This window comes from Salvelinus fontinalis, chromosome 37 (genome assembly GCF_029448725.1).
Source record: "Salvelinus fontinalis isolate EN_2023a chromosome 37, ASM2944872v1, whole genome shotgun sequence".
Classification (NCBI taxonomy): domain Eukaryota; kingdom Metazoa; phylum Chordata; class Actinopteri; order Salmoniformes; family Salmonidae; genus Salvelinus; species Salvelinus fontinalis.
The window spans coordinates 26010056-26082144 of NC_074701.1; the positions used below are offsets into that span (position 1 = coordinate 26010056).

Consider the following 72089-nt stretch of genomic DNA (forward strand, 5'->3'; position numbering starts at 1 on the left):
CCCTCACTCAGACCACTCCCAGAGACTGCTATCAAAATTCTTCCTTGAGAAATTGCTCTTTGTTTCTTTTTGACTATTTTAATTGAAAACAATCACAGTAAGGTACTTCATTGTTAAGCAGAAATTATTTGATATTGAGATAAAATTGGCTGCATTGGACCTTTAAACTAACATAAGAGCACTCAGATTCAATAGTTTTTCAAAAGATTTCACCAAGTCGCTCCTTGTTTTACCGTTGGTATTTCCTATTCCAGAATCACTGTTTGCCAAGGGTCCTGTTGAATTAGTGAACACGAGGAAAATACTGTATGTGTATACCATACATTAATACATACAAATATAGGTACATATGTTTAAGTTCATATTTACAAACACTTAGTCGTGGAGAAATTTGGTATAACCTAAAAACAAAAAGAGACAAGTACATTTAACAGCTTTACAATCTGAAAGTATAACATATTTCTGACCAGACTGTATGGGTGAGTCAGTGGTTTCATGGTCCACCTAAGGCCTGTTTATAATGCTGTTATTATGTGAGTGTGTGGAGATATGTAGGGATGAAAATGGACATATACTTAATGTGTGTAGTGTACGCAAACCAATGGAGTGTTGATAGGAGCTTTGGGAACTCCTTATAGCCCCTTGCCGTATGCGCAATAACAAAACTCTCCCGGCCTAAAGTATTTTCTACCAGATTTGATCATTCATAGTTGCTAATGGTTCTCTGATGCACCAACATTCATTTCAGTCACACTTCTGATGCCATTTTGTGTGTGTGTGTGTGTGTGTGTGTGTGTGTGAAGAGATAGGTAGGGATGTGTTGCCACCTCCCAGTATTACATCCATTTGGTGTCCATTTCATAACCAAGCAAAGCATTCCTGTTGCCTTAGCAACAGTCCCCAGAAGAAATCCAAGTGCGTGTGTCACAGATTCAGAAACACATTGGGTAGTGGGGTTCGTGTGTCTAAACCGTTAGCTTCTTGGAGCCGGACTGTGGTTGGCTACTTCCTTATTGCCATCCTTCATCAATGCAGAGAAGACCTAATGGAAATATGTACATGTAAAATTAAATACATAGAGTAGTTCTACATATCCAACAGAAGGTACTGTTGACACAAAAACAAAGCAAAAAACATTCAAGCTTCCCTCTCCTCATCTGTTTTCTTCCTTAACCACTAATATTGAAAGACTTTAAGAGATTAAGCAACATGGTAAAAAACTACCCAGGAGTCCTCTCCCCTATAGAGCGTACCAGCTTGTAGTCGTAAAAAATGGAAATGAGTTACCCCTGGTTGGTTCAGCCATCCCTATGGGAGAAATGAATGGGGATAGAATAGGGTTTTGGGATAAATGCCGAAAATAAGGTTTGAAGTTAACACATATGTTTTGTTCTATGAGATAATATCAGTCAGTTAACATGACCTTTATGAATTATGAAACCTTTGTGTGCTTGTTTTCATTACATCCACACATAAAAATTCACAAAACGTGACGTTAGCGGATGAAGATTATCTCTAGAACCAAAACGTATAAGATCTCCTAAACCTGTGTTCACCAGACATTATTTTCGCCGAAACCCATTAATTTCCCCATAGACTTTGGCCAACAAGTCATTGAGGAGTTTGCCTCCATTAGTGCCTACAAAAAGACACCGTTATTATTGCTCTCTAGCAGTTGTCATGAAGGGAAGATGAAGGGGAAAGGAAGCCTTTGGAGAGCACTGTCAGCACCCCATCTTAGCACTGATAAAACCCATCCACAGCAGGCCCCACTTGATAAGTCATTAAATAGATGCTCACTTTTCAAATATTGAATTGGAATTCCAGTTTACTTCTGCTCCACAGGTCAGACTACAGAATCAGACAGTGGGTCTAACTGACCTGGCCCCACTTGCGGTTGCTGCTGAGCATCTGTGTGGCAGTGATGCAGCTGAACAGGTTGTCAGCGGCTATGTCATCAGGCAGGCGGGTGAGGAACTGGGCCATATGGATGAAGTCCATCTGCAGTAGGATCTCCTGGTAGAGGCGCAGGATGCCCAGGCCTGTCCGGAACAGACACTCCTCCCCGTCCCGACAAAACACGTCCCACACGCGACACGCCACATCCAATGGCAACGACTTACTGTACAGGGTGAAGATCCTGCAGGAATGGACCGAGACACACAGAGGTCAACAACGGTTCATTGGCGAGGTGAAGCAAAGCACATGCAAAGATCACTTTATGAACTGACAATGAATAGAAATGGTCAAAGTCTCGAACCATTTCACTTTAGTTCAATGAGGGCAAGCACTGAAGTGTCATGTTGTCCTGCACTCACCAGTCTATGAGATAAAGGTCAGGGGTGAGGTTGTTGATCTGAAAGTGATTGAACAGCCGTGGGAGGTTCTCTTCAAAGAACACCTCGAAAGCAGCGAAGTATTTCAACATCTGAAAACAAGAGGAAAAAAGGTTTACACCATGGAAATAACATTTATTTATTCAGCATTATAAACTGTGTGTTTCGAGCTCTGAATGATGATTGGCTGACAGCCGTGGTATATCAGACCGTATACAATGGGTATGACAAAACATTTATTTGTACTGTTCTAATTACATTGGTAAGCAGTTTATAATAGCAGTAAGGCACCTCAGGGGTTTGTGATATATGGCCAATATACCACAGCTAAGGACTGTCCAGGCACTCCACGTTGCTTTGAGCGTAAGAACAGCCCTTAGCCGTGGTATATTGGCCATATACCACACCTCCTCGGGCCTTATTGCTTAATACTCTCAGGACAAAGGTGTGTGTGTGTGTCAGTACCAGGTCGTGGTCCACTCTGAAGAAGGCCATCTGACAGGGCTTGTTGAGCAGGTTGGCGAAGGCGATGAAGGCGTCAGCTTCCTCCAGATTCAGGATTAGCACTGCAGCGATGAAGGACATCCCCTGGACCTGGAAAAAAAGGAACGCATGTCTTAGATCCATTCATTTTTCACCAAAATAAACAGCTGCATTAAGAACAGAATCCAATTTAATTGCAGACGTAGGGAGAAATCAGTTCACGGGACAAACATTTAGTCAACGTGGATTGAGAGAAATCACAATTATCTAGGATAAATGAAGTGTTTGCTACTTACATAGCCCACGTCTGGTCTATAACACGTGTACGCCCCCAGAACACTGTGCAAGAGGTCATGATAGGGCCCACCCTATAGGGAGAGTATTAGTCAAATTAATATTTTATCTTTTTACTTGAGGTTTATATTGCTTTTGCATATGTACCAAGATGTTCAAATAAACCTAACACTGACCAAACAACAGTGGCACAGTCAATGTCAACACCAGCAGATCCAGCAATCCAATGAGAAGAATACATTGAAGAACAAAAGCTTCCACACACCACACCGGGATAGAAATAGCCATGGACAGTATGAGGGTTCTGTTATATAGTGACAACCACAGAGATATCAAGCCTCTGAGATCAGGTACTGTATTGGTGATGAGAGGAGAGACCTACAGTACCAGTAAAAAGTTGGGCCACACCTACTCATTCAAGGCCTTTTCTTTATTTTGACTATTTTCTACATTGTATAATAATAGTGAAGACGTCAAAACTCTGAAATAAAACACATGGAATCATGTACTAACCAATTTTTTTTTTCAAATATAAAAAATATATTCTAGATTCTTCAAAGTAGCCACCCTTTGCCTTGACAGCTTTGCACACTTGGCTTTCTCTCAACCAGCTTCATGAGGTAGGCACCTGGAATGCATTTCAATTAACATGTGCCTTGTAAAAAGTTAATTTGTAGAATATCTTTCCTTCTTAATGCATTGGAGTCAATCAGTTGTATTGTGACATGGTAGGGGTGGTATACAGAAGATAGCCTTATTTGGTAAAAGACCAAGTCCATATTATGGCAAGTACAGCTCAAATAAGCAAAGAGAAACGACAGTCCATCATTACTTTAATACATGAAGGTCAGTCAATACGGAAAATTAAGAACTTTTAAAGTTTCTTCAAGTGCAGTCGCAAAAACCATCATGCGCTATGATGAAACTGGCTCTCATGAGGACCGCCACAGGAAAGGAAGAGACAGAATTACCTCTGCTGCAGAGGATAAGTTCATTAGAGTTACCAGCCTCAGAAATGACAGCCCAAATAAATGCATCAGAGTTCAATTAACAGACATCTCAACATCAACTGGTCAGAGGAAACTGCATGAATCAGACCTTCATGGTCAAATTGCTGCAAAGAAACCACTACTAAAGGACACCAATAAAAATAAGACTTATTGGGCCAAGAAACACAAGCAATGGACATTAGACCGGTGTCCTTAGTCCAAATTTGAGATTTTTGGTTCCATCTCCACATGTATGGTTCCCACCATGAAGCATGGAGGAGGTGGTGTGATGGTGCTTTGCTGGTGACACTGTCTGTGATTTATTTAGAAATCAAGGCACACTTAACAAGCATGGCTGCCACAGCATTATGCAGCGATATACGCCATCCCATCCGGATTGCACTTAGTGGGACGATCATTTGTTTTTCAACAGGACAATGACCCAACACACCTCCAGGCAGTGTAAGGATATTTGACCAAGAAGGAGAGTGATGGAGTGCTGCATAAGATGACCTGTCCTCCACAATCACTCGACCTCAACCAAATTGAGATGGTTTGGGATGACTTGGACCACAGAGTGAAGGTAAAACAGCCAACAAGTGCTCAGCATATGTGGGAACTCCTTCAAGACTGTCAGAAAAGCATTACAGGTGAAGCTGGTTGAGAGAATGCCAAGAGTGCAAAGCTGTCATAAAGGCAAAAGGTGGCCAACTATGCAGAATCTCAAATATAAAATATATTTTTGATTTGTTTAACACTTTTTTGGTTACTACATGATTCCAAGTGTTATTTCATAGTTTTAATGTCTTCATTATTATTCCAGAACGTAGAAAATAATAAAAATAAAGAAAAACCCTTGAAGGTGTAGGTGTCTAAACATTTGACTGTACCTTCTGAAAAATAAAGAGAGAGGGGAAGGTCCTGGAGATGTCCAGCTTTATCAGGTCCAGACTTGACTCTCTATCCGCCTGTAATGATCCAGAGTCTGTTTTGGGGAAAAATAACAAATTTACTTTTTTCATGCAAACATACAATTATCTTTTTTTATAATGATCAATAAACAAAGCACAAAATGTGTTTCTAACTTGTTTTAAATAATGATGGGGCTTAGTCTTGCTCTGGGTCTTTGTGTTGCCATGGTACCTACCCTCTGTCTCGTTTTCAGAGCTGGTCTCACTGAAGCTCTTCCACCTCTCCTTGGCCCGAGACAGAAATATCTCAAACAACTCTACAGTAGCAGACACAAATCAACAATACTGTGGTTAATTATAGCTTATCCAGATTATATACTGCTACTGGTCGTTCAACAGACTATGTGGGCGGTAGGATGGCTGTCATTGTTACAGTAGGCAACTGCTTAGAATACATTAAAAGCTGCTGTAAAAGTGAATATTAGCAGACAGGCTGTGAGAACGGAGAGAAGGGGGGGTTGGATAGACAGCGTTAAGTAGAGTGTTGTGTTTTTACCGGGGGTGATGTTGAGCTCGTTGCCGATGGCCAGGCTCCAGACTCGTCCTCGGACGCTGGGAGGAAGGCCCTGCCACCAGAGTTCTCTGACCCGACGCGTGTTACGCCTGCCAGGGGACACAACACCACACGTCTATCATTCCAGAGGAACTTTAACAGTGTTAAACTATGGTAGAGTATCAGAATAGTCTATATATGGCTGCCGAGACGACGGCTCATAATAATGGCTGAAATGGAGAGCATGGAATGTTTTGAAACACATGAAAACCACGTGTTTGGTACCATTCCATTTATTCTGTTCCATTACTATGAGCTGTCCTCCCCTCAGCAGCCTCCACTGATCTATGTACATTTGACACCACAACCTATTTCAGCCTCTGGTAGTCATTTGTTTCAAATGAAAATAATGTTCAGGAGGATTATTTGTGACAAATCAAGATGTCTGCTGTAGCTCAGTTGGTAGAGCATGGCACTTTCAATGCCAGAATGGTGTGTTTGATTCCCAGGACCACCCATATGTAAAATGTACGCATGCATTAATAAGGTGCTTTGTATAAAAGTGTCTGCTAAATGACATATATTATATAGTATCAAGTGTTTGTGCTGGACGATAAAAGGCATTAAAACGGAACCGATCCCCTCAGTGTAGGGAATACTGACATGCAGTCCCAGTTGGGCAGGACGTCATTGTTCCAGATGACCATGGCGTTGGCGATGCTGTCCTCCTGTTTAAACCTCTCCTTCATCTGACGCTTCTTCTTCTGTGCCTCCTTCAGCTCTGACAGGGAAGAGAGAGAGAATGGGTTAAGTGTGTTAAAGTTCAATTTTCATTGTCCCAATTGGTTTGGCAGAAAAGGAGCATAAAAACAACATTGAACATACAGTTGAAGTCAGGAGTGTACATACACCATAGCCAAATACATTTAAACTCAGTTTTTCATAATTCCGGACATTTAATCCTAGTAAAAATTCTGTCTTAGGTCAGTTAGGATCACCACTTTATTTTAAGAATGTGAAAATGTCAGAATAATAGTAGAGAGAATTATTTATTTCAGCTTTAATTTCTTTCATCACATTCCCAGTGGGTCATAAGTTTACATGCACTCAATTAGTATTTGGTAGCATTGCCTTTAAATTGTTTAACTTGGGTCAAACGTTTCAGGTAGCCTTCCACAAGCTTCCCACATAAGTTGGTTGAATTTTGTCCCACTCCTCCTGACAGAGCTGGTGTAACAGCCAGGTTTGTAGGCCTCCTTGCTCACAAACGCTTTTTCAGTTCTGCCCACACATTTTCTATAGGATTGAGGTCAGGGCTTTGAGATGGCCACTCCAATACCTTGACTTTGTTGTCCTTAAGCCATTTTGCAACAACTTTGGAAGTATGCTTGGGGTCATTGTCCACTTGAAAGACCCATTTGCAACCAAGCTTTAACTTCCTGACTGATGTCTTGAGATGTTGCTCCAATATATCCACATCATTTTCCTCCCTCATGATGCCATCTATTTTGTGAAGTGCACCAGTCCCTCCTGCAGCAAAGCACCCCCACAACATGATGCTGCCACCCCCGTGCTTCATGGTTGGGATGGTGTTCTTCGGCTTGCAAGCCTCCCCCTTTTTCCTCCAAACATAACAAGGTCATTACGGCCAAACTGCTCCATTGTTGTTTCATCAGACCAGAGGACATTTCTCCAAAAAGTACGATCTATGTCACCATGTGCAGTTGCAAACTGTAGTCAGGCTTTTTTATGTCGGTTTTGGAGCAGTGGCTTCTTCCTCGCTGAGCGGCCTTTCAGGTTATGTCGATATAGGACTCGATTTACTGTGGATATAGATACTATTGTACCCGTTTCCTCCAGCATCTTCACAAGGTCCTTTGCTGTTGTTCTGGGATTGATTTGCACTTTTCGCACAAAAGTACGTTCATCTCTAGGAGACAGAACGCATCTCCTTCCTGAGTGGTATGCCGGCTGTGTGGTCCCATGGTGTTTATACTTGCGTGTGGGCTGTGTGGTCCCATGGTGTTTATAATTGTGGCTTTGTGGTCCCATGGTGTTTAAACTTGTACAGATGAACGTTGTACCTTCAGGCATTTGAAAATAAATTCACAGGTACACCTCCAATTGACTCAAATGATATCAATTAGCCGATCAGAAGCTTCTAAAGTCATGACAATTTTCTGGAATTTTCCAAGCTGTTTCAAGGCACCGTCAACTTACTGTATGTAAACTTCTGACCTACCTGAATTGTGATAGTGATTTTTAATAGAAATTATCCTACTTTAAACAATTGTTAGGAAAACGACTTGTGTCATGCACAAAGTAGATGTCCTAACCGACTTGCCAAAACTATAGTTTGTTAACAAGACATTTGTGGAGTGGTTGAAAAACAAGTTAATGACTCCAACCTAAATGTATGTACACTTCTGACTTCAACTATAAAATTCACATGGCTCACAATGACCTAGTTATAGTGAATACAATGAGCTAGCTAGTACTTTAAGTCATAGGGCTGACAGCCATCAATACACATATACAGTAGGCCTACTAGTGACTGACATTAGCAGCAGCACAAAAGTATGACAAGCCAAAGTTGCTTAATAAGTAAAGTGCTCTGTGCATTCTTAGATCATCCGGTCAACAACATACTGACAAAAACAAAAAACATCAGCAACATATTACCACCTTCATGTTAATGCAGACTATGTATGACTTATAAAACAGTCTTCAAGGTCCTGTCGACCGGGAACTTTGCCAGTTTCCAGAGACAGAAAATGCACTGCTGGCCTTTCATACACGTCAGTGTTACACTCAAAGTTCAATCTATTATCAATAGTTTTGCCAAGATACTTGTAGTTGTCTACAGTGTCTACCACTTGGCTCTTAGTGTTCTGAACTCAATACACATACTAAATCTTTGGTTGTCACATTCAGTTGTAAGAATGCACTGTCACACCAATGCACTAAATCATCAACAAGGCTGTGGGCAGTTTCATTAGCATGAAGGAGACGGACTATTACAGAGTCATCCTCAAACTTCAAGATCGATTCTCTTACTGGCTACGACAATCAACAGTGTACAAGATATAGAGGAGCAGTGAGAGGACACACCCCTTTGGGTGTTGTTGATGACAGCTCCCTGACAGGCACACAGTCACCCTCTGGGTGTGTGTTGACAGTTAAAACCGTGGTTAGAGCACATACCTCTCCTCTTGGCTCCTGCCACCATCTCGTCATACTCTTGTCTGTGACGCATGGCCTCCTCAACAGACTTGGCAGGAAGGTTCCTAAACAGAGGGAACGAGATGGATGACTTCAGAGAGAGGTGTGTGGTTTGGGCATACACACTGGCCATACAGAGTATCAAGAATTACATGTGCATGGTGTTTAGATAAGATTAATGTGCATTCCAGGAAAGCAGGCCATCCCCCTGTATGAGGGCTCTGCACTACACACAATCAATCACACACACAGATGGCTTGTGTACCGAGGGAGAAGCCAACCAGAGGATTTTTTATTTATATATATATATTTTTAAAACACTCACGATGGCCTGTCCTCTAGTATCAGAGCTGTGGTAGACAACGGCTCAAACTCCAGGTTTTTCCGCCGCGCTGCAGAGAGCTGGACCTGGGGGCCTGGAGCTGGTCCAACCTTCACCTGGTACTCCTTTACATAGAAACACAGGAAACAAGGGGACAAAAACATGTTTACAATGAGGTTTAAAACCACATTTACATTACATTTTACATTTAAGTCATTTAGCAGACGCTCTTATCCAGAGCGACTTACAAATTGGTGCATTCACCTTATGACATCCAGTGGAACAGCCACTTTACAATAGTGCATCAAAATCTTTTAAGGGGGGGAGGGGGGGGTCAGAAGGATTGCTTTATCCTATCCTAGGTATTCCTTAAAGAGGTGGGGTTTCAGGTGTCTCCGGAAGGTGGTGATTGACTCCGCTGTCCTGGCGTCGTGAGGGAGTTTGTTCCACCATTGGGGTGCCAGAGCAGCGAACAGTTTTGACTGGGCTGAGCGGGAACTGTACTTGTGCCTGGATTAGTGCCTGGATTAGGACCTGCGCCGCTTCCTGTGTGAGGCAGGGTCGTACTCTGCGGATGTTGTAGAGCATGAACCTACAGGAACGGGCCACCGCCTTGATGTTAGTTGAGAACGACAGGGTGTTGTCCAGGATCACGCCAAGGTTCTTAGCGCTCTGGGAGGAGGACACAATGGAGTTGTCAACCGTGATGGCGAGATCATGGAACGGGCAGTCCTTCCCCGGGAGGAAGAGCAGCTCCGTCTTGCCGAGGTTCAGCTTGAGGTGTAGGCTGTTCTTCACTGTGGTCTACAATCAAATCAAATTGTCCCACGCTTCGTAAACAGGTGTTGACTAACAGTGAAATGCTTACTTACGGGCCCTTGCCAAAAATGCAGAGTAAGAAATGAAATAATAAATAAATATTAATAACACGAGGAATGAGTAATGATAACTTGGCTAAAAACACAGGGTAACAGTAGAGTCCGATGTGCAGGGGCAGGAGGTAATTGAGGTATACATGTACATATAGGTAGTGATAAAGTGACTAGGCAACAGGATAGATAATAAACTGTAACAGCAGTGTGTGTGATGAGTCAAAAGAGTTATTGCAAAAAGGATCAATGCAGAGTTAAATAGTTAACCAATAGCTACCCGAACTAACTATTTAGCAGTCTTATGGATGGGGGGGTAGAAGCTGTCCAGGGTCCTGTTGGTTTTAGACTTTGTGCATTGGTACAGCTTGCTGTGCGGTAGCAGAGAACAGTCTATGACTCCCTTTATGTGTGGATGGACCAGTTATTGTACATAACACACCAGTGTTCATCCATCAACTACGGCCCATCTTTGCTCCTGTAGAAGGCAGCCTAATGGCTATGGGAGGCAGGGCTGTCAGGGCTAGGGACATTCTGTAGGCTTAATAGTGTCTACTTTGTCCTAGGCCTTTTCTGCACTGTGTGTGTGTACGTACGTGTGATAAAAACCTCATTCATAGACCCGGGTTAACCACAGGACAACAGATCTTTTATGGGGTTAGTCTGGATGAGACAGTTATCATTCATCACCCCCACCCTGCTGGAGTTGGTTCATCTATGCGTGATGTTCTCCCTCTCCCAGTTAGTGTAGTCATGGATAATGCTTCTATTGTCATGTGAAGCAGGTAGGCAGAAGTACACCTGGTAGTGTGATGGGTGAAACATATTTTCTATAGTTCCATGCAAAAAGATGGTGAATAATATGCGATTTAGAAAAAAGGCATCCCATAGCCCTTGATTAAGAGATTGTGATTAGGTGTCGATTGAGGCTCAACTGTCCGAATTATGATCCTGATGAAACGAAAACTAGATGTATTTTTGTCAGTATATTGTAGTTTACTACTTTGTTGTGGAATGGGAATAGTCTAAGTGTAACATCCTACTTCTTGCCTTCATCATTATTCATTGAGCTTCAGTCTCAGTTGACCGCTGCTGTAAACAAGTACCCAGTGTGTCTCTGTCTCAATCTCATTTAGAGCAGCTCAGAGTCCCACCTGACGTGAGCATGGTAGGAATGCTAACCCACTCAGCGCAGTGCCGGGGTGCACATCCTCCATAACAGTCAGAGGAAGAGGGCCAGTGAGGAGTGGGGGGGTGAGCTGTCAGAGACACCGCCACACAGCATGCAGAAGTGGGGCAGAGTAGCCAGCTGGGGCCTCAGCTGCAGAATGCAACAGCAGAGCAGAGAGACAGCTACACACCGTCCCACACCACCACCAGTGGTTTAACCAATAACACCCCCTCCCTTTCATCCAGACACCCACTCCTGTCCCTTTGCCTCAATTCCCACCTGTTGCAGACATTCACACCACCACCAGAAGCATTACAACAGAGACATTAAATGGACATTTCCATTCCATTAGTTTGAGTTGGCAGTTCCTACAATGTTAGAGTTCCAGAGTTTGGATACCAGATCATTTATATGACACCAGACCAACACAAATATATCTTGATCTTCATTCATTTTTATGGGTAGAACTCAAACAGGTTGTGGTTGAGTCCAACGGGTTGTGGTTGAGTCTGATATAGAGTGATACTAACCTGCTGGATGGTGAAGGAGTCTTTAGGATCTTTAGTAGTGTTCTCCTTCAGGGGGGCCTTTCCAAACAACCTCCACCCAGGAGCATTCTGGGAAGGTGGCTTTGGCTCTTTGGGCTTCCTAGAAAACAGGTTCCTGGAGGAGAGAGAGTGACAAATATTTAAAAGAAGAGAGACAGACATATATCTGGAAGGAAAATGTACATGGTGAAGGAGGGTGGTACAAATCTCAGGGAAGTAAAGGATGGAAAGAAGGGTGTTGAGCAATGAAAAGATAACATGTACACACATGTTCGCAAAAACACACAGTCCCCTGAGGTTCCCAGGCTTCTATCCTGCCCTGTGTACCGTAGGTGTGTGAAGAGTTGGGTTGGGCCTTCAGCGAAGCTGCAGTGATATGAGAGAGTTTCTGGCTGTCTGCTGGGTGGAGTGAGTGTGTGGTACAGTGGGGGCCAGGTCGGCCATGTTTGTTCTTCCCTCGTTGCGAAGGAATTCAGAAAGGCACCCTCCCCAAGGTCTTGTGTTGCTACGGATTGTTGGATACAGTACATCAGTGACAACTCTTATACAAAAGTGATCAAGGACACTGTCCATTATCTAGCATCCTCAAACACCTGAAGATTATCATCATCATCGTCATCCCAACCATGCCATCATAATCACCTCAGTGGAATCAAACAGAAGAATCCGGCACCACAAACCAGTATTTCCTCTAATGTTGTGCACACAGACAGTGGGACAGAGTGAGCCGTAGATCACTTGTTATTCATTTCAAAGTGATCAACAATGTGGTACAAAAAAAGTGAATTCCATCTGCAAACATGGATTCTGGGTGGATGATGACATTGACAAGCGTCGTTGCTAGCTCAGCGTAGTACTAGGTGTTAGCCTATGCCTCCTCATAATGACTAAATGGCAACCTTGACTGTCAAGGAAAGCACGGCACACAGTACCAGCAACACCACAAATTATGAGTGTGTGCAGTGCTCACAAGAACCTTTGAGCTCAGCATCGATTGCAGTTAACATAGGATAATTGAACGACGTGCTGTGGCGATGCTTCTTACACAGCCTGTAACCTAACAGAGGTCTAACTTTACCTAGTACTGTAGCTAGCAACCCTGTCCCTGCGCCTCACCAAATGACAGGTTCCATGTCTCCGGGCCATGGATAAAAGATCTAGGGGATGTGGGGCTGAGTAGCACAGGGCTCAGCCACAACACTTTTCACAGCACCTGTCATTAGATAACATCCTCACAGTTTAAGGAGGGGGTTCAGTTCGTTACGGTCTGGTCTACATACAGGACGAAGAAACTGCTTTGGAGATTTTAGTTTAGGAGGACTATGCCGTGTGTATAACACGCTTTAATGGAGAACTGCTACAAAGGCCTATCCTATATAGCTAGGCCTAGCAGTGATGACTTTCTAGAATAAGAGAGTGTCTCCACGGCATTGCAAGCAACTCAAAATCAATACTCTGAAATTGAATTGATTCAGCTCCAATAGTACAGTACTTTTATAGGGGTGAAAGTGGGGTAGGCGGGGGAGTAGCAGAGAGATCGAGACAGATAGAAAACATTTTCTCTGCAGTCTCATTGCTTGTTGTAGTATGAAATCCAGGCAATAAAAAGGTAGAACACCGCAATTCTCTCCAACATTACCCTGGGCTGCAGGAGAAACTGGAGGCCTGCAAATCTCATGAAGTCAACACAGGGAGGGAATAGTGTTACAGGTACACGTTGTGTTGTACAGGATGTCTTATCCAGCTGTCAGGCATCACATTAGATTTATCCTAGCTGATATTAAAATGCTTCCTGAGTTTAAAGTCTCTTTGCTGTTCAATAATTTTTTTTAATGGCACAATGAACCAGATGCCTTGTGCTTCATCAACCTGTTCATCTGTAGAAGTTGGACGACATGGGCTAATTTAATTCACAAGCTACACATCCGCCCTCCTGTCAAACCCACATTTGCAGGATGATGATCATGAGGAGTTGTGATCGCTTTCTCCAGTCTGCTGCCTTGCACTGTAACGAACATGAAGACGCACCAGATAAACAGTGACATTGACCAGGCCTGCAGGTGCTTGAAAAGATGCTCTCAGAAATTATGCATGGGCCTAGGGTTGCAAAATTCCATTAACTTTCAAAAAATAGTTTTTCCAGAAATACAGGATTTCCTGCTCATCACCTCATAATTCCAAGAATTCTCATACCAAGATTTCTGGAAAACCGGTTATTTGGGGGAAGTTACCAGAATTTTGCAACCCTACAGTATGGGCAGAGTCACTACAAAACATGGTCATTATGGATAACTAGCTAGTAATGAGCTGCTGGAATAGGGTAGTTGGCTCCTTGTAGGGTAGCCCACCAGTCTCATTAACTATAAATGGCACTGTGGATGCCATCGGAAGTCTAACTCCTAAGGAGATAGGCCTCACTTAACTATTGCTTAGTCTACCATATCCTTTATTACCACAATAACGGACTAATATCCATTACTACTCTCAACACATGCTCACTATGGTAATTCAACATATAGCATTCACAAATAAGACGTTTCCCAACACGTGTATGCGTGGGTTTGTTGTAGTGGTGGTGAGGGAGTGTGTATGTGAGCAAGTGCAGTGATGGTTACGCTTTTCATATTACCTGGTGAAAAAATCAGAGATTCCAAACTTCTTAGAAGAGGACAGAACTGTCGACCCGTCGGGGAGTTTCTCTGGGGCACTTTGACGACGACCGATATCATAAGTGTTTCTAGAGCAGTCAGCACCCCCCTCATCTCCAAATAACATGTCCCCATCCTCCGGGCTGAGAGGGGTGGCATCACAGCTGAGAGAGACTGTGATGTTTGGGTTAGTCCTGAGGCTGAGAGGCCTAGCTGGGAGACTGCACTCACTCAAATCCTCTCTCATGCTGGGTTCTGTGTTTGGACTGTTGCTGGTGTTTTCAGAAAGTGTTGACGGAGAGGGAGACGGGAGTTTGGCACTCGATTCTGAAGGGACACCCTCAGAGTCCGGAACACTACTCGCTGCATCGGGGGGCTTGGCAGCTGCTGGGGGAGCTCCCTCTGGGCTGCCAGGGATGTTTTGGCGCTGCAGATTAGAAGCATGCACCACGACGACATCAAATGGAACATTTGTGGTTCTTTCTGAGGAAACAGCATCAAAATCACATGTAGCTTCAGTGTTTACAGTATGCAGGCCACCATTTACTTCCATGACAGAGCAGTCAAGTCCTTGGCATAGCAGTCGGTTGCATGTGTCCATCTGGCTACAATAATCAGTATCCACATCTGTAGACCAATCATCATTTGATAAATAACAATCCATATCCCCGTTGGCCATCTTCATGTCCAAATCAACAGAGTCTGTGAAAGTGTAATTCTGTTGATGGTTGTCTATAGGCCTACATGACAATGGAAAGAGAGATGGCGGCTGTGGCCCTGGCTCCATATTAGAATCCCCCTCTTTCAGTGTACCCGAGTTGGAATCTTGAGTCTCCCCCTCATAATCCAGTTTTCCCCGCTGTGAAACACGAGCCAGCTGCAGTAACATTCCGTTCCCCTCCTTGTGTCTGTAGGCGTTTGCAGCTGTGTCTGAGCAGGAAAAGGGCCCCCCGCTCCCCCCTCCGTCAGCTTCAGACCCGACCATCAGCTGAACCGATGACTCAGTAAATCCATTAAGTCTGTGGTCGTTCGGGTGCGGTGGGTCGTTGCACAGGTCTGAAATTACACCGCTTTCATTCATCTGAGTGGGGAGACAGTCTGCAACCAAATCCCGCATTATTGTATTCCCAACTCGGACGTTCTGCGATGGTAACACGACACAGTCAACGATTGGATTCTTCCCATTGCTGGCTATATAAACATAACCTTTCCCCGTTTGACACTCATCCGCCGCGCATACTCGGCTTCCGTTGTCGTCCAATGGGCGAGACGTTGCTATTATATTACAGTCGGCATGTGAACCGTAAGATTTACCTGCCTCTTCGTTTTCGTTGACATCGACGGGCAAAACAAGAACCACATCTCCATGTTCTGCTGTTTCCATTTCATGTACCCTCCGCGAAGCTAGTTACAGCTTCGGACATAAAATCCTGCAGCGTCGCCCTCTCGGACGTCTGAGCTCCCAGTCTTCGTTGTTCTTTGAGAGCGTGACCATGTTTTGTAGTCTGTCGTTTTTAATCTGGCAGACCCACAAAAACAGCATACTGTTTTGAGGAACGTTTGGTCAAAATAACATTTCAATCGGGCCTGTGCTGTAACAGATTAATGCAATCCCCATGTACTAGTCAGCAGCACTAATACCACAACCAGTAGCCATTTTGAAGTGTTCATGACGTCACGTCTTTCCCAACTCGCTAAACCTAAAATCAGATGTCTTGGATACGAAGTGACATCTTCTTTTGAGAAAGCGTAATTACATCTAGGAATAAACCACAGGCTACATACTCTGTGGAATAAACGTGCATGATATTCTTCTGTGATAGCCTATTGATATAGCTTGCCTACCTTTTTCAATAGTTGAACCAAAGACAATAACCTTTTGGTTGAATAGTGGCCATATTTTATTTAGGCTGGACTGTATTTTTCTTTTATAGAGGGAAAAGGGATTTATGTATTTGAGTGTGTGATACCAATTAATCGTCTGAAAGTTGTCCACGTTTGCTCTGTCTCTCTCGTGCTCAAGTTCTCGGTGGAACCGCCAGAGGACGTTGTGACCACGCTTGAAACACGACTTTAATTTATACAACCATTGTATTCACGAAGTGCAGTAGGCCTAGGCCATATAAACTCAGCAAAAAAAGAAACGTCCCTTTTTCAGGACCCTACCTTTCAAAGATAATTCGTAAAAATCCAAATAACTTCACAGATCTTCATTGTAAAGAGTTTAAACACTGTTTCCCATGCTTGTTCAATGAACCATAAACAATTAATGGACATGCACCTGTGGAATGGTCATTAAGACACCAACAGCTTATAGTTGGTAAGCAATTAAGGTCACTGTTATGAAAACTTAGGACACTAAAGAGGCTTTTCTACTGACTCTGAAAAACACCAAAAGAAATATGCCCAGGGTCCCTGCTCATCTGCGTGAATGTGCCTTAGGCATGCTGCAAGGAAGCATGAGGACTGCAGATGTGGCCAGCGCAATAAATTGCGATATTCGTACTGTGAGACGCCTAAGACATCGCTACAGAGAGGCAGGACGGACAGCTGATCTTCCTCGCAGTGGCAGACCACGTGTAACAACACCTGCACAGGATCGGTATATCCGAACATCACACCTGCGGGACAGGTACAGGATGTCAACAACAACTGCCCGAGGTACACCAGGAACGTACAATCCCTCCATCAGTCCTCAGACTGTCCACAATAGGCTGAGAGAGGCTGGACTGAGGGCTTGTAGGTTGTAAGGCAGGTCCTCACCAGACAGCACAAACCCACCCTTGCTGGACCAGACAGGGCTGGCAAAAAGTTATCTTCACTGACAAGTCGTGGTTTTGTCTCACGAGGGGTGATGGTCGGATTCGCATTTATTGTCGAAGGAATGAGCGTTACACCGAGGTCTGTACTCTGGAGCGGGATCAATTTGGAGTTGGAGGGTTCGTCATGGTCTGGGGTGATGTGTCACAGCATCATTGGACTGAGCTTGTTGTCATTGCAGGCAATCTCAAGACATCCTCCTGCCTCATGTGGTACCCCTCCTGCAGGCTCATCCTGACATGACCCTCCAGCATGATAATGCCACCAGCCATACTGCCTGTTCTGTGTGTGATTTCCTGCAAGACAGGAATGTCAGTGTTCTGCCATGACCAGCGAAGAGCCCGGATCTCAATCCCATTGAGCACGTCTGGGACCTGTTGGATCGGAGGGTGTGGACTAGGGCCATTCCCCCGAGAAATTTCCGGGAACTTGCAGGTGCCTTGGTGGAAGAGTGGAGTAACATCTCACAGCAAGAACTGGCCAATTTGGTGCAGTCCATGAGGAGGAGATGCACTGCAGTACTTAATGCAGCTGGTGGCCACATCAGATACTGACTGTTACTTTTGATTTTGACTCCCCCTTTGTTCAGGGACACATTCCATTTCTGTTTGTTACGTCTGTGGAACTTGTTCAGTTTATGTCTCAGTAGTTGAATCTTGTTATGTTCATACAAATATTTACACATGTTAAGTTTGCTGAAAATAAACACAGTTGACAGTGAGAGGACGTTTCTTTTTTTGGGATGAGTTTAGAAGGCATCATCAACTAGATTCAGCCACAGGCCTATTTTTTCGACAGGAGATCGGCGGGGGCCGGAATATAATTATAAATATTTTGTAGAATGCAAATTGACCGCAAGAAGCCCAAACAAATATATAGTTTGCCAAAAACAATAATTTCAAACCTTGCTTACATTTGCATTGTTCACTTGTCTCTCTATTATGCATGGGAATACTTGGGAACAGTTAAATTAAAATCACTTGGAGCTGATTTCCTGGTGTTTTTACAGTCTTATGTAAAAAAAAATATATTTGTTGTTGTTGGTGCTCAGAATACTTTGGGGGCCAAATACAACCACGGGCCGCCAGTTGGGCAACCCTGCCATATAACATTCTAAGTGTTAGGCATATGTAAGGGTGTAATTATTTTAGTACATCAATACAAGAGGTTCTCACAGTATCTTGGCTTATTTACTCTTCTGTTTTCATGAGCCTTTAAGTTTTTGGAATGAATAGAATGGTTAGAGTTGGTAATAACAACGTAATCACAATACTGTGGGTTCCTTTTACACAAAATAAACCCCTTTTTAGAGTTCAAAATTGCAATGCATACAATAAATGCCTCACATTCTATGAATGAACCTTGACTCTGTTGCCTACTTTTAGTAACACAGAACATAGATGCCAAGGCAATAACATTTAAGCAAAATCCTGTACACAATGAGTGTATGACTTAACCTATGGAACCGGTTCCATAAACATTGATAGAAATTACCCCCAAATATAGTTAACTTTGCTTTAGCAATAAGAATGCTTCCCTATTATCACAGAGTATCTACTATTGTTTTGGTTTCCTCCATTTTTATTAACTCATCACTCTACCCGTCATCTCGCTACTCCACCCCCAATTTTAGTTCACCCCTTCAAAGAGACTTTCCACAATCCTCTATTTACTATCCTCAGTAATCGGTTGCCCTTTATTCATAACCTTACACATACAGTGCATTTGGAAAGTATTCAGACCTCTTGACTTCTTCCACATTTTCTTACGTTACAGCGTTATTTTAAAATGGATTAAATTAACATTTTTCCTAGTCAATCTACACACAATACCACAAAATGACAAAGTGAAAACAGGTTTAGACATTTTTGCAAATGTATAAAATATAAAAAACAGAAATACCTTATTTACGTAAGTATTCAGACCCTTTGCTATGAGACTCGAAATTGAGCTCAGGTGCATCCTGTTTCCATTGATCATCATTGAGATGTTTCTACAACTTGATTGGAATCCACCTGTGGTAAATTCAATTGACTGGACATGATTTGGAAAGACACACACCTGTCTATATAAAAGGTCCCACAGTTGACAGTGCATGCCAGAGCAAAAACCAAGCCATGAGGTCAAAGGAAAGGTTCGTAGAGCTCCGAGACAGGCTCGTGTCGAGGGGTACCAAAAAATGTCTGCAGCATTGAATGTCCCCAAAAACACAGTGGCCGTCATTATTAAATGGAAGAAGTTTGGAACCACCAAGACGTCCTAGAGCTGGCCGCCTGACCAAACTGAGCAATCAGGGGAGAAGGGCCTTGGTCAGGGAGTTGACCAAAAACATGATGCCCACTCTAACAGAGCTCCAGAGTTCCTCTGTGGAGATGGGAGAACCTTCCAGAAGGACAACCATCTCTGCAGCACTACACCAATCAGGGCCCCAGACGGAAGCCACTCCTCAGTAAAAGACACATGACAATGTGCTTGGAGTTTGCCAAAAGGCACCTAAAGACTCTCAGACCATGAGAAACAGGATTCTCTGGTCTGATGAAACCAAGATTCCTGGCTTAGGAAGGCCACCAAAAATTCTGACATTTCCATCCCCAATTACAACATCTTCCGACAAGATAGAACTGCCAAAGGGGGCGGTGTTGCAATCTACCGAAGAGATAGCCTGCAGAGTTCTGTCATACTATCCAGGTCTGTGCCCAAACAATTCGAGCTTCTACTTTTAAAAATCCACCTTTCCAGAAATAAGGCTCTCACTGTTGCCGCTTGCTATAGACCCCCCCCAGCCCCCAGCTGTGCCCTGGACACCATATGTGAATTGATTGCCCCCCATCTATCTTCAGAGTTCGTACTGTTAGGTGACCTAAACTGGGATATGCTTAACACCCTGGCCGTCCTACAATCTAAGCTAGACCCTCAATTTCAAACAAATGATCAAGAACATACCAGGTACAACCCCAAATCCGTAACCATGGGCACCCTCAAAGATATCATCCTGACCAACTTGCCCTCTAAATACACCTCTGCTGTCTTCAACCATGATCTCAGCGATCACTGCCTCATTGCCTGCATTCGTAATGGGTCTGCGGTCAAACGACCACCCCTCATCACTGTCAAATGCTCCCTAAAAGATTTAAACGAGCAGGCCTTTCTAATCGACCTGGCCCGGGTATCCTGGAAAGATGTTTACCTCATCCCGTCAGTAGAGGATGCCTGGTTGCTTTTTAAAAGTGTTTTCCTCACCGTCTGAAATAAGCGTGCCCCATTCAAAAAATGTAGAACTAAGAACAGATACAGCCCTTGCTTCACCCCAGACTTGACTGGCCTTGACCAGCACAAAAACATCCTGTGGCGTACTGCATTAGCATCGAATAGCCCCCGCGATATGCAACTTTCAGGGAAGTAAGGAACCAATATACACAGTCAGTTAGGAAAGCTAAGGCTAGCTTTTTCAAACAGAAATTAGCATCCTGTAGCACTAATTCCAAAAAGTTTGGGGACACTGTAAAGTCCATGGAGAATAAGAGCCCCTCCCAGCTGCCCACTGCACTGAGGCTAGGAAACACTGTCATCACCGATAAATGTACGATAATCGAAAATTTCAATAAGCATTTTCCTAAGGCTGGCCATGCTTTCCACCTGGCTACCCATACCCCGGCCAACAGCTCTGCACCCCCCGCAGCAACTTGCCCACGCCCCCCTCCCCTCCCGCACTTCCCCTTCACCCAAATCCAGATAGCTGATGTTCTGAACGAGCTGCAAAATCTGTATACCTACAAATCAGCTGGTCTAGACAATCTGGACCCTCTCTTTCTAAAATTATCCGCTGAAATTGTTGCAACCCCTATTACTAGCCTGTTCAACCTTTCTTTCGTATCGTCTGAGATCCCCAAAGATTGGAAAGCTGCCCCGGTCATCCCCCTCTTCAAAGGGGGAGCCACTCTAGACCCAAACTGCTATAAACCTATATCTGCCCAGCCTTTCTAAGGTCTTCGAAAGCCAAGTTAACAAACAGATCACCGACCATTTTGAATCCCACTGTACCTTCTTCACTATGCAATCTGGTTTCCGAGCTGGTCATGGGTGTACCTCAGCAACGCTCAAGGTCCGAAACGATATCATAACCGCCATCAATAAAAGACAGAAGTGTGCAGCCGTCCTCATCAACCTGGCCAAGGCTTTCGACTCTGTCAATCACCGCATTCTTAATCGGCAGACTCAATAGCCTTGGTTTCTCAAATGACTGGATCGCCTGGTTCACCAACTACTTCTCAGAAAGAGTTCAGTGTGTCAAATCGGAGAGCCTGTTCTCCGGACCTCTTGCAGTCTCTATGGGGGTGCCACAGGGTTCAATTCTCGGGCCGAGTCTTTTCTCTGTATATATCAATGATTTTGCTCTTGCTGCTGGTGATTCTCTGATCGACCTCTACGCAGACGACACCATTCTGTATACATCTGGCCCTTCTTTGGACACTGTGTTAACAAACCTCCAAACGAGCTTCAATGCCATACAACACTCCTTCCGTGGCCTCCAACTACTTTTATATTCTAGTAAAACTAAATGCATGCTCTTCAACCGATTGCTGCCCGCATCCGCCAACCCGACTAGCATCACTACTCTGGACGTTTCTGACTTAGAATATGTGGACAACTACAAATACCTAATTGTCTGGTTAGACTGTAAACTCTTCTTCCAGACACACATTAAGCATCTCCAATCCAAAATGAAATCTAGAATCAGCTTCCTATTTCGCAACAAAGCCTCCTTCACTCATGCTGCCAAACATACCCTTGTAAAACTGACTATCCTACTGATCCTTGACTTCGGCGATGTCATTTACAAAATAGCCTCCAGCACTCTACTCAGCAAATTGGATGTAGTCTATCACAGTGCCATCCATTTTGTCACCAAAGCCCCATATACTACCCACCACTGTGACCTGTATGCTCCCATTGGCTGGCCCTCGCACATATTTGTCGCCAAACCCACTGGCTCCAGATCATCTATAAATCTTTGCTAGGTAAAGCCCCGTCTTATCTCAGCTCACTGGTCACCATAGAAGCACCCACTCGTAGCATGTGCTCCAGCAGGTATATTTCACTGGTCATCCCCAAAGCCAACACCTACTCTGACCGCCTTTCCTTCCAGTTCTCTGCTGCCAATGACTGGAACGAATTGCTGTAATCACTGAAGATGTAGACTTATATCTCCCTCTCTAACTTTAAGCATCAGCTGTCAGAGCAGCTTACCGATCACTGTACCTGTACACAGCCCATCTGTAAATAGCACACCAAACTACCTCATCCCCATATTTTATTATTTTTTGTTGTTGCTATTGTCATGACGTTGGCCTTTTGGGGGAGGTTCATGACCCCCATAAATACATTTCCCCTTTTCTCTCTCTCTACTTTATAGAGTTGACTCTTGTAAAGCTTTGTAACATAGAGAGTCTGGTAACATCAAAAGGTGGGAAACGGAACCATATTTTGGTAATCCACCCAGTTGAAAATATGCGTTGGTACTTAATGAATATGATCTCATATCAGTTGTTGTCTGAGACATTACTACTAATGACAGAATGACATAAACTGTATCTTGGAAAGTCGACACATTCTAGTTATCAGATTCACATGGAATTGTTGTGCAATTTAAATGTTTAAATATAAAACTATTTGTGAAAAGATTAAATGTAATTTTAGTTTCTTAAATTAGAGAACGGTTTGTCATAGAGAAACTCTGCTCACTCAGAGGCCCCGCCCAAGTGAACAGACATTGGTTGTAAACTATGAAACACGCCCTTCTCTTCACCCCGATATAAGCACGTTGACGAAAATCCAACTTTATGTTCCGAGGACGTGAGGACGACGGTCCTACATTAAAAGGGCTCAGATAATAACCTAACGAAATTAGCATCGTGTTCAATGTGAAGGTGACGATCGACACGGCGAAAGGATGAATTTCGACTATACCAGCCAGAATGTAGCACAAGCTTAAAAGTATGGCAACTTGGTATGAACTTTGAACTCTTATACACTCCAGAAGTGATACCTCCTAGCCGTTGAGTTAGCAGCAGCCACTGTAAATGTGGGCTAGGAAAGGACAGACGACGTATCCATTCTAACACACACAACGATGCTACAATATACCCAGTTTACCACCAGAGACATCCTTCAGAGGACAAGAGTTCCCTGCTGGGCAACCCGGCCTTCCATCTACGACCAACCTATTGAAGCGCAGCTAGGAGTAAATATTCCTTGTATTTTTCTCTTCCAAATGGGCGGTTATTTAGAATGCATATGATTCTGTATTTACGATAGCATAGCTTCTCCCTTTGTTACTCAGTCTTCCCGCTCTTTAATTCAAAACCCAACCCTCTTTCTTTGTGTAACCAGCCGTCATATCTGTTCCGTCTGCTAGGGACGTTTTCCTTTATGACATCATTTGTAATCAATGTATGATCCATTCTGTGTAGATGCAATTCTGTGTGATTATTTAGGTATTTAGTAAATAAATAATTAAAAAAAAATTGTATTGCTGATTCAACTGGTTAGCCAGGGTTCGTGACGATAACCAAGAATTTACAACTTTAAAATGAGACTGAATAAGGTGAGGATTAAATATTGACTGCTACTGATGTAAAAGATTACTAGGTATTTAAGACTTGTGGTGCCCCTACTTTCTAGTTAATTACATTTACCTGATTAAAACCTGTTGAGGATGGGGGCGCTGTTGTCACTATTTATGCTAATCGTGTCATTTTTGAAACGGCTTCCCACAAAATTCTTGATCGTACAATATGCATATTATTATTATTATTGGATAGAAAACAGTCTATAGTTTCTATAGGAGTTGAAATTTTGTCTCTAAGTGGAACAGAACCCATTCTACAGCAATTTCCCTGACATGGAGTCAGATTTCAGAAATGTTGGCCCCTGATCTGGAGTCAGTTAAAAGGGCACTGTTATTGCTATGAGTATACGGACACTACTTACGTCTTCCCCTGGATGCCTTTACGTGATGACGATTTGAATGGGGTCGATTGCGCGTTCACAGGCACTATAAATTAAAAAACCCTGTAGCTAGCAAGTCTTTTCTTGCTGCGTAATGCGCCTGGAGGACATCGACCCGCACTTGTTCCAAGCATTAGTGGAGGGAGTAATATTACTCTGGTCATGTTTCTACTCGTTATGGGAGTTAAAAACATCATAAGGTAGTTAATTTAAAGCGTTTTATAGCAATTTATATCCGTTTAGTGCGATTTTGGGACATTTATTTCTGAAACGCTGTGAATTGCTGGGCACGCTTCCAGTTCATCCCGAACGCAGTTGGCATTTCCACATGGCAAGAGGACAGCTTTCCACCAAAAGACAATTAGACCCAAGAAAGGATCCTTTGCCCAAGATACTGATGGAAGAACAGCTCAAAGTAGGACATTTTTATTATGATAAATCGTGTTTCTGTCGAAAAATGTTAGTGGCTTAGGACGCCATGTTTTTTGACGTAGCTTCGCTTGGCGCAAACTGTATTGAAAAGTAAGGATAATTAAAAAAATGTAATTCCGCGATTGTATTAAGAATTAAATTGTCTATCAATCCCTGTCCACCCTATATTTTTTAGTCACGTTTATGAGTATTTATGTATAAGAGTAGATCACTGTCTAATATGGCGCACGGACATTTTCTCACCAGCTGGGCTACATTTCACATTGTCTAACCATGATTTTGGTGGCTAAATATAAACATTTTCGATCAAACTCTATATGGATTGTGTAATATGATGTTACAGGAGTGTCATCTGAAGAATTCTGAGAAGGTTAGTGAAAAAATTAATATATTTTGGCGATGTTGACGTTATCGCTCACTTTGGCTAGAATCAATGCTGGGCTGCTATGTGCTATGTGCTATGCTAATATAACGATTTATTGTGTTTTCGCTGTAAGACACTTAGAAAATCTGAAATATTGTCTGTATTCACAGGATCTGTGTCTTTCGATTAGTGTATGTTGTGTATTTTTACGAAATGTTTGATGATTAGTAAGTAGGTAAACACGTTGCTCTATGTAGTTATTCTAGTCCATTTGTGACGGTGGGTGCAATTGTAACCTATGCCATCTACCTGAAATATGCACTTTTTTCTAACAAAACCTATCCCATACCATAAATATGTTATCAGACTGTCATCTGATGAGTTTTTTTCTTGGTTAGGGGCTATAAATATCTTAGTTTAGCCGAATTGGTGATAGCTACTGGTGTTGGTGGACAAATAAAAGATGGTGGATTATGCTAATGTGTTTTTAGGTAATAGATGTACATCTTTACATATTGTGTCTTCCCTGTAAAACATTTTAAAAATCGGACATGTTGGCTGGATTCACAAGATCTGTGTCTTTCATTAGCTGTATTGGACTTTAATGTGTGAAAGTTAAATATTTTAAAAAAATATTTTTTTTGAATTTCGCGGCACTGGTTTTTCAGTGGGGGTGGGGGGGGAGTGCCGCTAGCGGCACTCTCATCCTAGACAGGTTTTAACTTAGTCAGGTAATATTAATCACAGAGAAATTATTTTATAGAATAGCATGTCATATCACTTAATCCGGCATAGCCAAAGACACGACACTATTTTGCACCCCAGTATCTCTACTTGCACATCATCATCTGCACATCTATCACTCCAGTGTCAATGCTAAATTGAAATTATTTTGCCTCTATAGCCTATTTATTGCCTTACCTCCCTAATCTTACTACATTTTCACACACTGTACATATATTTTTCTACTGTGTTATTGACTGTACATTTGTTTATCCCATGTGTAACTCTGTGTTGTTGTTTTTGTCGAACTGTTTTGCTTTATCTTTGCCAGGTCGCAGTTATAAATGATAACTTGTTCTCAACTGGCCTACCTGGTTAAATAAAATAAAAAAAGAATTGTACTCTTTGGCCTGAATGCCAAGCGTCACGTCTGGAGGAAACCAGGCACCATCCCTACAGTGAAGCATGGTGGTGGCAGTATCATGCTGTTGGGATGTTTTTCAGCAGCAGGGACTGGTAGAATAGTCCGGATCGAGGTTAAGATGAAAGGAGCAAGGTACAGAGAGGTCTTTGATGAAAATCTACTTCAGAGAGCTCAGGACCTCAGACTGGGGTGAAGGTTCACCTTCCAACAGGACAAGAACTTTAAGCACACAGCCAAGACAATGCAGGAGTGGCTTCGGGATAAGTCTCTGAATGTCCTTGAGTGGCCCAGCCAGAGCCCAGACTTGAACCCAATCAAACATCTCTGCAGAGACCTTTTTTTTGCCTTGCCATTATGGGGTATTGTGTGTGGATTGATGGGGGGGGGGGGGGGGGGGTTAATCAATTTAAGAATATGGTTGTAGTGTAACAAAAATGTGGAAAAAGTCAACAGGACAGAATACTTTCAAAATGCACTGTAGGTTATGTTTATTCATATACATTCTATATATAGGACAACAATCTAAAAATCTTTCACAGCCAGTAGTGGTGACTAGGCACATTTAAAACAAGGGGCCATTTTAACCCCTTGAACTTCTCCAAAAAGAAACAAGCTGTGATGAAACTCATTGTCCATTTAGGTTCTCTACCTGCTTGAAAATGTTTCACACATTATATAGGCAAATGTTTTTCTTATTAGGCTACTGTCCAGAGCATTAATGTCCAATAACTTAAGCTAGTATAATGTTCTTTTCTCTACCAGTCAAAAGTTTGGACACACCTAGTCGTTCAATAGTTTTTCTTTATTTTTACTATTTTCTACATTGTAGAATAATAGTGAAGACATCAAAACTATGAAATAACACATATGGAATCATGAAGTAACCAAAAAAATAGTGTTAAACAAATGAAAATATATTTTATATTCTTCAAAGTAGCCACCCTTTGCCTTGATGACAGCTTTGCACAGTCTTTGCATTATCTCAACCAGCTTCACCTGGAATGCTTTTCCAACAGTCTTGAATTCGTTCCCACATATGCTGAGCACTTGTTGACTGCTTATCCTTCACTCTGTGGTCCAACTTATCTCAATTGGGTTGAGGTCAGGTGATTGTGGAGGACAGGTCATTTGATGAAGCACTCCATTACTCTCCTTATTGGTCAAATAGCCCGTACACAGACTGGAAGTGTGATAGTCCCACTAAACGGAAATCAGATGGGATGGCGTATCGTTGCAGAATGAAGTGGTAGCCATGCTGGTTAAGTGTGCCTTGAATTCTAAATATATCACAGACAGTGTCACCAGAAAAGCATCCCCACACCATCATACCTCCTCCTCCATGCTTCACGGTGGGAACCACACATGCGGAGATCATCCGTTCACCTACTCTGCGTCTCACCAAGACAGGGCGGTTGGAATCCAAAAATCTTACATTTGGACTCATCAGACCAAAGGACAGATTTCCACCAGTCTAATGTCCATTGCTCGTGTTTCTTGTCCCAAGCAAGTCTCTTATTATTATTGGTGTCCTTCTGTAGTCGTTTCTTTGCAGCAATTTGACCATGAAGACCAGAGTCAACCAGTCTCCTCTGAACAGTTGATGTTGAGATGTGTCTGTTACTTGAACTCTGTGATGCATTTATTTGGGCTGCAATTTGAAGCTGGTAACTCTAATAAACTTATCCTCTGCAGCATAATTAACTCTGGGTCTTCTTTTTCTGTGGCGGTCCTCATGAGAGCCAGTTTCATCACAGCGCTTGATGGTTTTTGCGACTGCACTTGAAGAAACTTTCAAAGTTCTTGAAAGGTTTTGCATTGGCTGACCTTCAAGTCTTAAAGTAATGATAGACTGTCATTTATCTTTGCTTATTTGAGCTGGTCTTGACATAATATGGACTTGGTCTTTTACCACATAGGGTTAGCTTTTGTATACCACCCCTACCTTGTCACAACACAACTGATTGGCTCAAATATATTAAGAAGGAAAGATATTCTACAAATTAACTTTTAACAAGGCACACCTGTTCATTGAAATGCATTCTAGGTGCCTACCTCATGAAGCTGGTTGAGTGAATGCCAGGAGTGTGCAAAGCTGTCATCAGGGTAAAGGGTGGCTACATTGAAGAATCTCAAATTTAAAATATATTTTTTATTTGTTTAACACTGTTTTGGATTCAACATGATTCATTTACATTTACATTTTAATCATTTAGCAGACACTCTTATCCAGAGCGACTTACAGTAGAGTGCATACATTTTATTAGATTTACATTACATACTGAGACAAGGATATCCCTACCGGCCAAACCCTCCCTAACCCGGATGACGCTATGCCAATTGTGCGTCGCCCCACGGACCTCCCGGTTGCGGCCGGCTGCGACAGAGCCTGGGCGCGAACCCAGAGACTCTGGTGGCGCAGCTAGCACTGCGATGCAGTGCCCTAGACCACTGCGCCACCCGGGCGCATATTAAGGTGACTCCATGTGTGTTATTTCATAGTTTTGATGTTGTCACTATTATTATACAATGTCGAAAATAGTCAAAATAAAAAAAAGCCCTTGAATGAGTAAGTGTGTCCAAACTTTGACTGGTACTGTATATGTTGGCTAAACATTGACATGATTGACATCACTGTTGTTGTCTCTTGCTAGCCACATGAGGTTTTGTCGTGTCTGCTAGCGTTGGGGGAAATGTAACCTAGTTTTAAAAGAAAAAGAGGACCGAGCACGCCCCCATTCTCATCGACGGGTTGTAGTGGAGCAGGTTGAGAGCCTCAAGTTCCTTGTTGTCCACATCACCAACAAACTAACATGGTCCAAGCACACCAAGACAGTCGTGAAGAGGGCACGACTAAACCTACTCCCCCTCAGGAGACTGAAAAGATTTGGCATGGGTCCTCAGATCCTCAAAAGGTTCTACAGCTGCACCATCGAGAGCATCCTGACTGGTTGCATCACTGCCTGGTTGTCACGTTCTGACCCTAGTTATTGTGTTAACTTCTTCTAATCCTTTGTTTTTTGGTCAGGACGTGAGCTGGGTGGGCATTCTATGTGTTGTGTTTCTATGTTGGGTGTAATGTGTTGCCTGATATGGTTCTCAATTAGAGGCAGGTGTTTGACGTTTCCTCTGATTGAGAACCATATTAAGGTAGGCTGTTCTCACTGTTTGTTTGTGGGTGATTGTCTTCCGTGTCTGTATGTATGTTCGTACCACACGGGACTGTAGCGTTGGTTTGTAGTCTGTACCTATTCGTGCGTTCTTCGTGTATTTGTAAGTTCTCATGTTTTAGGTCAGTCTACGTCGTTTATTTGTTTTGTAGTTTGTTAAAGAGTTTTCGTGTTTCGTCGTTCTGTTAATAAATATTCATTATGTCTTCACAACCCGCTGCATTTTGGTCTGATCCCTACTCCTCCTCTTCAGACGAAGAGGAGGAGAGAAACCGTTACACTGGTATGCAACTGCTCGGACTCTGACCGCAGGGCACTACAGAGGGTAGTGCGCACGGCCCAGTACATCACTGGGGCCAAGCTTCCTGCCATGCAGGACCTCTATACCAGGCAGTGTCAGAGGAAAGCCCTAAAAATTGTCAAAGACTCCAGCCACCCTAGTATTTGACTGTTATCTCTACTACCACACGGCAAGCGGTACCGGAGTGCCAAGTCTAGTTCCAAGAGGCTTCTAAACATCTTCTACCCACAAGCCATAAGACTCCTGAACATCGAATCAAATGGCTACCCAGACTATCTGCATCACCCCCCCCCCCCCCCCCTCCCCTTTACGCTGCTGTTGCTCTCTGTTTGTTATCTATGCACAGTCACTTTAGTAACTCAACCTACATATACATATTACCTAATTTACCTCGACTAACCGGTGCCCCCACACATTGACTCTGTACCTGTACCACCTATTGGCCCTATGTCTAATACTGTAGGTATACTATTGCCTATTATTTCCACAACCATGCGTAGGCCTATTTACTACTATATTACTATTTTTTTATTGCTTTGGTGCAATTTTTCACAAGGATGTGGTATATTTTCACAACTCTTAGTACAAAATTCAAAACAGATCATCAAAACTCTAAGCACATTTTCAATTGCAACACACAAAATCACAGTCACTTCACCAAACTGAGTGTTTCATCTAGAAATCCATGTTTCACATTGCAATACATGTTCATATGGATGAATTGCCTTTCACAATGCAATACTCTATTTTACTTTTGATATGATTCTCTTCTCATTTGTTAAAATACATTTTACTATTACTTAATTCGACTGCTCTTAATTGATAAACCTATAGATTTTTAACTGGTTTGTCTACTATAGAGTTTGTAAAAACACCAGTTTTATTAACATCAGGGAAGAGGCGACTCCGGGATGCTGGCCTTCTAGGCAGAGTTCCTCTGTCCAGAGTCTGTTCTTTTGCCCATCTTAATCTTTAATTTTTATTGGCTTGTCTGAGATATGTTTTTTTCTTTGCAACTCTGCCTAGAAGGCCAGCATCCCGGAGTTGGGATAGAGACATAAAAAGGATCTCTAAGGTCAGGGCGTGACAGTTAGCGTATGTGGTTTGTGTGTGTGTGTGTGTTAGAGTGTCAGTGTAGTATGTGTGAGTGTGTGGGTAGAGTCTAGTGCGTGTGCATAGAGCCAGTGCAAGGGAGTCAGTACAAAACAATTTAAGATAAATAAATAATAAAGGGGGTCAATGTCAATAGTCTGCGTAGACATTTGATTAGCTGTTCAGCAGTCTATGGTTTGGCAGTAGAAGCTATTCAGGTGCCTTTTGGTCCCAGACTTGGCGCTCCGGTACCGTTTGCCATCCCGTAGCAGAGAGAACAGTTTATGACTTGTGTGGCTGGAGACTTTGACCATTTTTAGGGCCTTCCTCTGACACGGCCTGGTATAGAGGTCCTGGATGGCAGGGAGTTCGGCCCCAGTGGTGTACTGGGCCGTACACACTACCCTCTGTAGCGGCTTGCGGTCGGATGCCGAGCAGTTGCCAAGCGGTGAAGCCAGTACACCACCGGGGCGGAACTCCCTGCCATCCAGGACCTCTATACCAGGCCGTGTCAGAGGAAGGCCCTAAAAATTGTCAGTCATGAGTCCAGTCATGAGTCCAGTCATGCCCTCAATGGTGCAGCTGTATACTATTTTCTTCACAACTGTTGTTTTTTTTGGATCATAATAGTTCCTTAGTGATATGGACACCGAGGACCTTGAAGCTCTCGACCCGCTCCACTACAGCCCCGTCGATGTGAATGGCGGCATATTTAATGTGGTCTCAATCAAATGATCCATAACCTATAGACGGTCTGGGCAATTCCAGTCCTGACTACAATAATCACCTAATCATGATCTTCAGTTTAGAATGCAATTTGATTAAATCAGCTGTGTTTGCTAGGGATGGAGAAAAGGTGCGAAACCAATCAGGCCCTCGAGGACTGGAGTTGCCCACCCCTGGCCTATAGGCTATGAAGTGCATGCTCAGAGAAGCACAGTTATATTTCTAAGATAGCTGCTCAGATGGTGTAAATAAAATATTCCAACCATGAGCCCCGTCCTGCCCTGCTTTTGCTGATCAAAAACAGTTGTGTGCTGCCTAACCATTAGCTGTGCTGTGTAAGCCTTAAGTGGCATTTCAGGAGGCTTCTTCCGAATGTTTATTTGATTATGCCTAGTGCAAAAAATGCACTGTTCTGTTAAGTTTGAGAAGGAAAGTACGAATATGAGAAGGAGGACCCGGAGGTTCACTTTGATAACTTGCTACTACAATAATTGATTTTATTAAAAACAATACATTTGATTAAAAACAATTCTGTCCTAATATTTATATATTTCCTAATCCCCTTTTATGTTTGTGTATTGTTCGATACTACTGCACCGTTGGAGCTAGGAACAAGCATTTCGCTACACCCACAATAGCATCTGCTAAATATGTGCATGTGACCAATACATTTTGATTTGATTTGATCTTTCTTGCCCATCATGCATTTATCAGAGTTATTGACCTCATAATAAACCAGATTGCATTGTGGTGCTGAAACTTGGGTGGAAGGTAGCCTAGTGGTTAGAGTGTTGTTCTAGTAACTGAAAGGTTGCAAGATCAAATCCTCGAGCTGACAAGTAAAAGATCTGTTGTTCTGCCCCTGAACAAGGCAGTTAACCAACTGTTCTTAAGCTGTCATTGAAAATAACAATTTGTTCTTAACTGACTTACCTAGTAAAATAAAAAAGACACAGCACAATCAAATGGACAGCTCATGGTGCTGAAAGTAGGCAAATATGAGTAAGAATAATTAATTTCAACCATCTTCATTTTAATTTGACGTTACTAACCACAAGAGGGATCTATGTTGGAGACTATTTCTTCCTATTTAACCTTTACTGCAGTGGGTTAAATCAGGTTCACACAGTGTTTCTTGGTAGTCTTAAACACATCTACTTTGAAACAAAAGTATACACCTCACACACATGGTTATGTACTTAAAAAGAAGAAGACACCGGCACCTTATCAGATATAGAGCTCTGATTATATAAAGTGATCTTTAACAGCACCTTTGCCCGCAATGCTTTATGCTAGAAACAAGCTGTAAAATACCCAGAAAAGATGTGACTCAGATGCATGGGGATATAATTAGTTTGTTTCTTTGAAATTCAGAGGCTGAGCTACAACCTTCTATATCCGAGGAGACAAATACATTGACTTTGCTTGGAAAGTAATCTAATTCTGTCACTATCAGTTGATTAAGCTATTCACTTTTTGTACAATAGAAGATGTTAAAACCCAGACAGCTTTTAGGGAACATGTGTAACCTTCTCTCGTTGGGTTAAGCCACAGAAGAAGACTAGCTAGCAGTTAAAGCTAACTTTTTTTTCATTGGTAGGCCTACTCTGTCTGGGGTGAAAAGGTAGGCCTAACTTTTGAATGTACCATGCTCAGACTCCTAATGACTTCTCAAATGTGATTATTTGCAAACAGGGACAGTTTTGTTGCAAACATGACACACTGATTTGGCATTGGAGAAATATGATAATATGAATTGGCCTATCTCTCTGTCCATTCTTAGCCTGTAATTTTGATAATTTGTGTCGTATTAAAAGAGATTCTGCTAATATGTAAAATTATGTAGAATTGCATGAAATGTTTGGGAAACCTGTTGTAGGCTACAGATATGTCTGCCAATTTACTGGATGAGTTGAACACTGGTGCTAATTTTGTCTCATGGTTAGTGTCATCCTTGAGACGTCCATACCCCTTACCCATACCCAACCCCCTTTACATTTCAACTTTAATGGGGTGACGTCAGAGTTGTGACGTTCCAAGGATACGTTTAGACTTTTCAATTGTCTCACCTGCTATGAGTCATAGCCTATCACGTGAGAGGGAAGCAACCGATAGTTTTGGACGTTTTCTGTAGCCTCCTTTAGTCCATTTGAATGGATCCGGGTTTGGAAGCTGTCCGCTATATGAAAATAAAGACAGTGAACAAATACGTGGTTCAATGTGAAATCGAAGCGTTTCTACCCAAAGACAGAAAAGTGCAAATGGAAAACTATACTGGAAATGAAACTCAAGTTCGTTCGGAATCGGACAGCACAGACGAGGAGACCGGCGGGAATGGCGTGCGCGCGCTAATTGGATGCATTTTGTTTCTCCTCATTGTGTCGACACTGCTGGGGAACATGCTCGTGTGCGCTGCCGTAGTTAAGTTCAGGCACCTCCGGTCCAAGGTAACCAACTTTTTCGTGATTTCTCTGGCGGTGTCTGACCTCTTCGTTGCCGTCCTCGTGATGCCATGGGAGGCAATATCTGAGGTGACTGGCACCTGGCTGTTTGGTAGATTTTGTGGCATCTGGATAGCTTTTGACATAATGTGCTCGACGGCATCTATTCTTAATCTGTGTATCATAAGCGTGGACAGATACTGGGCTATAGCTAGTCCTTTTAGATATGAACGGAAAATGACCCACAGAGTTGCATTTATCATGATTGGAGTGGCGTGGACGCTGTCAATTCTCATCTCCTTCATACCTGTCCAACTGAACTGGCACATGGCCGACGAGGAGACGTCAGCGGGAAACTTTAGCAACCACTCTGAGAATTGCATAGCAAACTTGAACAAGACCTATGCTATTTCCTCATCACTGATCAGTTTCTATATCCCAGTGGTTATCATGGTTGCCACTTACACGAGGATTTACCGTATTGCGCAAACGCAGATACGGAGGATATCCTCCTTGGAGAGAGCCGCGGAGCAAGCGCAAAATAACCAACACCCAAACGTTTGCACGCACGAAAACGCATTAAAAACTGCTTTTAAAAAGGAAACAAAAGTGCTAAAGACCCTCTCCATTATCATGGGAGTTTTTGTGTTTTGCTGGCTGCCTTTTTTTGTCCTAAACTGCATGGTACCTTTCTGTGACCCTCCGTGCGTAAGCGACACCACGTTTACAATTTTCGTTTGGTTTGGTTGGGCCAACTCTTCGTTAAACCCTGTCATTTACGCATTTAACGCGGATTTCAGAAAAGCCTTTACAACTATTCTGGGCTGCAATAAAATTTGCTCAAGCAATACAGTGGAGGCTGTTAATTTCAGCAATGAATTGGTCTCCTATCACCACGACACAACGCTCCAAAAAGACGCACAAGTCTTGATGGCTACACAGCATCCTCACGCAATCCCAAACGTGGGAGAGGACACAACCCCACTGTCCGACAAAGTTTCTCTTATCTCAAACGCATCTCGCAATCACAAGAACACGATGCTGCCAGCCATCGTCCAATTCCAGTGTGACGGGGAAATTTCACTGGATACCATAACGCCATTTACTTCAGCCGGAGCCATGGAATGCGACTCAATCCCTGGTCAAATCCATGATTAGAATCTTGCCCAATTAATTGTAGGTTATGATTAATTGAAGTATTGCATTCTTGATTTGTTTATTTAAAATTATATTTTATTGTAAGATCATTAACTTATTTTATGCCGTGCGTAAGTCCGTGCGCAATGTTATAATAGCTTTATTATCTCACTGATCGTCATCGATACATTTATGCTGTGATTCTTTTAAATAGGCATGTCTTGATACATTAAGGAATTCACATAGAAATGTTAGTCTAGTTTTAGTCTTGCCACTACACACATTTCTAATTAAGGGAACACAATTGAATGAATAAGCGATGTTGTGTATTGTACGAGAGGATATCCATGATATTTTGTTTGTGAATGCTTTTCATATTCATGCCAAAATACTTGCTTTAATTCATGAGAATGGTGGTGGTATTTCTGTAGTCAAGTAGCTCTCAAACATGGGAGTAATCTATTTTTCAGCAATATTGGTAAAATAATTATTCATAAAAAGGCAATGATTTTGGTATAAATTGAAATGTTTAATCAGATATATAATAATGGAAACATTACTTGACATTATTATGTTGTGAAAATAGCTGTAAAAATGTCTTGCAATCTCTTTGCCACCTTTTACTAAAGTCAAGTCAAGTCATATTTGATTTAAAGTGCATTTCACAATGTCTCAAAACACTCTAGAGAAAAATAATGACAAAATATAAAATACAACATTTGTAAATTTAATATAATTCGACAAAATATGTAGAACAGATTATGTTCTCGCCAAGTCACTTCACTATAATTGTATGATGCATCTGTCCTCTGTATAGTTCCTGACAATACCATGTAACCCATGGTAACTGAACCACATCTTCCCCTCTGATAATTGCATCTATTTTTATTTTATGATTATTTTAGTGTCTTAAGCTGCTCTGCAGTATTGGGAGAAAGAAAATAGTATAGTGAGCCCTAATCCAAACTCCAATGTCCCCAAATGTTATCAAAATACAATTTGGAATATGATCTAAATTATCTTCCCTCAAAGACATTGCCTCCTATGAATCTAATATGAATACATAGGCCTACATTTTATAGGTGTTGTAGCCTACTGTTTCAAAAATGAATACATTTCACTTCACATCTGTTTAAAAAAAATACTTCAGATTCCTGAGAGCATCAAATTACACCAGCGCCCCTTTCATCTTCACAGGACAAAGGGTTGAAAAACAAAAGTAGCAGTATCCAGGACACTGAGGAGGCTGACCTGGTGAACCGCATGGCAGGTGTGTGGAGTGGACTGGACACACACACACACACACACACACACACACACACACACACACACACACACACACACACACACACACACACACACACACACACACACACACACACACACACACACACACACACACACGCCGGCCAGGGTAGTGGTGGTGGTGGAGTAGGGGGTTGGGTGGGGGCTAGTCTGAGTGCATGCCTTTATTTCCCCCCCAAAAAGTCTCAGCTACTGTAATGTCATACTACCATCTCATGTTATTAGTGGTGGTTTTTCAGCATATTAATATGACATTATCCTCCTCTCACCTCCCCTTCATTTAGCTTTCCAAATGGCTGCAGACATTTAATGAGACATTTCAAAGACCGTAATTAGTTTTACCATTTTGCAGTTTGACATTTTAGCATGGACTCATGCAGTGACTTGATCAAAATATAGCATTTTAACATCGTATTTTTGGGGGTTTTGAATTACAATTGATATTATATCTTTAGGAAGAGCATGTGGAAAACGAATTTAGGCAAAGAGAAATAGATCAAACATGTATACCTGAGCATATATAGCCACACATACAAGGGTGCACACACACACAAACTACTTTAATAATTTTTCCATTGGCAAGATGAGCAAATTTAGGCATGACCTGCCAGCAACAAACGGTGACACTACACATCCAAGTATATCTGACTAAATTATGAAAGACAAGCATTGTAATTTGAATTCCAAAAAGTAAGTGTGGAAGAGGTAAAAAAAATATTGTTGTCTATCAACAATGACAAGCCACTGGGGTCTTACAACTTGAATTGAAGATTACTGAGAATAATAGTGGACGATATTGCCACTCCTATTTGCCATATTTTCAATTTAAGCCTACTAGAAATTGTGTTCTACCTAAGAATAGTAAAGCCCCCTTTACTGGCTCAAATAGCCGACCAATCAGCCAAAATTGTGTTTGACCAGATACTATGCTATTTTACAGTAAACAAATTGACAACAGACTTTCAGCACGCTTATAGGGAAGGACATTCAACAAGCATAGCACTAACACAAATTACTGATGATTGGCTGAGAGAAATTGATGATAAAAAGATTGTGGGGGCTGTTTTGTTAGACTTCAGTGCGACTTTTGACATTATCGATCATAGTCAGCTGCTGGAAAAACTTGTGTTATGGCTTTATATTGTGGATAAAGAGTGACCTGTCTAACAGAACACAGAGGGTGTTCTTTAATGGAAGCCTCTTCAACATAATCCAGGTAAAATCAAGAATTCCCCAGGGCAGCTGTCTAGGCGCCTTACTTTTTTGAGTAAAGCCAGTGTGTCTATGAATGCGGATGACTCAACACTATACATGTCAGCTACTACAGCGACTGAAATAACTGCAACACTTTACAAAGAGCTGCAGTTAGTTTCAGAGCGGGTGGCAAGGAATAAGATAGTCCTAAATATTTGTAAAACTAAAATAATTGTATTTGGGACAAATCATTACCTAAACCCTAAACCTCAACTAAATATTGTAATAAATAATGTGGAAATTGAGCAAGTGGAGGTGAGTAAACTGCTTGGAGTAATCCTGGATTGTAAACTGTCATGGTCAAAACATATTTATACAACAGTAGCTAGATGGGGAGAAGTCTGTCCATAATAGCACTGCTATACCTTCTTAACATTACTATCAACAAGGCAGGTCCTACAGGCCTTAGTTTTGTCGCACCTGGACTACTGTTCAGGCGTGTGGTCAGGTGCCACAAAAAAGGACTTAGGAAAATTGCTCAGAAAAGGGCAGCACGGCTGGCCCTTGGATGTACACAGAGAGCAAACATTATTAATTTTTTAAATTTAACCTTTGTTTAACTAGGCAAGTCAGTATCTCCTGGCTCAAAGTGGAGGAGAGATTGACTTCATCACTACTTGTATTTATGAGAGGTATTGACATGTTGAATGCACCAAGCTATCTGTTTGAACTACTGGCGCACATCTCGGACACCCATGCATACCCCCATAAGAGGTCTCTTCACAGTCCTGAAGTCCAAAACAGACTATGGGAGGTGCACAGTACTACATGTAGTCATAGGTCTATGGAAATCTATTCCACATCAAGTAACTGATGCAAGCAGTAAAATTAGATTAAGGAACAGCTCAAAATATACCTTATGGAACAGCGGGCACTGTGAAGCAACACAAACGTATGCACAGACACATGCACACACACACATGATAACATAAGCACTATACACACACGTACACATGGATTTTGTATTGTAGAAATGTGGTAGTGGTGGGGTAGGGGCCTGAGGGCACACAGTGTGTTGTGAAATCTGTGTAATGTTTGTAAAATTGTATAACTGCCTTAATTTTGCTGGACCCCAGGAAGAGCAGTGGCTGCCCAAGGCAGCAGCTAATGGGGATCCATAATAAATACAAATACAAAACTGAAAGGTTGCTAGTTAAAATCCCAGAGCCGACAAGTTGAAAAATCTATCGATGTGCCTTTGAGCAAGACACTTAACCCAAATTGCTCCAGGGTTGCTGTTGATAATAGCTGACCCTGGCCGTGATCCCACTCAGAGTGTGTCTCAAGAAAGAGTTGTGAAATGCAGAAAACACAGGACAAATATAAGCACCCACCAAATTATTATTATTATTATACACACACTTCTCTCTGTGCCCCTTTGTGTCTAATGAATCCCTACACACACATAATTTGTAAAAACATCTGCAAAATAATCCAGGTCCAATTTATGATTGTTATAATAAACCTGAGCATTTCACAAATCTAAAATGAACCATTCCTTTGTATGATTTTATCAGTTAACAGCAAACTTTCTCTCTCTCTTGCTCTCTCTCACTCCATTTTCTTCATTGACTGAAAATATGTGATATTTCTATCTTTTCACAAGAACGCTGACCTTTAAGACACAGCTCACATGGTACCTGTCTGAGGTTTGCTATACTAAAGCACAGGATGTCTGCCTGCATCAGAAAAGGTGACCCCCCACCATCCCACCCCGAAATGACATACAGATCAATGAGCTGAAATTCTGTCCGAGGATAGAAACTAAAGTGCTATGTGCTGCAAAGGTTCATCAGCTGTAGAGTTACCTTCTGAAAGTGCCTGTGCATTTGAACAATGTTACATTTATTTGGTGAAACATCTCAGGCCAGTCATGAATGCAAAGAATTGATCATGTCTCTGAATGAGGTTTTATCAATTTAGACAGTCCATCACAATGGTGCACAGCCACAATGTTATTTTCAGTCTGTTTGGCTCTATGGGAGATGACTAAAATACAATTAAGATGACTATTGTCCAGAAATATTCTTTCATCTTGTAATCAACTAGACCATTCACTGTCTGTATGAAATCATTATTTAATTTCTGTTTTCAAGGTAGAAAATGTTTTAGACACACATGCACACACGCATGCAGGCAATCATCCACATACATTTTACCCATACCTGAGGGAGAGTAAGGATTACACATTATTATGGCTTTGTTGACTGAATTCCATCAGTCCAGAAATTGCCATGTGTGAGAGGGTCCCTGTTGTGACCAAACACAGCTAATACTGGGTGACATGATTTCAGCCCGAGGAGAGACTTGCACACGTTGCCTCATCAGAAAATGTAGTTCCATAAAATACCATAGATACTACACATTACATGTGCAAACTTGTAAAAGGACGTTATTGTTGGAACCCATTGTTGGTGCATTATTTCCCCTGTCAGAATGGGAAGGGGCATTAACCCCTTTCCTAGCCAAAAGACCCCGACTAGACAATCATTACTTCTCTCTGTAGTCGGATTGGTGCTATGCCAGAATGTGGACATCGTGGAGTCGGTGCGAGATATGGCTCAGAAAATGTACCTCAGTCCAGGGATGGGAGATGGAGCTGTACTCCTAATTATCCCAAAATGATGAATCGAGAAGATTAAAATACTGCTAGTTTTTTATTAACCTGACTTTTTGTCCGCATGCTTGGCTAGCTAATTCTAAAGCGACCTGTTGGATTCGACAACACTTCCGGTAGCTAGGCCCTACTTTCCTCAACGCTAGGTGTTGTATTTTTATGGAATCCAATGGGAATTAGCTATTGCATTGGTGCCTATGGTAGAGCCACCCGTTATGTTGACTGGAATTGTCACCATTGTTTTCAATGGTAAAAGGCCGTTCAGAGAAATCTTTATAATCCACAATCTTTGACTTCAGTCATGTTTATTTTACATTTACATCATGTGACCTCCTGCAGAGGCTGTTAATCAGAGGCTTGTTAGCCACTAATTATGGCCAGCCTCATTCTGTTTCCATAATGATGACAAATTGTTTCTCAGGTGGTCTGCTGGGACAAGAGATAGTGGGTGTGGTTGATTATATCTGTAAAGCCAACCTGGTCTCAGAACAATTCGTATGATTTGGGACGTTATTTCTGCCCCTCCATTTAGTATGATGTTATGTGACGTTATATTACGTTGTGTTACATTACGAATGGAATAGCGGTCATACGAATTGAAGGATGTATAGTATCATCCGTTATACCCGGTCGTACAATACCATACAATATGGAGGACGTCTTGCTCTGAGGCCAGGCTGCTTGTTGTGTTAGCATTTGTGGATAATGTTAGTGGCTAGCAGGTTAGGTGAAACTAACATATTAGATTAGGCTACTATGGTAAAGGTTAAGGGAAGGATTAGCTAACATTTCCTAAATAGTAGCAAAACACTTGATTCCCCAAAGTGACCTTTGGCTTGCTAAACAGCCTTAATCGACATCATCATTGCCCAGGAATAAGTTGTTGAGGTTTAACTGCCTCGCTCAAGAAAAGAACAGCAGTTTTAACCACCTTGCCAGCTCTGGGATTTGAACCAGCGGCCTTTTCAGTTACAAACCTAACACTCTTAACTGCTAGGCCACTCATCCTCCTCGAACAATATGCTGACTTTCATTTCTGTCTTATGTAATCAGGGCCCGGTTTCCTGATAACGATTCAATTTAGGCTTACAAGTGAAACATGCAGAGAGAACATTCTTTAAGTGTATCATTAAAAAATAAATAATAATTGACCCCCTTTTTCTCCCCAATTTCATGGTATCCAATTGTTAGTAGTTACTGTCTTGTCTCATCGCTGCAACTCCCATACGGACTCGGGAGAGGCGAAGGTTGAGAGCCACGTGTCCTCCGAAACACAACCCAACCAAGCCGCACTGCTTAACACAGTGCGCATCCAACCCGGAAGCCAGCCGCACCAATATGTCGGAGGAAACACCGTACACCTAGCATCCTGGTCAGCGCGCACTGCGCTGGGCCTGCCACAGAAGTCGCTAGTGCACGATGAGATAAGGATATCCCTGGCGGCCAAACGCTCCCTAACCCGGACGACGCTAGGCCAATTGTGCACCGCCCCATGGGCCTCCCAGTCGCGGCCGGCTGCGACAGAGCCTGGGCTCGAACCCAGAGTCTCTGGTGGCACAGCAACCACTGCACCACCCGGGAGGCCCTTAAGTGCATCATTGACGCGTGTGTTGATACTGATAGGATTGAAAGGAAGGCAGCGCTGCTCTCCAATCAGCTTTCACCATTCAAATCTTACTTTATCATTACAATTATTTCACAATACTGATGATGAATCAGCTCCTGAAGAGTTAAGCAGGTAGCCTGGCGAGTAGGAGTATTTGGCCAGTAACCGAAAGGTTGCTGATTCGAATCCCCGAGCTGACAAGGTAAAAATCTGTCATTCTGCCCCTGAGCAGCAAGGCAGTTAACCCACTGTTCCCTTGGTCCTGAAGACGTGGATGTCGATTAAGGCAACCCTCCGCACCTCTGATTCAGAGGGGTTGGGTTAAATGCGGAAGACACATTTCAGTTGAATGCATTCAGTTGTACAACTGACTAGGTATCCCCCTTTCCCTTGATACCACTGCAAATATTGAGGCGGCTTATTCTAATGCTTACCAAATAATAATAAACTTAATCACAGATTTGGCACATCGTTGCGCACATGTTGTTACACATCATGACATATTTTGCAAAAATTACAGACAGTAGCCTACAATTTGCAAAATATGATTAAATTGATTGAACATGAAATGTATTTCGTATGATTGAAATAGGCCTATACAGCCTATTATCCTACGGTATATTTTAATGCAGTCAATTCGGGTTTAATTTCAAGCATCTTTTTATACTTCGCTTGTTTGTAACAATTGCAAAGGAATTGGCAACTTTGTATTTGTAGTCAACTTTGTTCTGAGGTAGGGCCTCCCGAGTGGTGCAGTGGTCTAAGGCACTGCATCGCAGTGCTAGCTGTGCCACTAGATATTCTGGGTTCGAGTCCAGGCTCTGTCGCAGCCGGCTGCGACCGGGAGACCCATGGGGCGGCACACAATTGGCTAAGTTTCGTCCGGGCTAGGGGAGGGTTTGGCCGGCAGAGATGTCCTTGTCCAATCGTGCACTAGCGACTCCTGTGGCAAGCTGGGTGCAGTGCATGCTGACACGGTCGCCAGGTGTACGGCGTTTCCTCTGACACATTGGTGTGGCTATCTTCCGGGTTATGTGGGCATTGTGTCAAGAACCGGTGCTGCTTGGTTGGGTTGTGTTTCGGAGGAAGCACGGCTCTCAACCTTCGCCTCTCCCGAGTCCATACGGGAGTTGCAGTGATGAGACAAGACTGTAACTACCAATTGGATACCTTGAAAAAGGGGGTAAAAAAATAAAATAAAACAAACTTTGTCCTAATGTTATCAGTGGTCACAAAGAGACAAACCGTTTGATTCTATATTTAGCAGAGATCTGCTGTGTGTAAAATGACGCAGGAGGGCAAAAAGCAAACGATCGACGCACTTGCTGTTCTACGAGTGGTCTGAGGCAGTCGGTAAATAACAAGCATTTTAAAGTGCAGCTTTAGTAACAGTGGTTTTTGGAGACAGCTCAGAGATTTAACGATTCTCCTATGAAGGTTTCAATGATGAAAATAACATTAAAATGATATGGGAAAACCGTGCCCAGACCATTAGTAGGCTACATATCATATCTTGGAGGTACACAAACATATGTATAATAATATCCTTCATATGGCTCTGAGGCCAGCCTATTAAAGTACTGCTTGACAAAAGAGTATGCTCAATGGAGAATCTATTTGTCCTTTAGTCGTCCTTTAATAGACTTAATCTGGGTCCGGGAAAACTAGTCTGTTTTATATTAATCAGATAAATAAGAATCTCTAAATAAAGACACTGCATTAATTTAGTAACATTTCACCCCAAGCGTAACTTGACAAGATCCTGTAGCTCATGTGATTATGCCAAGTTCAATGCTTTTATTTGCACTCAGGAACTCCAATCATTAAACTCCAATAATACATCAAACCTGAAATGAACATAGATCCTGCATTTGAGATAATGTATAAAGGAGAATGTAAGAGCTGGGCCATTCAGACTGTTGACACTCAGTGACTCAACAGGAAACCCACTAAGCATTTACCAACAGCGACTTCATTTGGATGTTTTTTTCGTTTTTTTCCGTTTGTTTTGTTTTCGGGTTTTGTTCGGATGTATTTTTTTGTTTCTTGGGGTATTTTTTGTTGTTGTACTTGACCAAATCTGAACCAATCATAGAAGTCTATGTTTGGCTTAGATTTGGTCCAGTCCAGACCGGCCTTGATTTGGCCCAAACATAGACATCTATAATTGGTTCAGATATGGTCTAGTCCGGACCAAATCTGAACCAATCCACAATCATAGTTTGGACAGCACAGCGCAGTACAGTACAGTAGAGCACAGCAGATTACAGTACAGTACAGTACAGTACATTAAAGAAAAGTAAAGTATGGTACAGAACAGTACAGAAGGGCACAGTAGAGTACATTAAAGAAAAGTAACGTATAGTGTACTGTATTGTACCCTACTGTACCCTAATGTACTCTACTCTACTGAATTAAACTATACTGTACTGTACTACTCTTCTGAATTAAACCAAACTGTTCTGTACTCTACTGAATTAAACTCTACTGTACTGTACCGTCTTCTCTACTGAATAAAACTAGACTGTACTATGCTATACTGTGCTCTACTGTACTAAACTGTGCCGTACTGTAATGTGATGTTCAAACTTGTATAATATAGCCTAGACGTCTATGATTCGTTCAGATTTGGATCTGGTCTGCACCGACCAAAATTGTACTTGTTTGGGGGCAGAGCTCATTAGAATAATACCAAGCATGCTTTGCAAGTGTTTGTTTTTACATTTACACCAAAAAATACATATTTTCAACATCTGTAAATTACATATTTTCCGGACATATTTTCAAGCTGTTGAGATTTTTACATTTTCCTGAACTCTATGCTCACAAAGGCTCCTTTCAAATGCTGAATGACCTGGTATGATGGTGCATTTATCAGTTATACAGTTTAAAGCCATCATTTGTGCGTTTTTCCCAAAGTTGATCTTTAAAGTAACTATCCAGTGTTTCCAGATTTCTCTGAAATATGACCTATAATTAATTAGAATATGAGTGAAATAGTTTTCTTTCCCACATGTTTTTATTAGGTATGTTGAAAAGCAGCTTTTCTGTGTTGCAATGGTGTGGGCGTACCCCAACAACTGTATGGTGTGGGCGCATACCGCTCACTAAAAATATCCATGGAGTAGACTGCTGATTGTTTGAGAAGTTTGAGGTAGGGGTTTCTAAGTTATAGTTTTTTCTCAAATTTATGCTTTGGCCTTAAATACAAACATAGGAAGAGTCAACAACATTATTTGGCTATGAGTTAACAGAAAATTAACTTTTAAAATTGAGATTTTCACTGGACAGATGATTTAAAACTGCAACATTTTCTCTGAGCCTAGTGGCAAAATGTATTTAGTAGCACAAAATTATACTGAATTATAAATATATATATATATATATGCGCAACATACAACAATTTAAAAGATTTTGCTGAGTTATAGTTCATATAAAAATTGGGGGGGTTGGGGGATCTTCCATTTATCCTTCCACTTATACAGTATCTTTCAAATACACCTCCATATACCCCTTAAGAGAGGCATAATAAGTCATGTCAAACTGTGTAGAACTGCAGGAAGTACGTTTTTTTTTATTCACACTTGTCACACACACACACCTCAAAAAGAACAAAGTGAAGTGTCTCATGTTATGAGCTTAGAATAGATTAACAGTGCCACCATACCATAAAAGGGCACTTTTGTCTAGACGCGTGACAGGATAGCAAAGCCAGGCCATCAGTCAGTATGTCTGTGTTCTTCTGTATGCAATTCAACGAAGCACTGATTACTAGGTGTCGCAATGGAAATTTGTGCTGAGGGCAATCTTCATTGTATTTACATACACTATGGTAACTTTGCTGCAGAGCACGGTGCTTCTTCTCTGCTTCGCAATTAGATTCCCTCTGTCGTTACGGTCCGAGGGGTGACGACAGAGGCACCGCTCGGAGCCTCAATCAGTGTCTAATCACAGTCAATGGTTTCTTAAAGGCAGTCAGCTAGCAGCACATTGATTGCGAACATCGCTCGACAACAATTTAATGGAGATTGGTCTTCTCAAACCTCCCGCCTCGTCAAGGACTCTCTCAGTGTCATCAGCAGAGTGAAGGGAAAGATTAAGCTTGAAGGAAGGACAGAAAAAAGCTAATAGAATCACATTTCTAGAGAAACGTAACTTGCAGGCCAACACCCTGTTCACACATTTTGTTTTCGCAGAATTCTGCCGACGTGTGAATGCAGTAATGGCGTCTGCAATTTCTCTCCTCAAACCCACACGTGTAGGCCTAGCATGTTGCTGTGTGTCAACGAGTGGTGGCTGTTTTCCCCAATTCAATATGGTGTCTTGCTTGGGAATATTGAGACACTGAATCCCATTCACCTTTCAAGAATAAACACACCACTAGAGGGGGTGAGTGTTGCTCTGTCTTCAGCTCCCTTATACTGCTATTCTCTATCCCCCACTATTTCTCGATAAAAGACTGACTATTGGTTGTTGACAAATACAGCAAAAGAGTATTGGGGAAAGTCAATAGCCTATGCTACATACTGAATTAACCGGATAGATGTCTATGTTAGCAATTAAATAAAAATGATCAATTAGAATGTGTCAAATGATTTATGAGAAGACTGAGGGGAAGAAAGGGCTCACTGACGTAAAAACAAGTTCTTGTTGTGTACATTTGGCCACTTGGAAAAACGATTGGACTTGGACACTGTATTGGGCATACACACATTATCATGTATCATACATGCTAGTGTGCACGCATGCATGGACGCAGGAGACATACACACAATAACCAAATAGCTGTTCTCTCTGCGCCAACGTACTGACACCTCTCATTCTGTGCCAGCAAAGAGGGGAGCACAGAGTATACAGAGAGTACCACCGAGGGCCTAGGTTGGCATGGACCCAGCCTCTGGCAGTGGAGTGGAACACATTATCACTTAGTGTGAGCTTTTAAGCCTTTGGCTATTCATTTGCCAAGTCCCCACAAGTGACTTTTTCTCACCAGGTTAATTTGGATGCATACTGATAAACAGAGAATATCCTCTTGTCAAAAGACCTGGAATAAAGACCTGGAATAAAATCATATATACAGTATGCTGGCAGAGTGGGCTCTGCCAACATACTGTATATATACAAGTATACTGAATTATTGTACAAAATAAAATGCCATTATCACAGTACAGTCACTATGGTCTTCAATGCTCTTGAAAATACATTATATTGAACAATAATCAAACAAATGCATTCTCTACATTGTTCACTGTACTGTCATTCAATGTGAGAGCTGCTGCTTAAGAAGTATGTGTGTTGCGAGGAAACGTTGGCAAGTGTGTACATTGTCTTCTTAGCCATGAAGAGGGGGTGTGTTGGGTATGGATGTGTGTGAGGCAACACGCCATGACCCAAACTCCACCTCCCACCCTAGCCCCACACACAGATAATACAGTCTTTAGGTAGGGGGTTGAGAGGGGTATTGCTACAGGAGGAGGGGGCCTGCTTAAGGGAGGTCTGGGCAAACCCATTTATGCCCTGAACACTCCCCTCTCTACCCCTCCCCATTCTCCTTTATCCTTCTATAACCCTTTTTTGTGCAAGCGTCCCGGGACCCCGCATTTTGAATAGCAGCAAACACTGGGTCTCCACATGGTAAGTGCAACCTTTAGATACCAAATACCAAATGTTGAAACTGGAAATAATTTGATTAGTACATTTTGTTTTTGCAGGCAGGTGTACTGTATGCTTGCTGTGCATGCATATTTTTTTCATGTCTGAGCCGACCTGGGGGTGTTTGTTTTGGTGCATGTCTTTGTTTTGTAGCAGTATATTGGATCACTAATAGGGTTTCCTTCGCAGGGCAGGATACACTCAAAGTAAGGATTTTCAGAGTAGTCCTGTGTAAAAAGCATGAGTTGATTCTTACTCAAAAATGTTTGTAGAGGTGATTTTTCTACGGATTAGTCCCGTGTACCAGGTAGCAATGCAGTTTTGGTCTGACCCCTAAAACCGCAGCTATCTATGGCTTAGAGCTGAAGCTTTCCTCCCTTATTGATTTAATGCGGTGTAAAGAAAGAAACAAATTATATTATGATTAATTTAAAAGGTGCACTGAAAATAAACATCACAGATGTTGTAAATGTGCAGTACAGTTGGTAACCGTAACATTTGTTATGAATGTGATTTTATTTACTCATTTTTGCACAGCTTTTTGGGGTATTCTAAACAGGAAACATAGCTAAATGTAGTGAAACTTCTCGTGTTTTTATGAAAAGAAAGAGAATGGGTTAACTATATAAGGTGTGTTTAATTCACTCATGTTTCACTTTGTTTTGCCTCTCCTGTTTCATTCCCTGCAGGTATTTTGATTGTGGTGCGTCCGATTTCCGTTACATTCAGGCGTGCTACTGATGCTTGACTGCATTTGAATAAAGAACCATTTCAAGTAGCAGTAATCACCCCGAGCCATGAGGTTCCTGTGGCTTCTGTTCTTCTTCCTGTGCCTCCCTGTCCTGCCCAGCACTGAGGCCAAACGCCAGAGCTCCGACAACAAGATGTCGCAGCCCCCACCACCACCAGCGGCAGGAAAGAAGCCCAAGAACTCTGTCCCCAGCTCAGGAGGGTTCAGCACAAAGGTTGGCCACAACTGTACCTGGGATACGTCCGGGGAGGGCGTAGTGAACTTGCTTGTCAGCTGTAGATCCGAGGAGCAGACCTACTGGTGCCGCTACGCTGGACAGCCAGACCTGTGCCAAGCCTACACTGACAGGAAAGCACAGGTCAGGCATTGGAAACAATTGGTGGGCAAGCTGAAGAAGAAGAGGAGTGCGTGCGATGGTGAAAAGGTGCTAAAGACCCGCTCATGCAAGGCCCCCATGGAGTCGCACATGAAGCTCAAAGAGAAGGGGAAAGGCGGAGGCAAGAAGGATCCAGTGCCCCTGGTTCCGGAAATGGTAGAGAAGGAGGAGAAGAAAGAGGAGAAGAAAGAGGATAGGACTCCGTTGTTAGAGGAGAGGGATGGGGAGGTGAACGACATGGAGCCAGTGGAGAGGGATGGGGAGGTGAACGACATGGAGCCAGTGGAGAATTACTGTGCCGAGGGATGGCATTCTGTCTGCTCATTCTTTGTAAGTTTCTTTGAAGGTTAAAGTCTTTGTATGGTTTTTGTAAGATAAAAAAGAGACAAAGCTGATGAACTCACCTTTGTATCCGGGCTTACTTCTTTGCTAGGTAAACAAAAATGTTTTTGTATAAAGTGATATAGAGCCTAAATATAGGCTGCAGAGATTTATTTGTGTTTATTTTATTGCGAAACTAATCTTATCTTCTACAGACAATATTTGCTACTGTTCATTTGTAGTATCTAGACTTGTATCAGATTTATATTTTTTAACTTTAACACAGCATACAAAATTCTACCTGCGAATTAACATACCGTACTATATAACCATTTAACAGTTGTTCGACTCATTTAATAAATCAACACAGATGACATGGTTCTTTTTTTGCAAGTTGTGAATTAGTAGGACTATATGGATGATATAGTTGTCTGGTATTTCTATTGTCTATTGTATTTCTAAGTGCTATTCCAGGAGCTGGGAAATACGTTAATACTGTATTCAAAATCACAATAATATTGACAAGATCTTTATGCTGTAGTGTATACACTTGATAATAACAAATCAATTGTAATCAACATGAATAGGATAATCATGAGAACCTTTTATGTATTTTCCACCTAGTTCATCCCTTAAAATTGTTGCAATACCAGCAACATATTAGTTGCCAGAAAATAAATAATCTCTCGAGCCATCGTTTATTTTTCTTTACCAAAACTATGTCATCATAACACAGGAATTGCAGTTCTTAAAAATTGCCAACCCTGCTAATCAACAGATTATTTTCAAGTCTTTGTAAGTAGTGAAACGTAGGGTCACGTCTGTGAGACCTCGTGAACATAACTTAGAATAGACATAATGAAAGGGTTAATTGAAAATATATCTTGGAAACCTGTTGTGATCCGTTTCTTAGGTGATACTGACATGTCTCCTCTTGTGACACATTGAATATCCACATTTTCACAATTGCTCTCTGTGAAATAAATCAGTATTGTGACTACAGTAATAAGTGGATGTTTAGAAATAGTTCCCTGAAAAAATATAAAAGTACAATCTTATTTATCTGTGGTTCTATCATGACTTTCTTATCCATGGTTTGATTGAGATTATCTTCATGAGATCTTCACAACTCAGTGTGGTAGTCAATTGAAATACTGTCTGTCTGGTTCAGAGTTGCTATTTGTGTAAGCTATTGTGTTATGTGGTAGCCAGTGGCCACAGTCCACAGACAACACACATCCCATTGTGAGTTGCCAATGCTAGCAGATGGCAGGGGGTACCTCCTGGCACTATATTGGGTCCCACACTATTTTCACATTAGACTCAGTTACAAACAATTTAATGAAAGAAACAAATCGTTTTTTTTTTGTGTTGTGACAGGGATAGAAGTCCAGCTAAGCTGTTTAAGTGTCCTATTTTGTTCAGGTTAGCAACGCAAACAACAAAACAAAATAACTTGGACTGATTATACCAACCAGAGCCACAGAGTTCTGCCTAAAAGTCTCACTGTGCTTTTGTGTGTGTGTGTCCATGTGTGGTCTCTGTGAAATGTATGTGATGATGATGGCCAATTCGATGGTGGGTTTTTAAATAGAAAGAGGATGGGCTGACAGGCATGGTGTGATTCATCCCGCCTGAACCAGATTTTTCCTACAGGGAATTGATACTCTTCCCTGTCTCTGTGTCTTTCTGTCACAGAAATGTCCTCCATAACACTCTGTCTCAGTAACATACTGATTACGCACCTCTGAAGCAGTACATGTGATGTTCATTTCAAAGTTCATTGTTGGTTGGGTCAGCAACTCAATCCCAAATCAACTCACACTAGAGATATAACCGTTTGTTCCTCAGGCCTACTCCAAAATCATCTGTAAAACGTGATGATCTTCCTTTGATAGTGCAGCCCAGCATGCCTCCAACCTCTCTAAACCCTTCATTTACATCTGTAGCACCAGTGGTACGCTGTATACCCACTTATTTTTAGTGGGCAATGTGTATACTCACTTCTTAATCCCCACCAATACGTATCAATGAAGTGGAGGAATACGCCATATCAATTAATACACTCTTAGAAAAAAGGTGCTATCTAGAACCTAAAAGGGTTATTCGGCGGTCCCCATAGGAGAACCCACCGAAAACAACTTTTGGAACCTGTTTTTCTAAGAGTGTAGGGTTGATGGAACAGATCTGAATGTTTAGCTTAAAATGTTGATAAACTATTATTTATTCACATTTTAGGCACAGCAATGTGCACACGGCAGTAGGCCTATGCATGAATGTTTCAAAATGCAATTTGGGGGGGAAACATCGTTCTAAACTGCACATGCAAGCAGTTTCATGGACAGAGATGGAAACATCTGATAGGAAGAGGCGGGAGAGACTCAACGACTATCATGGGTTGCTAATATGATTCGAATAATGTCTTTGGCTGCTAGACAATGAAAGAAAGTTGAAAGATTTTGTCTGCAGGCTACGTTGAGGCAATGTAAGACATGCCTCATAATATGAAGTAAAACGTCCAGCTTTCAAACAATTAAGGAACCGTAAAAATATAGCAGTGCTAATGATAGACCTAACCGTCTTCTGGTAGATGTAAAGACTTTCCCCCAAACCTTCTTATTAAATGTTAACTAGCTACAAAGTAGCCTATATCTTCCTGACAGTATGATATCATGATTATTTGCATCAATCAAATGGACCATTTATTTTGCAAAATCCATCTCATGTGCTACAGAAATAGCAAATCAAACAACATTGCTAGGTTGACTTAAAGGATAACTACTCTCAAAAATACAACATTCTTACATTTTTCCCAGACCTCAAAAGTGGTCTCCTGATGTGGTTCAAGCATTGTTATGGCCTTAGAAAACAACATTTTGTTATTTTCTGTTAAAAAAGTGTGACTTTGAGAAACAAAACCTGAAGAAAATTGTGAAAATCGGAAACCTGTGAATTTCAGACTCAGTTTATCTGTTTCAACTGCAGACCTACTATTAGCCTACTACACAGTACAGCTTAGGTTGGCTTGACTGTGAAGGACTAAAGTCATTCAGATTGTATGTCACTGATTCTCCTAGAATTTGTCACACAGAGCGCCTTTCGCTGGGCGGGCTGTTTGGAAAAATGTTGGCAAAATTAGAGTATACCCACTTCTCCAGGCACCACTACACCACTGTACAGCACATACAGTAAAATAGTGTTAAACAAAAAAAATATATTTTAGATTTTAGATACATCAAAGTAGCCACCCTTTGTCTTGATGACAGCTTTGCACACTCTTGGCATTCTCTCAACTAGCTTCACCTGTAATGCTTTTCCAACAGTCTTGAAGGAGTTCCCACATATGCTGAGCACTTGTTGGCTGCTTTTCCTTCACTCTGCGGTCCAACTCATCCCAAACCATCTCAATTGGGTTGAGGTCGGGTGATTGTGGAGGCCAGGTCATCTGACACAGCACTCCACTACTCTCCTTCTTGGTCAAATAGCCCTGACACAGCCTGGAGGTGTGTTGGGTCATTGTCCTGTTGAAAACAAATGAAAGACCCACTAGGCGCAAACCAGATGGGATGGTGTATCGCTGCAGAATGTTAAGTGTGCCTTGAATTGTAAATAAATCACAGACAGTGTCACCAGCAAAGCACCCACAAACATCACACCTCCTCCTCCATGCTTCACGGTGGGAACCACATATGCAGAGATCATCCATTCACCTACTTTGCGTCTCACAATGATGAGGCGGTTGGAACCACAAATCTCAAATTTGGACTCATCAGACCAAAGGACAGATTTCCACCGGTCTAATGTTCATTGCTCCTGTTTCTTGGCCCAAGCAAGTCTTGTCTTCTTATTGGTGTCCTTTAGTGTAGTTTTTTGTTGTTGCAGCAATTCGACCATTAAGGCCCGATTCACGGAGTCTCCTCTGAACAGCTGATGTTGAGATGTGTCTCTTACTTGAACTCTGTGACACATTTATTTGGGCTGCAATTTCTGAGACTGATAACTCTAATGAACTTATCCTCTGCAGCAGAGGTAACTCTGGTTATTCCTTTTCTGTGGCGGTCCTCATGAGAGCCAGTTTCATTATAGCGCTTGATGGTTTATGCGACTGCACTTGAAGAAACTTTAAAAGTTCTTGACATTTTTGTGATTGACTGACCTTCATGTCTTAAAGTAATGATGGACTGTCGTTTCCCTTTGCTTATTTGAGCTGTTCTTGCCATAATATGGACTTGGTCTTTTACCAAATAGGTCTATCTTCTGTATACCACCCCTACCTTGTGACAACTGATTGGCTCAAATGCATTAAGAAGGAAAGAAATGCCACTAATTAACTTAACAAGGCACACCTGTTAATTGAAATGCATTCCAGGTGACTACCTCAGTAAGTTGGTTGAGAGAATTCCAAGAGTGTGCAAAGCTGTCATCAAGGCAAAGTGTGGCTACTTTGAAGAATCTAAAATATCAAATATATTTTGATTTGTTTAACACTTTTTTGTTTTTGGTTACTACATGATTCCATATGTGTTATTTCATAGTTTTGATGTCTTCACTATTATTCTACAATGTAGAAATTTTTTAAAATAAAGAAAAACCCTTGAATGTGTAGGTGTGACCAAACTTTTGACTGATACTGTATATCATTAGGACACACACACACACGCAGGAGAGGAATGCTTATATTCCTGTCTCAACCTAGGGGCCTGTCTTTAGACTCCTCTCCACAGTCGCTCCATTGTCCCTCATAGACAAAATAGAGCAGAGATGACTTGTATGCCTCTGCCGTGGCAGTGGGCCATCCCCAGAAGCAGGGCTAAGGAAGAATCTGAATACACTACTGTGAGTGACTTAGCATGCAGACCAACAGTGAACTCCAAAGAAGAAATGAAAGTCGCACACTCCATTCTTAATTGCAATGTGATTAGTTTTACTCTGCAAGAATGCCTACATCATTTAAGCTTTTTCCATGTCTGCCATATTACACACCTCCACCAGCACCCATTAGCAGGTCAATTATTATTTAATCCAAGCAAAGTTTTTACTGAGTTTCAACAGCAGCAACTTAATATGTCCTTATGTTTACAAGTAAAATGGGCTCTCCTATAATCACCAGGGGCAACCGGCACAGACACACGTTTGTATCTGATGATGACAGAGAAATAATTGGGCGCAAATGCCGTCAATTTCCAGACTTGTGCATCCAATTACCAGATGCTTAAGATTGAACAGCAACCCTGCCTGTGATTCAGAGGTTTAAATGAAAGCAAAGGGACGTTTGGAATCACACGTGACACAAGATGTCTGGCTGCACAGTTACATCCTGTTGTCAAGCCTTGTGTACCACTTACCAAATGTTTATGCTCATCAAACCATTCGATGTTGGTGTCATTGTGAAGCTAGTACCATTCTGGTAGGGTAGAGTGGGGTAAGTTCAGCCAAAGGGTTAGTTGAGCCACCCCTTGTTTCTAGGAAACCATACACAAAATGAATAATGTTACCAAATATTTAGGAAGATGTCATAATTTCATGTAGTCTGTGAATGAAGAAACCACATGGAAAAAGTGGTAAATAAGTTAGGTCCAAAAAGCAGATTTTTTTACAAAGTAAAATGTGTTCTTGTGTTATAGGTTTCATAATACATTCTATCTAAACAAAGTAGATCATTTTAAGATTGTTTTATACATCATTTGGGGTCTCTATAAGCTACAATATGAAGCCCTAAACCTAGCATGAAAGTGCGTCCTTGTAGCTGTGTGGGCGGCAGGTAGCCTAGTGGTTAGAGTGTTGGAATCAGCTCAAATCCCTGAGCTGACAAGGTAAAAATCTGTTATTCTGCCCCTGAACAAGGCAGTTAACCCACTGTTCCTAGGCCATCATTGAAAATAAGAATTTGTTCTTAACTGACTTGCCTAGTTAAATAAAGGAAAATAATAATAAAATAGTTTGCCTTGGGGTAAGTTGATCCAATGGCCACCATTCCCCTTACAAATGACTATTACATTTTGCCTAGTATTTTTGCAATGTGTCATGCATATGAACTCAAGATAGTGCATGTTTATTGTTACAGAGCAGACATCATCATGCCCGTGTATACAAACGTAAAACAAGCAGGGGAAATGAAAGGGTAAGTGATATTGAACAGAGAGATCTACAGTATATATCTGAATGTAGGCATACATTTGAAGACGTCCTCTAGTGATTTTTTAAAACTTTTACTGTTGAAAAGCGATATCCCAAGTAGAAATACAGTAATGTACACACACTAAAGGGTAAAACAATACAAAATAGACAACTGCAAACTTCAAGGAGTAGGGCATGTCATCTGCCTCCCCTCATACTTGAGGAACAATAGAGGAGCAATAGAGTACAAGTAAGATTTTGTGTGTCCCCCCCACTTATGCTATGTCATGACTTACCTGGACCACCTATTGAGATGTTCCTTTTTTTAAGTAAATCAGGGGTTACATGTAAGATGTGCCAAGAAACCACTTTTTTGGACAAGCTATGTTTTCAAAACTGTTATGTTGACATTAATTCAAATTATTTCCAGAGATACACAGAATCCCGAAATATATGTTGATGAATTTGTTAGAAATAATACTACACTGCTCAAAAAAATAAAGGGAACACTTAAACAACACAATGTAACTCCAAGTCAATCACACTTCTGTGAAATCAAACTGTCCACTTAGGAAGCAACACTGATTGACAATAAATTTCACATGCTGTTGTGCAAATGGAATAGACAAAAGGTGGAAATTATAGGCAATTAGTAAGACACCCCCCAAATAGGAATGGTTCTGCAGGTGGTGACCACACACCACTTCTCAGTTCCTATGCTTCCTGGCTGATGTTTTGGTCACTTTTGAATGCTGGCGGTGCTTTCACTCTAGTGGTAGCATGAGACGGAGTCTACAACCCACACAAGTGGCTCAGGTAGTGCAGTTCATCCAGGATGGCACATCAATGCGAGCTGTGGCAAAAAGGTTTGTTGTGTCTGTCAGCGTAGTGTCCAGAGCATGGAGGCGCTACCAGGAGACAGGCCAGTACATCAGGAGACGTGGAGGAGGCCGTAGGAGGGCAACAACCCAGCAGCAGGACCGCTACCTCCGCCTTTGTGCAAGGAGGTGCACTACCAGAGCCCAGCAAAAGGACCTCCAGCAGGCCACAAATGTGCATGTGTCAGCATATGGTCTCACAAGGGGTCTGAGGATCTCATCTCGGTACCTAATGGCAGTCAGGCTACCTCTGGCGAGCACATGGAGGGCTGTGCGGCCCCACAAAGAAATGCTACCCCACACCATGACTGACCCACCGCCAAACCGGTCATGCTGGAGGATGTTGCAGGCAGCAGAACGTTCTCCACGGCGTCTCCAGACTCTGTCACGTCTGTCACATGTGCTCATGTGCTCAGTGTGAACCTGCTTTCATCTGTGAAGAGCACAGGGCGCCAGTGGCGAATTTGCCAATCTTGGTGTTCTCTGGCAAATGCCAAACGTCCTGCACGGTGTTGGGCTGTAAGCACAACCCCCACCTGTGGACGTCGGGCCCTCATACCATCCTCATGGAGTCTGTTTCTGACCGTTTGATCAGACACATGCACATTGGTGGCCTGCTGGAGGTCATTTTGCAGGGCTCTGGCAGTGCACCTCCTTGCACTAAGGCAGAGGTAGCGGTCCTGCTGCTGGGTTGTTGCCCTCCTACGGCCTCCTCCACGTCTCCTGATGTACTGGCCTGTCTCCTGGTAGCGCCTCCATGCTCTGGACACTACGCTGACAGACACAGCAAACCTTTTTGCCACAGCTCGCATTGATGTGCCATCCTGGATGAACTGCACTACCTGAGCCACTTGTGTGGGTTGTAGACTCCGTCTCATGCTACCACTAGAGTGAAAGCACCGCCAGCATTCAAAAGTGACCAAAACATCAGCCAGGAAGCATAGGAACTGAGAAGTGGTGTGTGGTCACCACCTGCAGAACCATTCCTATTTGGGGGGTGTCTTACTAATTGCCTATAATTTCCACCTTTTGTCTATTCCATTTGCACAACAGCATGTGAAATTTATTGTCAATCAGTGTTGCTTCCTAAGTGGACAGTTTGATTTCACAGAAGTGTGATTGACTTGGAGTTACATTGTGTTGTTTAAGTGTTCCCTTTATTTTTTTGAGCAGTGTATATTTCCCTTGACGGAGTGATGCTGAATGTAACAAATTGCTCAACATACCCCACTCTTCCCTACAAGTTTGGTTGACAATCTGAAGATAGTCGTTGGTGACAAAGTGGTGGCCTAGGTGATTTCTAGTCCCTTTACTTTTGTCAGGCTGTGTTTTGTCGACTTGATCACATCTAGCAGGTGCTGCCATGAGCTTAAAAAAAAGTATTTTTTATAATCTATGTTTATTGCTGATGATGACTGGGAATTTTAATTGATGGTCTTGTGGGATGCAGCTTTTCTTGAAGAAGATAATCAAGGAGACTTGCAGAGAAGTAATGAAAGTTCTGTAGTTTACAGTCTTGTAACAGTGTTCAACAAAACAGAGGCTTGGTTGTAATTTGATGTTGTGCATATTGTATTTTTTGCAGTGAATGAAATACAGGAATGCCAGACAAACATAACAAACATGTTGCCATTTTATTAAAAGCAATTTTCAAATATATGATAATGTTTTTCTTCTAAACAAATGCTTAGTATTCTCCAAACCTTTCTCAGCTTCACTTTGTGTGACGGCAGTGGCACTATAGACTATAGTGAGAGAGCCCTATTTTGAGAGCCACATCACGTTGGAGGGAGCTAGAAAACCGCATGCAAATTAGTTATAGGCCTACATCTCCCAAAAGTGTAATCTTCCCCCATTTCTCTGGTCTCTTAAAGCCCTCTCCCATCCCCCTGTCCCATGCAATTCATAGGGTGTTAATTTTGCCGTCATTCAGTGCTCGTAAATTAAGTGCCCAATAGGCATACTGCCAGTGTCCTGTCGCCCCAGCCCCACACTCAGCATCTCCATGGTGGGCCTCTTTCTAACTGTCCTTGTCCTTCAGACATTCAGTTAGTCCCTCCAGTATTTTTATTGCGAAATCAATAATTCCCCGCATATTATGCGAGAGCTTGCAAATTTGACCCATCACTGCACTGTTTCCACATAAAACGGTCAAATCAGTGAGGAGATTTGATTAATCTGGCGCTGGCGTCCAGGTAGGCGTGTTTTGCACCGGGTGAAGCTGACTGCATTCGTTTTGGAACCGGGCTGCCATCTGGGCATGAGACAGGTTCCCGTTCAAAGCCCAGAGCGAAGTCAGGTCAAAACAAAAGTTAGGTAATTAACCACGTGGAGTAATGAGTAAGATTTGTGTTTTCACGTGCAAAAGTTATTGTTTTTGATGAAAACACTTTATCTGCATTCCCAATTAAAACTAGTTTGCAAATTCTGACATATTTTATGAAAAAAAGTATATTCTACTTGTATGTTTCTGGACGATGCACCATAATGCCGTGTTGACAACATGGCCGAGCGGCGAAAGACTACGGTTTGATTTGAGAAAGGCGCTCCTCGCTCATCGCTTTTGCCTGTTCACGTCACGGGCCATAGACTGGTGCCCCGCGGTTCAGCATAATCGAATCCGACCCAATTTTATCGCATAAAACTGACCAATCACCGCAGTGCAAAAATAGGGCCCGCAATTTCAACCAATTTACCGCATAATATAGTTCGATCAAGCCACACGTCACCAAACTAGTTTGGTATTTCGAGACAAATTGGACAAAGTAATTGCATTTTGTCATGCAAAATGTCAGAATTGCTGCAGCTAAATCAAGCATTTTTCCTGGCAAATATCACCAAATAAACCCCGCAAAATCCTGGAGGGACTGTTCAGTAGGACAGAGCAGAATGGGTAACATCTTTGATAAATCTGGAAAAAAACTCAGATAAAAGATACTGGATGGCTTCCCACATAAAGCAAAGTGGACAGTATATAGTTTAATATACTCACCCATTAGTATGGTACATTTGAAAACGTTTCTTTAATCCTTTATTTGACTTGTTTTAGTGTGAACTGCCCATGAAGATGTTGCCATCTGCAGGAGGATATTACTCCCTACAGGTGTCCGTCCATCACCACTACCCAAAGACGAGTGGATTTACATATGGTGCCTTTCCGAAAGTATTCACACCCCTTTACTTTTTCCACATTTTCATGTGTTACAAAGTGGGATTCAAATGGATTGAATTGTCCATTTTTGTCAACGATCTACACAAAATACTACGTAGTGTCTTTTTAAAATTTAATGGACAATAAGTAAGTTGATCATTGCTAGACAGCCATTTTCAAGTATTGCCATTTTGCAAAGCTGATCAAAACTGTAACTAGGCCATTCAGGAACATTCAATGTCATCTTGGTAAACAACTCCAGTGTATATTTGGCCTTGTGTTCTAAGTTAACGTCCTGCTGAAAGGTGAATGTCTCCCAGTGTCTGTTGGAAAGCAGACTGAACCAGGTTTTCCACTAGGATTTTGCCTGTGCTTAGCTCTATTCAGTTTCCCTTTATCCCCCCCCCCAAAAAAAAACCCTAGGAACCACACCAAGATTCTTCCTAGAGCTGGCCTCCCGTGTCACGTTCTGACCTTAATTCTTTTGTTATGTCTTTGTTTTAGTATGGTCAGGGCGTGAGTTGGGTGGGTTGTCTATGTTTGTTTTTCTATGTTGTATTTTGCGTTTGGCCTGTTATGGTTCTCAATCAGAGGCAGGTGTTGTTAGTTGTCTCTGATTGAGAATCATACTTAGGTAGCCTTTTTCCACCTGTGTTTCGTGGGTGATTATTTTCTGTTCTGTGTTTTGTATTTTCACCATTCAGGACTGTTTCGTTTCGTTCTCGTATTTTTGTTGTTTTTGTTCGAGTATTCATTTTCATTAAAAGAGATAATGAATACTTACCACGCTGCACCTTGGTCCTCCTCTCTTTCTCCCAACGATGAACGTTTCATCCTGGCCAAACTGAGCAATCGGGAGAGAAGGGCCTTATTCAGGGAGGTGACCAAGAACTAGATGGTCACTCTGACAGAGCTCCAGAGTTCCTCTGGGAGAACCTTCCAGAAGGACAACCATCTCTGCAGCACTCCACCAATCAGGCCTTTATGGTAGAGTTGCCAGACGGAAGCCGCTCCTCAGTAAAAGGCACATCAAAACAAATCAAACTTCATTTGCCACATGCACCGAATACAACAAGTGTAGACTTTACCGTGAAATGCTGAATTACAAGCCCTTAACCAATAGTGCAGTTCAAGAAGAAAATAATTACCAAGTAGGCTAAAATAAAAAGTAACAATAAAAGTAACACAAAAAGTAACACATGACAGCCTGCTTGGAGTTTGCCAAAATTCACCTAAAGACTCTCAGATCATGAGAAACAAGATTCTCTGGTCTGATAAAACCAAGATTTTAGTTGGTCTGAAAGTCAAGCGTCAAGTCTGAAGGAAAGTTGGCACCATCCCAACTGTGAACCATGGTGGTGGCAGCATCATGCTGTGGGGATGTATTTCAGAGGCAGGGACTGGGAGACTAGTCGGGATCGAGGGAAACGGAGCAAAGTACAGAGTGATCCTTGAAGAAAACCCGCTCCAGAGCACTCAGGACCTCAGAATGGGGCGAAGGTTTACCTTCCAACAAGACAACGACCCTAAGCACACAGCCAAGACAATGCAGGAGTGGCTTCGGGACAAGTCTCTGAATGTCCTTGAGTGGCCCAGCCAGAGCCCGATCGAACATCTCCGGAGAGACCTGAAAATAGCTGTGCAGCGACACTCCCCATCCAACCTGAGAGAGCTTGAGAGGATCTGCAGAGAAGAATGGGAGAGACTCCCCAAATACAGCTGTGCCAAGCTTGTAGCGTCATGCCTAAGAAGACTCAAGGCTGTAATGGTTGCCAAAGTACCCAACAAAGTACCGAGTAAAGGGTCTGAATACTTATGTAAATGTCATATTTTAGTTTTTATTTGTAATACATTTGCAATTTTTTTTATAAAAAACAGTTTTTGCTTTGCCAAAATGGGGTTTGGTGTGTTGATTAATGAGGAAATAAAATTAATTGAATCAATTTTACAATAAGGCTTTAACGTAACAAAATGTGGAAAACGTCAAGTAGGTAAGACCTCCCCAAAATGTTGACAAATTGGAATTCACTTCTTGGCTTCTGCTTCTGCACTTTATACTCAAACAGACACTGGCTGACTGCCTGCCAAATTGAATGTTGAAGTATGTCACAACACATTACATTCAATGGTGCAACCTTCCCCTTACTGTAAGCTGTGCTTCTCCAGTCTATTGTCCCTCTCTACCCACGAAAACATTGTGGAGGGCTTGGTATTCTGTTATTTTCTGTTATACTCTGTAAGGAGTGTGACACCTTTGGTTGAAGTTAAAGTCTCTCCTCAATGTGCTACTGCCTACAACTTGCTACTGCCTACAACATGATTTACATGTATTACCACTGGTGTCAGGGAAAAGAAAGAGATGTTTCATCAGCCAAGCATATCACAGATTTCAGCCAATCAGCAAGAGTGATCCTCTCCTGACCACCAGGCCACGACGCACTGCAAGGTCAGTGCGTGGGCAGGCAGTAACCTAACCATGCCAACTGGCCTGTCGGAAAATCCATAAGTCATTGACTGGACTTTCAGGGTGTCAGAACTTCTCCATTTTGTGCCAGGTTTGTGTTGCAACGTTGCTCAATCCAGTATCCCTGACCATAAACAAATAGGCTAGTTTTGATCGGCAATTGCTGATATGGATGAATTATCGGATTCCACACCTTTTTCAAATAACTATGTGGCTGGAGGTCAAGTTAAACACACAGTGGAAGACTGATAGTGGTGTTGGCCCATGTGAGTGTCTATCTAATGTGAGTGGAGCCACTGTGGAGAAAGATGCTACTGGGGCTGTCCCACTCCCATTGATCATCTGTAATGGTTAGGGATAAGGACATTGCAATATTTATACTATCCAACTCAGGAGCATGCAGTATTACAAAAATCTCATATTCATCTCTGGTTGGGATACACATCTCTGAATGCTCAGGGCCAATACTCAACACCACCAACTCTCAAATGGCCGTTATACTATGGATCTTCAGCCAGGTCCTCCAAAATGGCTGCATCTTTTCAATTCTTCTTTTTGTATAAAATGAATTTATATTCATGATTATAAAGCATTTAATGAACGTAATTACCTCAGCTATTAGTATAACATAATTAATACAGAAACATTTGGACTATTCATGACATACTGGTATTTCTAGATATTTTAAATTTTACTTTGCTTTCAAGTATTAGATTTTTTTTGCCATATCTGAACAAGTGTATGTTTATTAAACCATGAATGTCATCTATGAGTAAAGATAACTAACTACCATGACCATGAGCATAATAACTGGCAACTACAACACTTAATGCATGCACTATACATGCCCTAATCACAGGTATCCTTGAATTATAGATGTTTATTTGTAACATTATGACAAATGATTTGCAATAGTGCTTTGATGAAGGAGCTTGCTACGGCCCAAATATTGAAGGGAATTAAGTTGCCATCCTGAACAATCTTTTAACATCAAATATATTCACTCAATTTAAAGAACAGGAAAACACACACAGTGATTTGATGACTGATTTCTATTCACTAATTTAAAAACCAAAAAAGATATATGTTTAAAGTGAGAAGTAGGCATTGGTCTGAAGCCAAAAAAGAATGGAAATTCACATGAGCACAAACAATGCCTACTCCACCCAAGCTCTACCAAGGCTTTCCAGCGCACAGCCATTCACCTACTACAGTAGCTATGTTGGTTTATTGTACTTCAAACAATGTTTGAAGAACAGGTTGTCTAGAATTCAAACCTTAGCATTCAGGTTACTTAGGAGTCAAACCTTTTCAAACAGCCTAATTCATACTCTTCAGATGAATGATGGACTTTACAGTGTCCTGCAATTCAAATAATATATAGGACCAGTCGGTCGGCCAGATAGGTTCTCTGAGCTAGAAACACGACAAACTTTAAAAAACGAATGTTTTGAATTTTCTGTCATTTGAGTCGTTATTATGTGCCATGGTTTGCTGAGCTAGATGCAGGAAGCCTATAGCCCCTGATAGACCTACATCCCATTTCAGATAGTCTGCAAGATGTACGTAGATGTAGATGTAGACTGAACGATTTACTTAGTTCAAATTGACAAGACTAATGTATTCAACATGAATAGCGAGGTGATTTCGAGGTAAGAAGAGCTTCTGTTCCCAACAGCCTGCTAGAATAGGCTACTGAGGATGGAGTCATCATTTCATTCACCTGTAGCCTAATCTGACTGACTATTTTTGTCAATCTAATGCGTTCTAACAACTGATTGGCAATTGCGATAGAGCTTTGATAACTTCAAATTCAATTAACTTAACATGGCCATTAATAATTGCATAATAACACAAGGCTAGAACAACAAACTGAAGTTACATGCTTTTTATTAAATCCGTTTCCCAGCTCCAGGTAGGCTACACAAGTGGCACAAATTGATTTGCGATGATTCTAGTGATATCATAATTTAAACATATTTATTGTATGAAATGGTAACCTACAGTAAGTAGCCTACAATGGCATACAGTATAAGTTAATATATGATGTCCAACAGATGCAAATGTATCGTTATCCACATTTAATGTCACTTTCATAACAGAAGCATGCCAGGGAGTTCCATAACTTCCATTTACAATTTCAATTTGCGCAGCCTCAAGACCCAAGAACAAACACTTTGTTTGATACCGTTTTCCATAAGCAAAGTAGATATTAGAATGGAGTTTAAACCACATCCAAGTGAATTTATCTAATGCACCCAAAGTTGTTTTCAAGTGCTTTGCTGCCATTATTTCTTGATGCGCATTAGTTCTAGTGTGTGAATATGTTTTATGGAAAAATAGGTGTTTCCATAAAGACGATCTAAATAGCCTACCTACACTGGACTTGCAGAGTACTGCTCTGACTCCTCTCACTCACCTGACTCAGCCAATAGTAGACCGAGCTGCCTGCTGCAGCGCTTTCTCAACACACACACACACACCCCTTTAGGCCCTCCCCACCACTCACTCGCTCGCTCGCTCACTCACTCAGCAACAGCCTGCCTCACTGCCTGATAGTCAGCAGCAGTGGGTCACAGTGAAATCTTTTTTTTCAATAGAGAAGTGCCATAGCTGCCGCGGTGCAACGTAAAAGTAGCCCCAAAACCCGCAACCCATGACCAATGCATTTTTACGTGACATTCTTTTTAAAGTAGCCCAATTTGCAGGAACACTGCGTATATGGCAACCCTGCTTTATGGACACTGTAGCCTCAATTTAGTCTAGAATTTAAGGTAGGTTTGGTGACCAGCGTGACTATAATATTATCTGTTTACTGTTTGAAAGTGGCTTTAGATCTTATATCAAAGAGATTCAAATCGATTAATTTAACTTATGACCATGGCCCAAAACCAATTGAGCCAGTAAATACACTTTAAATAGCACTCTTGCAAACAATTGATAAAAAGAAAATCCCCAAATGACCTTTAAAAATGCACTTTGATTTTATCTCTAGGGGAGATAAAATAATTAAACTGAGATTTGATCAAATAATATTTTTGTTCACCTAAAATACATTCCTCACTTCTGTCACCATTCATATGTTTTCATTTTTAAACTCTCTGATTCAGAAGAGTTGGGTTAATGAGGAAGACACATTTCAGTTGAATGCATTCAGTTGTACAACTGACTAGGTATCCCCTTTTAAACACATTAACCAGAAATAGTGAATTGGCTGCAGCATATCATCAATACCAGCAGAGGTCTACAATGATTCTCAAATAGAAAGTGTCAGTATGAGGAATCCAAACTGGCCCCCCTCAAATGCAAAACTCCATGTGGATTGGCTAGAGATCAAGACATATTTTCTCTGATTGGTTGAAGCTAAACTCCTCAGATCTTTCATTGGTTGTGTGAGAAACTATGTGAGCAAAATATGCAAATTGCCTCGAAATGGCAGTTGAAATCACTGGCTCTCATGCATTGGGAGACTGAACTGCAGAGAGAGCAAGGGGGGCATGCCTGCTCAACACTACTGACTGCAAGTTATGAATTCATGACAAGATACTTGAACAAAACTAGTTATTACAGTACATTTTAAAGCATATCTTGTTCATTCATCTTTGTCTTGGAACCTCTCTCTTTGTTTTTCAAATGAGTGCCACGAGGTAAGGATCATTGTTTTGTTTTTTAATGTAGCCTTAAAGTAGATGTTTGCAGTTCAAGGCAATAACTAATTTGGATGAGTTTTAATTTGTAAGCAGAATAAAATCCTGTATTGATCATTTTACAAAGTTTTTGGTTTTCATTTAGATTTTAGGAATAGCATGATCATGTGAGCTGAACAAAAATCTATGTTTGGCAACAACTTTTCTGGTGAAGTAGATGTTCTTCCAAAAATGTTCACTGCCATGTAATATCATGAAATTAAAAAAAAAAACATTTAGTAGGTACGTAACGGGGCCCCGTTACGTACCTAGACATTGACTTGCATAATATAGTGAAGTGCATAATGAACACATTTAAATGAACACATTCGAGGACCTCAAAAAACCAGAAGAAAAAATATTGAAGGACTTTATTAAAATACATTATGTTTGTTACCCTTCCTCAGGGTCCTCCACGTATTAAATTCATCAGCAATGCCGGTTCCTGTTATGCCTGTAGACATCGCTATGCGGATGTACATCACACACTCGCCACCTCTCCGGAGCTTCCTCAGTTCCCATGAGGACTTGAGGGCCAGGAACCGGGCAAACCACTACAAGCCCCTACGGCCCTGCATCAGCTCCCAGAGGCCCCTGGAGGCCCCCAGTCTGGTCTGGAAGAGCCCCAAGACAACCATGAAGACCTCAAAAGGCAAGAAGAGAGTGGTCTTTGCCGACTCCAAAGGTATGTCCCTCACAGCCATCCACGTCTTTTCAAAGTTTGATGAGGAGCCCGCGCTGTCCAACTTTCAATTTGACCTCATAGACCTGGAGAATGCCACCATGGAGCTGAAGATCAGCACCAAGCGAAGCCTGGCGCTGGACTTTCCCCAACCCGCTGCAGACTATCTGGCCTTCCGGAACCGGCTGTTGAAGAACTCTGTGTGCCTGGAAAACTGCACACTGCAGGATAAGTCACTCACGGGCACCGTGAAAGTCCGAAACCTTGGCTTTGAGAAATCTGTCCATGTCCGGGTAACTGTTGACTCATGGAAAACCTACACAGACATTGACTGCACCTTTATGAACAACGTCTACAGTTGCCAGGACACAGACACATTCGCCTTTGTCTTCAAACTGCCCCGTTACGTACCTCCTTATAATAGAGTCGAATTCTGCATATGCTTCAAAAGCAAAGACCAGGTTTTCTGGGACAATAATGATGGGAAAAACTACGTTCTCAAACCAATTGGGTGGAATGGAGAGGATGTGAAAACACTGCCCAAAACCCCTGCTGAGCGTAAGAAACCAGAAGAGCACAAGAACTCCAGTAAACTACTGGAGATGGGGTTTGACCAGTTTGGAAGTCCAAGCTCATCAAGTGGACTCTTTCTTGGGTTGCAAAGCTGGGGACGAATTGAGGATGGTGCCAACTACTGGTGAAATTAGGGAAGACTTTCAGCTACAGTGAATAGTTATAACAGGGATAGACTTGGAGCAGAGGGATAGCTGTACTAGTGACATAACTTATCTTAAAATGTCAAAAGCTGCTTTGAATGCAATGAAGCACATCAAGAAATAAAAAGTGTATGGAAATATGGACCATGGCTAGTTTCTACTGCTATTTGGTTACCATAGAGATACTTTCTTAATATGATCAAAGAGACGGAGGCAATTGATTTTTATGTTATTTTACATGTGATTCTTGTGTAAAGTAAGTTAGTGCCTTCTCAATATCCTGCCTGTTATAAAACAAATACCCATTGAAATTGAAGTTTGACAATCTGTAACCTGGTATAAGCCCATTTTCAGGGTTGGAATTTACTAAGCAAATGCACTGATAAAGAGGAACTTCCTGATTTCCATACATACAGTATGTGGTGGGATTGGACCAATGGGATGTCCTTCATATTGAAGGGTAAGAGTGGAATCATCCATCTGTGAAAAAATAAAATACAAATGTATATGAATTTCTCAGTAAATAAGGCAAATGATAAAATGCACCTTCAACATCCTTTGTATCTTCAAAATATATGTTTTTATTCAAGACTCGTGTCATTTGATTTCTCAACATTGCTGTCTCATGTATCTCTTTTCAAATGCTTATTATTGTATTTGATGCAATGTGAAGTTGTATTGATAAGATACAATCAGGAAATGTAATTATCACGGCCTGTTGTCTCATACAGGAGTTACTGCTGGTATGTTTTTCTTTCCCAATAAGTGCCATGATAAGTCAGTATTACAGAACTGTGCCTTGTGGTGGACCTATTCTATGTTTAACTGGGCTCTATGAATGGTGATTGTTCTTATTCCTATAAGTGTAATTCTGGTGCGAGTGTTGAGCAGTGGTGTGGCTGAAGTATGTATGTACACTATTTTATTACTGTGAAAAAAGGTTGGTCATTGTGCTCTTGAATGTGTGCTTGAAGTGTATGCGATCCTTTTAGAAATAAAATGTTATATTGTACAAAACATTCATGATCCCTAGTCACTTTTTCATCACCTCTTGAGGGGTATGCCACAACGCAGGGACTAATAATGGCAAAGCTCTCTTCGTGTCACTGACACGTTTTAAACAGCTGGCTCTGACTGTGAGGCAACGGAGAGGGTTGAAGTCATACCCCTACTACAGACTCCATTTTACACCTTGGTCTGCAGCATGACAAATAGTTGGCTGTTGACCGCTCATGCCGGAGGAGTGCTGAAAGGAAACTCCAGTCTTGCGACACCTTGGTGTTAGAGCAGTGTGGATACACACAGCTGGATATTACATAGCTAGTTCATACAATAGTGGAGCCTTCAAGTTTCAGTGTGGCATTGGTTATTACATAAATAACTTCATACATTTACAGGGGAGAAGGTGAACCAAGTTATATTCTCATCCTTCTCTTCTTTCAGAGGTAGTGATATGCCCATGCATTTTTTTGTCAGTGGAATGTAAATTAAAGTGTTCTCTGACTCCAGTCAGTTTCCTGTGCAGAATCATACCCAGCAGGACACATATTAACTCCTCTGCCTCAACAGGAAGAACCCCCAGGATAAGACTGCTCACCAGCCCCTGATTGATACCAATATCCTGATTCCTCCTGATAAACAACAGTCTTTGCATTATGGAGGATGACACAATAAAATATCTTCCTGCAAACGGCATTACTGTAAAAAACAAACACGAGAAGCATTCACTACTGTATATCATATCAGACTCGCCTTGAAACATCCAGTAAACCGCACATGTCAGTCGGTCAAACATACTGCAAGTGAAATATTAACAGAGCACTGACGACTACTTGAGGTTAACCTGACAGAAATCATGCAATAAGAACGCAAAAGCAATGGACACCTCCCATTTAAAGATGTAGGATCTTAATTTGATCAGCCTGTTCCAGTAGAACTTTCATGCAATGCAGGGCATTTGAAACTTGTGGTGTATTTGAGGTTCAAAAAGGCTTCTGAAGTCTGTAATTTCTATTTTTTCTTACATTTCAGACTTGAACCAACATAATAATTCACATTTCCTGTTGCTGCCGGATTATTTTCCTGCTGTAGCAAACTGGCTCAAATTACAATCCTACATCTGTAGTATAATATGCTAAAAACAGACCCTTTTAAGGTAATCTTTCCCTGGGACTAGGTGCATGAAAACAAAACAATAGTTGTGTGTTTTGAACAGAGGTCCACAACCAATACAAATATAACCTACATTTTCACCTGGTGAAGGTTTTTTGTCCTGTGGGTGCAGGAGACAGTCGTTTTATTGATACAAACAGTTTTCATAAGGAGTCCTCAAGGCACAATTTTATGCATCTAATTTGATTTGTAAATTGTATTTTTGAACTGTTCCAGCTAATCAGTTGGACATAATTTGTTTCATCATACTGTGAACCAAGGAGCATTTGCGTGCTCTACTCAGTGTTATCTATGATACAGGTTAGTTAATGATAATCTCACAAGGCACATGAACCCACACACCATTCAATTGCAGATATAATAGAAACATATAGTTAACATGAAGTTCAGAAACACAGCACTAAAACTGAAGGTTTACAATGGATCACACCTACAAAATGTACCTAGACCAGGTGTGGATGTTGGTATTTACTACATGCTGTGTTTTGCCATCATCCAGACATGAAAATAGCATTGTGGTGGTTCATAACAAGGGGTGGGAGGTTGATAAGAAGAGATTCATTATTTTCTCTGAAATTCTGGTGGAACCAAAATACTATTTTGTTTCATAACTTTACAAATAAAAATTTGTGTTGAACAGAGAACTCACTTCTGACAATAATAGGCAAGGAATTCTATCCAGACATATTGTTCCATCCAGTCTGTTCCAAGGAAAACAACATAATGACAACGATAAATGACCAAGGTCAAATAAAATACAATTGTATTTGTCACATGCTCCGTAAACAGGAGTAGATGAAAGCCTCGTTCACATTACCCATAAGCACTCTGTTACGTTGCACCGAATGTCTTGCATTTCAATGGGGACGTCCATAATGGAGTGGAAACGCAACGCCACCTTGCGGTGGAAGGCTCTGTTGTGAAGACTGACGCCGCATACTTAGACATTTTTCAAATTTGCGTCATCTTCAGTCCAGCCAGAGTCCGTCAAAGAACAGAAGGTTACCAAACCACAGAAGAACGTGAAAATGTGTTTTTTTTATTGCTTTATGGGATAGCTAGCAACTTGTAAACAATTACCCATTCCTATTTTTTTATTTATTTTTTATCTTTATTTAACTAGGCAAGTCAGTTAAGAACAAATTCTTATTTTAAATGACAGCCTAGGAACAGTGGGTTAATTGCCTTGTTCAGGGGCAGAAGGACAGATTTTTACCTTGTCAGCTCGGGGTTCAATCTTGCAACCTTTCAGTTACTAGTCCAAAGCTCTAACCACTAGGCTACCTACCTACCCATTCCTATAAGAGAATACTATTTTAATAGTAATGTTAAATAATACACATTGGCTGTTAAGCCAATTATATTATATGACTGTTGCCTCCCGTTTAAGTTTATTGTGATGTCAATGATGTGTGTTTTTGATGATTATTATTAGGTGAAGGTCGCTAGCTACAATGGCATCTCCAACCTAGCTTAGCTTTTAGCTAACTACCTAACTGCTCCGCAGTGCTAGCTATCTTCTCATGACTGCAGTGGGCGTTACTGAGTAGCCAGCTAAATCGTGCCCATTTCAAACGGCCTCATACTCAATTCTTGCTCGTACAATATGCATATTATTATTATTGTTGGATAGAAAACACTCTCTAGCTTCTATAGCTGTTGGAATTATGTCTCTGAGTGAAACAGAACTCATTCTACAGCACTTTTCCTGACAGGGAGTGAGATTTCAGAAATCTTGGCCCCTGTTCTGGGGTCAGTTTTAAAGTCCCTGTAAATGCTATGAGGATACAAACACTGCCTACGTCTTCCTCTGGATGTCATTACGTGGTGACGCTTTGAATGGAGTCGATTGCGCAATCAGGGCCTGTATAAAAGAGCACAAGGTGGAAGTAGCTTCCTTTTCTTCCTGCGCCTGACGCACGATGGACGTCGGACTGGCTCTCTTTCCAAGCTGTTGTTTAGCCAGTAATATTTCTCCGGTCATGTTTTTACTCGTTATAGGTGTTAAAAACATCATAAGGTAGTTAATTTAAACCGCTTTATAGCAATTTATATCCGTTTAGTGCGATTTTGAGGCATTCCTTTGTGATGCACTTTGAACCGCTGGGCACGTTTCCAGTACATGCCGAACGTTAGTGGCCATTTCGACAGGGCAAGAGGACATCTTTCGACCAAAAGACGATTAGACCGGAGAAAGGATTCATTGCCCAAGATTCTGATGGAAGATCAGCTCATAGTAAGAACTATTTATGATGATAAATCGTTGTTCTGTAGAAAAATGTTAAACGCATATTCCGCCATTTTTTTTGTTGTAGCTTCACTTGGCGAACCCTGTATTGCACAGTAAGGATAATTTTAGAAATGTAATTCAGCGATTGCATTAAGAACTAATTTGTCTTTCGATTCCTGTCAACCCTGTATTTTTTAGTCAAGTTTATGATTAGTTATCGATTAGACTAGATCACTCTCAAAGATGGCGCCCGACATTTTCAGACCAGTTTGGCTACTATTCTCATTGTATAACCACGATTTTTCTGGCTAAATATGCACATTTTCGAAAAAACTCTATATGTATGTTGTAATATGATGTTACAGGAGTGTCATCGGAAGAATTCTGAGAAGGTTAGTGAAAAAATGTATATATTTTGGCGATGGTAACGATATCGCTCTCTTTGGCTTGAATCAATGCTCGGGTAACGTTTGCATATGTGGTATGCTAATATAACGATTTATTGTGTTTTCGCTGTAAAACACTTAGAAAATCTGAAATGTTGTCTGAATTCACAAGATCTGTGTCTTTCCATTGCTATGCGCTGTGTATTTTTATGAAATGTTTTATGATGAGTAAATTGGTAATACACGTTGCTCTCTGTAGTAATTCTAGTCGCTTTGGTGAGATTTGTGATGGTGGCTGCAATGGCAAACTATGATTTATACCTGAAATATGCAAATTTTTCTAAAAAAACCTATGCTATACAATAAATATGTTATCAGACTGTCATCTGATGAGGTTTTTTCTTGGTTAGTGGCTATCAATATCTTTATTTGGTCGAATTGGTGATAGCTACTGGTGGAGAGAAAAAATGGTGGACTAAGAAAAATGGTGTCTTTTGCTAACGTGGTTAGCTAATAGATTTACATATTTTGTCTTCCCTGTAAAACATTTTAAAAATGGGACATGTTGGCTTGATTCACAAGATGTGTACCTTTCATATGCTGTATTGGACTTGTTAATGTGTGAAAGTTAAATATTTAAAAAAAATAGATTTTGAATTTCGCGCCCTGCACTTTGAGCTGGATGTTGTCATAAGTGTACCGATGTCGGGACAGCCCGCCTAACAGGCTATGCTTCTCTCCCAC

The 72089-nt window shown here is 41.7% G+C and overlaps 3 protein-coding genes and 1 pseudogene across 4 annotated transcripts in view; 3 read left to right on the plus strand and 1 right to left on the minus strand.

The window, feature by feature from the left end:
* LOC129836437 (TBC1 domain family member 12-like) overlaps positions 1-16030 on the minus strand; it is a 16724-nt gene extending 694 nt beyond the window's left edge. The window contains exons 1-13 of the mRNA XM_055902610.1: positions 14328-16030; positions 11681-11813; positions 9114-9235; positions 8771-8853; positions 6230-6347; positions 5570-5676; positions 5250-5330; positions 4993-5087; positions 3116-3187; positions 2802-2930; positions 2319-2428; positions 1882-2140; positions 1-1042 (exon numbers count right to left, since the gene is read on the minus strand). The exon at positions 1-1042 is cut by the window's left edge and continues 694 nt beyond it. Of these exons, the coding sequence (XP_055758585.1) occupies positions 974-1042; positions 1882-2140; positions 2319-2428; positions 2802-2930; positions 3116-3187; positions 4993-5087; positions 5250-5330; positions 5570-5676; positions 6230-6347; positions 8771-8853; positions 9114-9235; positions 11681-11813; positions 14328-15730 (2781 nt within the window). The 5' untranslated portion in view covers positions 15731-16030 and the 3' untranslated portion in view covers positions 1-973. The remainder of the gene's footprint in view (positions 1043-1881; positions 2141-2318; positions 2429-2801; positions 2931-3115; positions 3188-4992; positions 5088-5249; positions 5331-5569; positions 5677-6229; positions 6348-8770; positions 8854-9113; positions 9236-11680; positions 11814-14327) is intronic.
* Positions 16031-33540: 17510 nt separating this feature from the next.
* LOC129835965 (D(1C) dopamine receptor-like) lies at positions 33541-34878 on the plus strand (annotated as a pseudogene).
* A 12360-nt stretch (positions 34879-47238) lies between these two features.
* LOC129836438 (fibroblast growth factor-binding protein 2-like) lies at positions 47239-49237 on the plus strand. The gene is made up of 2 exons (XM_055902611.1): positions 47239-47397; positions 48105-49237. The coding sequence occupies exon 2, from the start codon at positions 48213-48215 to the stop codon at positions 48891-48893; it is 681 nt and encodes a 226-aa protein (XP_055758586.1). The 5' UTR covers positions 47239-47397; positions 48105-48212; the 3' UTR covers positions 48894-49237.
* A 15688-nt stretch (positions 49238-64925) lies between these two features.
* LOC129836439 (protein phosphatase 1 regulatory subunit 3C-B-like) lies at positions 64926-67576 on the plus strand. Of its 2 annotated transcripts, XM_055902613.1 has the most exons (3): positions 64926-65120; positions 65567-65844; positions 65926-67576. In XM_055902613.1, the coding sequence occupies exons 1-3, from the start codon at positions 65107-65109 to the stop codon at positions 66540-66542; spliced, it is 909 nt and encodes a 302-aa protein (XP_055758588.1). In that variant the 5' UTR covers positions 64926-65106; the 3' UTR covers positions 66543-67576. The 2 variants fall into 2 exon arrangements, with proteins under 2 accessions (XP_055758588.1, XP_055758587.1); XM_055902612.1 differs by having other exon boundaries at positions 64927-65120; positions 65567-67576.
* Positions 67577-72089: the final 4513 nt, after the last annotated feature.

Coding starts and splice junctions, on each gene's coding strand:
- LOC129836438 (XM_055902611.1), top strand. CDS start 48,213: ATGAGGTTCCTGTGGCTTCTGTTCTTCTTCCTGTGCCTCCCTGTCCTG.